The sequence below is a fragment of the Ochotona princeps genome, chromosome 16 (assembly GCF_030435755.1).
Source record: "Ochotona princeps isolate mOchPri1 chromosome 16, mOchPri1.hap1, whole genome shotgun sequence".
NCBI lineage: Eukaryota > Metazoa > Chordata > Mammalia > Lagomorpha > Ochotonidae > Ochotona > Ochotona princeps.
In genome coordinates, this window is record NC_080847.1 from 52,274,326 (window position 1) to 52,344,285 (window position 69,960).

The 69,960-nt window shown below is 49.5% G+C and overlaps 2 protein-coding genes and 1 pseudogene across 6 annotated transcripts; all 3 read left to right on the plus strand.

Moving 5' to 3' along the window:
• Positions 1-5,722: 5,722 nt before the first annotated feature.
• On the plus strand, positions 5,723-12,707 carry LOC101524523 (zinc finger protein 45). The gene is made up of 2 exons (XM_012930608.3): positions 5,723-6,005; positions 10,532-12,707. Exons 1-2 carry the CDS (start codon positions 5,861-5,863, stop codon positions 12,343-12,345), a joined length of 1,959 nt encoding a protein of 652 aa, XP_012786062.3. The 5' UTR covers positions 5,723-5,860; the 3' UTR covers positions 12,346-12,707.
• A 3,723-nt stretch (positions 12,708-16,430) lies between these two features.
• On the plus strand, positions 16,431-18,405 carry LOC131482162 (zinc finger protein 234-like; annotated as a pseudogene).
• A 4,330-nt stretch (positions 18,406-22,735) lies between these two features.
• Positions 22,736-41,357, plus strand: ZNF180 (zinc finger protein 180). 5 transcript variants are annotated; one of them, XM_058675183.1, is made up of 5 exons: positions 22,736-22,901; positions 24,366-24,454; positions 32,715-32,789; positions 38,420-38,546; positions 39,174-41,357. In XM_058675183.1, the coding sequence occupies exons 2-5, from the start codon at positions 24,404-24,406 to the stop codon at positions 40,889-40,891; spliced, it is 1,971 nt and encodes a 656-aa protein (XP_058531166.1). In that variant the 5' UTR covers positions 22,736-22,901; positions 24,366-24,403; the 3' UTR covers positions 40,892-41,357. The 5 variants fall into 5 exon arrangements, with proteins under 5 accessions (XP_058531166.1, XP_058531167.1, XP_058531168.1 ...); XM_058675184.1 differs by having other exon boundaries at positions 38,423-38,546; XM_058675185.1 differs by lacking the exon at positions 38,420-38,546 and having other exon boundaries at positions 24,366-24,799.
• The last annotated feature ends 28,603 nt before the right edge of the window (positions 41,358-69,960 follow it).

A 69,960-nucleotide genomic window follows, 5' to 3' on the forward strand; every position in this document is an offset into this window, starting at 1 on the left:
TTCTTACGACACCTTCGTGGTCACCGGATTATTTCGGAGCAGTAGGTTGGTGGTGGGACACTTTAAACAGGACAGGATTTTGTGAAGGGAGGAGGACTATATGTTTTCTCAAGTTCTCTGCCAATGCAGGAAAACTACAGTAAAAGAAACACAGAATTTTGCTGCTTGTATGTTCTGCCGGATGGTTGCGCGTAGCTTTTGCACAGCCTTGGTCACAGGTGCAACTCAGTCCATATACTAAAAAAGTCTGCTTCAGGGTAGCTCAGCCGGCTGCTTCTGCGTCGGTTTGCAGCTCATCTGCAGCATTCTCGTATCGTTTCCCCACATTTCCCAGTTTGGACACGTGTGAAAATCAAAAAAACAAAAAAACAAAAAACGCAGGCTGGCTTATACAGCAATCATGCAGGATGAGCTTGCCAATCCAAGAACCGAGTGCTGGGCAGAGGATTCCCGATTTCTGAAGGCAGAGACTTCTGCTCCTGGGAAGAGAGGCTGCGCCACTTGCGCCAGTAGAGAAACTGAGAAAAACGGAATAATCCCGCGTCTGCCACCGGGGTACCTGTAGCAACGGAAGCTCGCTGTACTCGGGGATTCTGGGAAATGCGACTCAGGCCGCGTGTGCTGGAGGAGACACACTTCCGCCCCACAGGGGCGGGCCAGCTGCAGTCAGTCGTTCACCCGAGGATTCTGGGAAATGTAGTTCGGCCGTTCTGTGCGGGCCGGCCACTGCAGCAGTCTAGGTTGAGATCTCGGCCTGGGTGCCTTTCAGGGTGGTGAGCGAACCCGCGAACCCCGCGACCGCCGGTAACTTTCTGGCCTGGTGGTAGGATGTGCGGGGCCCGTGCCCCAGTCTCCTGGGCGGAGGGTGGGCTTGGGGGCGGGGCAGCTGCCCGCCTTCCCCCTCGGCGTTGGGGTCGGGGTGCAGGTGCAGGTGTGGGAGGTGGACCCGCATCCGCCGCCCACGCGCTCTGTCTTGCTAGCGTGTAGGGTATCCGTGTGAGAACTTGCACGCCTGTGTTGGCTGTGAGAGGGAGTGAGCGACTCCTCAGATTTGGTTGGAGAATTAGCGATGTTTGAACGTGTCTGGTTGGGGTAGGCTGTGGGGTCGTCAACGCGGAAACTACTGCGGTAACCAGACACGTCAATACTCATCCTCCGGATCCCTAGGGGTAGACAGTTCCTGGGCTCCCACACAGGTCTTAGCTTCTCTCATCCTTGGTTTTGTTGTTGTAGTTTGTTGACGTGGAGGAGGGTGTATTTCTACGGCAAAGATGTTCGGTTGCTGTCACATCGCTTGGAAACTGCGTGATGTGACTGAGTGCTGAGGGTTATTCCAAAGGCCGAGTAAAAACGCGCCCATCTCCTTTTCAGGCCGCTTGATGTGGGTGTGAAAGCCCAGACAGTAAAAATGGTGATAGTAGGGCTAGATCTGAAACGTTCTCCAGAAGTCCCAGAAATGGGACAATCCAGACAACAAAAATGGTGATAGCAAGGCTGGTTCTCCTGAAACATTTCCAGGACTTATCCATAACCTTGGGTGACAGTACTTATCACAGGAAAATGTCTCATTCCAGGATGAAATCTTGCTTTTCTTTTACAACTCACACGGTAAGCTGATTGCTCCAGATAGATCTCCTGCTTGCCTGGTTCAGTTGTTTGCTACTAGACAGGATGCAGCTCTTACTGATTGCATAGTTCCAAAGATGCTTGAACTGATTGGGTATCTGTGTTTTGTACCACTGCAGTTGATTGCGTAATTTGTATTGTGTGCTGATGTACGCTTGGTTGATTAAATGCCATACCAGTGCTCTTCTAGTTTTTAAGCAATGACTGATCATTGCTCAAAACCCCTGAACGTGGCTGACCAGGGCTGCTCCCCTGTTTCATTTTCAGCTGTACGGGACGGTCCACCGATTGACACCCACCCTGTCGGTGAATAAAGACTCCGAGCTTCCGAGAGTCTGCCTCTAACTCATTTTTTTCAGGATAAAATTGATCAGCTCACAACATCTGGAGGCTCTAGCTGGATCTGTCCTATAGCTTTAGGTGACTTGGGGACTCCCTTCCTGAGGCTGCAGGACCAGCACTCCAGGAGACGGCTGCTGAGAGACGTGTGGCCAAGCGTGGAGCAGGTCTGCCATCGGAGTCCTGTGGAGTGGACAGCTCTCCCTAGGTCCTGGAAATCCTATAGTTCTACAGACTAGATGGTTTAAGAAACGTTCTTTTAGTTTCTCACAGCGCTGGAGGCCAAGTCCAACATCCGGGCGTTTGCAACTCTGGGCTTTTGTGTTTGTTTCTAGTTTTTTGTTTTTTTTTTTCCTAAGGCAGGTGTGTTACAGTGATTGCTTCTTTGTTTTCTTTGTTTAAAATTTACTTATTCTTACTGGAAAGTTAGATTTACAGAGAGACAGACAGATCTTCCATCTCCTGGTTCACTCTCCAAGTGTCTGTAAAGGCTGGAACTAAGCGAATCTGAAGCCAGGAGCCAAGAGCCTCTTCCGGGTCTCCCACATGGGTGCAGGATCCCAAGGCGTGGGCTGTCCTCCACTGCTTCCCAGGCCACAAGCAGGGAGCTGGATGGGAAGTGGAGCAGCCAGGACATGAACTGGTGCCCATATGGGATCCCGGTGATTGCAAGGTGAGGATTCAGCCACTGAGCCATCACACTGGGCCCACATCAATTGTCTTTTTAAAGTTGCTGTCTCCAGATATAATCGCCTGCTTACAGTCACCTTCAAATCTTGGAAGGTGCGTAATTCAGTCCACACCATGTGTTAATAGCGACTCTAAGATTGTGATTCTGGGGGAAGGGTGTTTCTCAGAAAGCTAGAAAGAGCTGCAGTGAGGAGCGGGAAGGTGAGGATGTTTCTTTGCCCTGTCACTTGCCCCTGGCATTTGACTCTTGGTGTCTTCCATTTCATTAGGCCGTGGAGACCTCTGCTTGGTGGATGTCAGCTCTTCACAGAGTGTTCAGCAAGAAGGCAGCAGAGTTAGTCAACGAGTAAGTGTGGTTGGTGGGGCTGTGCACGGGTGGGCGGAAGTGGCCCGCAGCGTGGGATTAGAGAACAGAATACCCCTCTCCTCCCAGGCCTCGTCCTTGATCTCACTTGTGATTGGCCAAAGAGTGTGCCTGCACTCTCATGGTATTCAAGGGTTGATGTGCAATTATGGATAATGTTGTCATCACCTAACAAATGTTCTTAATGGACAGGTCGGCATTGACATTCACTCGATTGCGTGGAGCGTGTGATGCAATTGATGAAACAGCCGATGTGCTGCTGGGTGCCTTCCATGTCATGGGGCTTTCCAGTCCTTTACATGGGCTTGCTCATTTTTCTTCAGAAACTGATTCGTATTCTCATTTTAAAGATAAAGAAACAGATACAAAGTTAACTGAGTACATGGGCGGGTGGCTCAGTCTGCAGGGGGCAGAATTAGAATCAAAACCGACAGAAACTGATTCTTACTCTCATTTTAAAGATAAAGAAACAGATACAGACAAAGTTAACTGAGTACATGGGCGGGTGGCTCAGTCTGCGGGGGGCAGAATTAGAATCAAAGCCCGAGGTTGGAAACGTAGCTTGAGCACCAGTAACTGGGGTACCCTGGGCAAGCTGTCTGACTTTTCTATGCCTCAGTTTCTTTACCTGTCAAGTGGGAATAATATTAGCATCCACCTCCTATTCATTCATTCATTATTTATTTACTTGAAAAGAAGAGTTGTATAGAGAGATCATCCATCTGCCCTTTCACTCCCCAGCTGGCTGCAACTGCCAGAGCTAAATTAGTGCTTCTTGCAGGTCTCTGACCCGGGTGGCAGGGGCCCAAGTACTTGGGGCCACCTTCAACTGTGGGAACTGGATTGGAAGTGGAGCAGTCAGGACAGGAACCACTGACCTTATTGTGCGTGGCGTTGCAGACAGTGGCCCCTTCTGTGCTCACTGATGTGCGAGGAGCAGGGCCCCCAGGGAAGAACAGCTTTGCTCGGAAAAAATGAGCGCTGCATCCCAGTGGTTCTTTATCCTGGGAGAGTTTTACCTCCCACACCACATCTGGAAGCAGCTTGTTGCCCCAGGTTGAAAGGTAAGGATGCTGTCAGACATTCTGGAATTCACTAGACACACACACACACCCCCTCTAAGCAGAGAATTACCAGTCCCAGCTGTCGGCAGTGCCAGGGTTGAGAAAGATCGCTGCCCCCAACGCTATTTGCATGACAAATTGGGGCTGGCGTCACAGTGAACCAATGCATGAAAGACCTCTCTCTCCTTCTCTCCATAATGAGATTCAAATTTTAAAAAATATCTTAAGGAATAATAGAAAATTGTGGATGAAAGTATTTGCAATGTATATCCTTAAAAAAAAAGTCTGCAGAAGTTTTATAACCATAGGTAAAACTCTCGTCAGAATATGTCAGGATTAATCTAATGGACAACAAGAAGAAGCTTAACAGAGAAATTATTTTATTAGTCTAAACTGTGGCCATCACCCACACTTTCAGGATGACATACTTTGAGAATACACAGACTTTCATACCCCAAAGAACACAGGTGTCACACAGAGGCCTTCATCCATCTCGTCTTACGTGAAGTTAGCAATTCTTAGAATAAGTATTCTTATGCTAGCAAAACTAAAAAAGGTAAGGGAGAAGACATTAACACAGTGTCTTGGCACACTTTGGTCTGTTACTTACAACTCAAGGAAAGCGTCAGAAGAGACAGTACTGAGGCCAGGGACACTCTCTTCTGTCATTTTTAACTAGAGGGAGGCACGAAGCGCTGTGGATTTCCAAAGGGAGCCACTTGGTGTTCCAAGGTTAGGCGCAAGCCCAGGTGTTCCTGGCTTGTGAATAGCTTCCTTGTCCACCGATGCACTCAACTCAAGAATATGAACCAAAATAATAATAATAGTAATAATAATAAAAGATACCAAAGAGAAAACAAAGATTGGCTGACAAGTATATGCAAACATGATCTTATGAACTGTTAAATACAACAACCAAAACAGCTTTTTCTTTAATCAGATTACCTAGGATGTTTTAAAAATCGATTATATTTAAAGTTGTTTATGTTATGGAGAGTCAGTGATATGTATATAAGAGTGCTTCCAAAAGTTCATAGAAAATAGAAGGAAAGGGCCCGGCAGCTAAAGTCCTCGCCTTGAAGGTGCCGGGATCCCATATGGGCACCGGTTCTAATCCCGGCAGCTCCACTTCCCATCCAGCTCCCTGCTTGTGGCCTGGGAAAGCAGTTGAGGACGGCCCAAAGCCTTGGGACCCAGCACCTGTGTGGGAGACCCGGAAGAGGTTCCAGGTTCCCGGCTTCAGATCAGCGCAGCATCGCCCATTGCAGCTCACTTGGGGAGTGAATCATTGGGCGGAAGATCTTCCTCTCTGTCTCTCCTCCTCTCTGTATATCTGACTTTGTAATAAAAATAAATAAATCTTTAAAAAGAAAATAGAAGTAAAAAGGAAGCTTCTTTTGAAATATAAAAGCAATTGATCTCCACCACCTGCACACTTTCTTTCATAATATTTGTCTTGCATGACCTTTTTGAAGCCGCCATGTTTGCTTTTGGAGGAAACAAAGCAAAAGACAAGCTGAACGGTGTGTGCATCATGATTTTGAGGCTGTCTGTTCTTTGACATAGAGATGTTCACTTCATGGAACTTATCCCAAGAAAATGGTTAGACACATGGGCCAGCAAGCAATTACCCTTTGCAGCATTTAGTAGGAAAAGAAGAAAAAAATTCTAAAATATAACCTAGGTTTGAGTAAAGTTGAGAGTGTGGTCTGAGAATCTGGAACCACGATGTTCTGAGCTGTCTTCTGGCAGACTTTTGTCTCAAGATTGGGGTTGCATGTGCTTGACCTTGCAGGAGATGGTGACCTTCAGGGACGTGGCCGTGGTCTTCTCCGAGGAGGAGCTGGGGCTGCTGGTCCCCGCGCAGAGGAAGCTGTACCGCGACGTGATGCTGGAGACCTTCCGGAACCTGCTCTCCGTGGGTGAGCACAGGCGCCCCCTCGTGGACTGCCAGCTCCCTGTGATAGTTCTGTCCTTAGATGATTGATTTATTTGAAAGGCAGAGTCACAGAGAGAGAGAAAGAGACAGATCTTTCCTTTATTGGTTTACTCCCCAAATGGCCTCAAAGGCCAAACTGGGCCAGGCCAAAGCCAGAGCCTAGAATTCCATCCCTGTCTCCCATGTAAACTAAGGGTTCCTAGCACTTGGAGCACCTTCTGCTGGCTTCCCAGGTGCCTTAGCGAGGGAGCTGGATGTGAATCAGAACAGCCAGGAGTCATACAGCGTGATGCCATCCAAGGTGGTGGCTTACCCTGTGGCGCCACATGCCAGCTCCACATGCATGTTTTGTAACTGAATCAGCTGACAGCATGACTACTGTGCGGTTTCATCCTTTCTGAAATCATTGTCTCCCGTGAGCAGTTATGATGCACTGTTAGTGAATTGTGCCAACGATTTTAGTGAAATGAAGTGTGGTAGAAAACAGCAGAGCCATGGTAGGCACTGCATATCACGAGCTGCAGCTTATTGCCAAGAGCCACGTGAGAAACAGTGAAGAGGAGCCTGGCGCAGTAACCCAGTGGCTAAAGTCCTCATCTTGCACTTGCCGGGATCCCATATGGATGCCAGTTCATGTCCCAACTGTTCCGCTTCCCATCCACCTCCCTGCTTGTGGCCTGGGCAGCAGTGGAGGACGACCCAAAGCCTTGCAACCCTGTACCCACATGGAAGCCCAGAGGAGGCTCCTGATTCCTTCCATTGCAGCCATCTGGGAAGTGAACCAGCAGATGGAAGATCTTCCTCTCTGTCTGATCTAAATCTGACTTTTCAATAAAAAATAAATGAATCTTTAAAAAATACATATAGCGAAGAAAGCACCGGGCGCATTCACAAGGACTGCACCTTTGTACCTTCAGCACCTTCCTCAGGCCATCATCAGCTTGAGATAAGCTTTCCAACCTGACCACTCTGAGGGGGTGGAAGCATTCAGAGCCTAGAATCCCACATCTCACGGAGGCTCTGTTTGTAGCTGTGACTGTATTGGGGGTGATTTTCCCTGCGACTTTCCTATAGTGAGATCCTGTGGACTTAGTGTGACACTACTATCAAAATTATGATATCATTAAAACTTTTTATTTTGATGATCTTTACATAGTTGATTAGGGCTCCAAGGATCAAGGGCTACAGGAAAGTGGGTAAGACCAGTGTTTCCATGTTCTCTTTTTTTCTTCCTGTATCTGGGGGAAGGAGAGAGACAAAGGGAGAAACCGTACCCAGCCTCCCAACCATGCCAGGGTCCCCGATGTGGGGCATGCTTTAAGGCACTGCTCAGGTGGTTTCGATAGTTCAACTGTTCTGAATTGCTGTCAATCTCGCCATTCTAAGCATGATTAAAACTCTCCAGACTCCACTGGCTGACAGTCCACCTTAGTGTTTCCACTTGCCCAGATTTTTACTGCCAACACTTGGCTGGGGTAGTTGATCAATTTGTTCTATCCTCTCTTGTGGTAGCAGGTGTCCTCTGCAGGCTCCAGTGTACTGCCATATCCTCCATGTGTACCTGGATATGCTGTCCACTGCTCCAACTGAGCCACTGAGGAGGCTTAGCTTTGACACATGCACTCCATGGTCAGACCATGAAACCTGCAATTCTCTCTATGGTTGGGGTTCTGAGTCCAGCAGTTTGGGGGGATCCCCCAAAAAAACTTCATCTGAAGTGATCTCAGAGCAGATTCTTCTGTGTGCTTGCCAGTACAGGGTCCAGCACAGTCCATCGTCCCTATTAGCCTCTACATCTGCTGGTGGCAATTGCTGGGTCAGTCCTGCCTCCTGCCCCTCTTCTACACAAACTAATGGGTGTTGGAGCCCATTCCATTCCTGCCCACCACACGCTTGACTGCGTAAACCGGTGGGAGCTGCAGCTTAATTGGGATGACTCCCAATAACCCTCACCAGGCCCGCCCCCTGCTTTGGTTCCCATGCTGGCCAGTATGTACAGCAGACTGATCCAGTCTGTCCCACATCCCATTTAGCTCACATACATGTCAATGGACATTGAAGCCTAGTTCAACCCAGCCAGCTCCACTATCCAGCCCACACACTTGCTGACCATGCCACTCTCTGTCTAGTCATGCCTGCCGCAGTCCCGGTTCTCATTCTCACCAGAGTGGCAACCCAGGAGGGAGGTTGTTTCCCTAATGGGCCCACTCCTGGATCATGCACTCTTCAGGTGGTTCTGTAGTTTGGCTTGACAGAATGAGCCCCATGTGCTAGCATCTGCTAGCTGATGCTCTGGCAGAGCCCAACCAACCCACACTCACTCTGACTTATCCTGCACCAGTAGGAACAGTCAACCCAGCCTGGCTTTTCCCTGTTCCTGCTCACATGAGGCCAACAAGTGTTGTAGCCCTGCCTGGTCTGGTCTACCCCAATCCCAACTCACGCTCTCCAGTGGGAGTGGTGATCCAGCAGGGGAGCCCTCCACATCTCCCTACCAGCTTTGCCCCCCACCCCACCTTGCCCAGGTCTTGTGTGTGCTGGTTGGGTGCTGCGGCCCAGTCTGGCGTTACCTGCCTCACCTCAGCTTTTGCCAGTGGGTGCTGTAGCCTGGCCTGGCCCGGCCCACCCCAAATTCCAGCTCAGGTTGGTGGGGGCTACAGCCTAGCCCAGCCCAGACGACACTCAGTCCAAGCCCTCATGTGGTGTGTGTTGTGACCGAACCTGGCCTGACCCACACTCCATTCTGGTGCTCAGATTTGCCAGTGGGTGATATGAACTGGCGCTGCCTGGTTTGCCCCTGACCTGCGCCATATGTATGCTGCTAGGTACTGTTCCCTGACCTGGTCTTGGCTATTCCCTATTGTGGTTCTTGCATTCACCTGCAGGGACTATGTCCTGACAGAGAAGTTTACCAGGCTCCTCCATCAGAACCTCTTCCAATGCCAGATCTTGAGCACACAGGCGCGTCCACGAGCCAGCCCTACTCAGTCCACCTACGGATCTAGCAGGAACAGTGGCCTTTTCTGACCAGTCTTCAAACCATTCCAGTTATTATTGTTGGGTGTTACAGCCCAGTCTAGCCTGGTCCACACGCATACACAGCTCATTCCTGGCTCAGCAGGGGCAAAAACCTAGCCTTGCCCGTCCTACACCTACCTTGGTCCTCACCAGTGGATGCTGGGGTCTAACCCAGTCCACTGCATTCAGCCCCAGTCCACACTTGTGCAGAGGTACACTGTAGCCCTGTCTGGACCAAAACATGGCTCTCCTTCCAACTCCGTGCTTACCACTGGGAACCACAACCCAGCCAAGGCATCCCCTTGCTCCCCAACCAGGTCTGTTCTCAGCTATAGATCTTGCATGTGATAGTGGTTGCTCTGACCCAACTTGGCCTAGTCCCTCACCTGTCATGACCTTTGCCTTTGGATGCTGTAGTGTGGCCTGACCCAGCCTACCCCAAGTCCTACCACTCGCTGGTCGGTGCTAGAGCATGGCCCTGCTCCGTCTGTTCCCGTCCCAGGTTCATGCGACCTGGTAGGTGTGACAACCTAGCTGAGCTTGACCTGTGCTCCAGCCTGGTTTCTGCTCTTGCCAGTGAGGTAAGGTTGGCTCGGCCCTGCCCAGTCTGGCCCCTTCCAAAACCAAGCCACACATTAGCCAACAGTTGGAGTTACCCTTTCAGGCTGCTCAGCACCCAGGCCTGGAACACGTGCTCATCACTGGGAGCTGTGACCCCAATAGGGGAGTTTCCCAGGTTCCCCCGCTTAACCCATTATATCATTTTTGTAATATAACTTATGCTTTGTTCAGACATCCATGAAGTGGGCAGCATGATGTGCGTGCTCTTGGGCAGACACCTGTTGCAGCTAAAGAGAAGGCTTTTAGATAAGTTGCTTGGTTAAGACTTCCTAGGAAGGCATTTCTTGCTCTGCAGCCACTAAATTTCTAATTTTTTTGCTTATTTCTAAAGTTTAGTGTGATTTTTTTTTAAAGATTTATTTATTTTATTGCAAAGTCAGATATACAGAGAGGAGGAGAGACAGAGAGGAAGATCTTCCGTCCGATGATTCACTCCCCAAGTGAGCCGCAACGGCCGGTGCTTTGCCGATCCGAAGCCTGGAACCAGGAACCTCTTCCGGGTCTCCCACGTGGGTGCAGGGTCCCAAAGCCATGGGCCGTCCTCGACTGCTTTCCCAGGCCACAAGCAGGGAGCTGGATTGGAAGTGGAGCTGCCAGGATTAGAACCGGCGCCCATATGGGATCCCGGGGCTTTCAAGGTGAGGACTTTAGCCGCTATGGCATGGCGCCGGGCCGTAGTGTGATTTTAAATGGTTATTCATGTATAGTGAATGGAAGGCCAAGCTTTGGGGGCATCTTGGTCATAACATGACACCTGATGATGAAGGAAAATGGAACCTTTTCCTGGTTCAGCAAAGCTTTGGGTTGTGGGTCCAAGCTCACAGGACTGGCATTCCCATGTGCCTTCCAGATTCTCTTTTTCCTTTTCAGGAGGCAAGACTCCAGGTGAGGTGGAGAATCTGCAGGAAGTGGCACTAAGGTTCCTGCCACAGGAAGAGATTTTCTGCCCACAAACTTGGCAACAAGTAACTCAGGAGTTAACCAGATGTCATGATTCTGTGGCAGATATTCAAAGAACTGGCTCCCAGCTGAAGAAACAGGGTCACACCCTTCGTAAAGACAAGTTCAGCAAAGGCTTTAATCAGAGTTCACACTTTCTGATGCAGTACAGAGTCCATGCTGGCGACACACTCTGCAGAGGGGAAGCATGTGAGAAGGGCTTTGTCTGGGACACTCATCCTCAAGTCAAGCCAAGGGCCTGTGCAGGAGAGAAGCCCTACAAATGCGAAAGGTGCAATCACACTTTCCGTCGACGTTCAAGTCTTCAGGCCCACCAGAGAGTCCACGGTGGAGCGAAGTCAGGCAGATCGCATGCTTCCTGTAAAGGTTTAGGCCGGATGTCACAAACTCACCATACTCAGAGAGTCCTCACTGGAGAGAATGCATACAAATATGGAGAATGTGGGAGGAGCATCGGGGGAAAGTCATATTGTCAAGCTCCTTCAACAGGCCATGGAGGGAAGAAGCCCTATATATGTGAGGAGTGTGGGGAAGACTTCAGCGAGCGCTCATGTCTCCAGGCCCATCAGAGTGTCCACACTGGGAGAAAACCTTACAGATGTGAAGAATGTGGCAAGCGTTTTAGTTGGCAATCACGCCTGCAGGCCCATCAGCGAATCCATACTGGCGAGAAACCGTACAAATGTGATGCATGCGGCAAGGGCTTCAGTTACAGCTCACACCTGAGCGTTCACTGTAGAATCCACACGGGAGAGAAACCATATAAATGTGAAGAGTGTGGGAAGGGATTCAGTGTGGGTTCACACCTTCAGGCACATCAGATAAGCCACACTGGAGAGAAACCCTACAAGTGTGAGGAGTGTGGGAAGGGCTTCTGTCGGGCCTCAAACCTTCTGGACCATCAGAGAGGCCACTCTGGAGAGAAACCTTATCATTGTGATGTGTGTGGGAAGGGCTTTAGTCGTAGCTCTGATTTTAACATTCATTTCAGAGTCCATACAGGCGAAAAACCCTATAAATGTGAGGAGTGTGGGAAAGGCTTCACGCAGGCCTCAAATCTTCTGGCCCATCAGAGAGGTCACACTGGAGAAAAACCATACAAATGTTCTACCTGTGGGAAAGGCTTCAGTCGGAGCTCCGATCTTAACGTGCATTGTAGGATCCATACAGGAGAGAAACCCTATAAATGTGAGAAATGTGGTAAGGCCTTCAGCCAGTTCTCAAGTCTCCAAGTCCACCAGAGAGTCCACACTGGGGAAAAACCATATCAGTGTGCAGACTGTGGGAAGGGATTCAGTGTGGGCTCACAGCTGCAAGCGCATCAGAGGTGCCACACTGGAGAGAAACCCTACCAATGTGAGGAGTGTGGCAAGGGCTTCTGTCGGGCCTCGAATTTTCTGGCTCACTCAGGAGTCCACACGGGAGAAAAGCCATACCGATGTGACGTGTGTGGGAAGCGCTTCCGACAGAGATCCTACCTTCAGGCCCACCAGAGGGTGCACACGGGAGAGAAACCCTACAGATGTGAGGAGTGTGGGAAGGGCTTCAGCTGGAGCTCGTATCTACAAGCCCATCAGAGAGTGCACACGGGAGAAAAGCCCTACAAATGTGAGGCATGTGGCAAGGGCTTCAGCTGGAGCTCGAGTCTTGTAATTCATCAGCGAGTCCATGCTGCGGATTTGGGTGACAGGGACCTTCCTTCAGAGAGTCCTAGCAGGAAGTGAGCTCTGTAAAGTTACATATGTAAGTGTGCCATGTGGGTGCTGAATTATTCCAATGATCAGAGAGAGGTACCATAGGAGGCAAAACATTGGATGCCTAAAGGGGTCAAAGCTTAGCCAGAGCTTAACATGTCACCACAGCCTTGTTGAGAGTGGAGCCGGACAAATCATTCAGAATCTTGACGTTGGCAGTGAAGGGGAGTCTGACGTGGAGTTAACCTAGGAATGCCAAATGTCTGTTCCACTAGGAGACGAACTCCACCTAGAGGGCTCGGGGCGTGGCTGACTGCCAAATCTACCATGTCTTTTCAGTGCCTAACACATTGTGTGCTTTTAATAATTGTTAAATGAGTAAAAACATTTGATTTTTTTGTTCAGTTTATAATTAAATATTTATTGAAAATTCCGCAAAGCTTAGAAGACATCGAAGTTTGACATAACAAGGTCATTTTCCCAACTGTGTAGGCCCTGTGAGCTAATGTTTATCCATGTGGTGGTTGCAGCCCACTGATGGGTACGAAAGTTGGTTTAGCTGTTTGTGACCAGCATTTTTGTATGCTAACAGTACTTAGTTGAGGTCATTTGCATTTAACAACACAATAACATTCATAAATTCACTTATGGCTTTCTAGCTTGACAAATGTATTCATTTTCATAAATCAACATATGCACAGTTAAACATAACATTTTCTTGTATCCATTTCCAGTCATTCCCACCATCAATGCCAACAATTATAATTTCTGTGTTTTTGGTTTTTGTTATTTTCTTATTTAAAAAAAATTTTTTTCTATTATCAATTCTGCTTTGAACTTGATGTAGATTGAATATATACTCTTAGGTCAGAGTTTTTACAATTAATTACTGCGGGGTCTCTGCCACAGAATTCCTCTAGTGCTCCGTTGCCGGAGCAGGTGAGCCTACTGCCTACCATCCAGCCTGTGAATCCAATGATTCACTCCCCAAGTGACCACAACGGCCAGAGCTGTGCTGATCCGAAGCCAGGAGCCAGGAGCTTCTTCCGGGTCTCCCATGTGGGTGCAGGGTTCCAAGGCTTTGGGCCATCCTTGACTGCTTTCCCAGGCCACATGCAGGTAATTGGATAGGAAGCGGTACTGCTGGGATTAGAACCGGCGCCCATATGGGATCCTAGTGCATGCAAGGTGAGGACTTTAGCCACTAGACCATGGCGCCAGGCCCACATGTTTACTGTTTTAAGTAACACTGAAACAATACAATTTTTCTATATAACTTTTCCCTAGAATTCAGTTATGAAAACAGTGTGCCCATTGTTCTCGGTGTATGAAAAGCTCCATTTAGAAAGGACTCTTCCAGGGCTGGTGCCTTCAACAGGCTAATTCTCTGCCTCTAACCACCAGCATTCCATATGGATGCTGGTTCAGGTCCTGGCTGCTCCACTTCCCATCCATCTCCCTGTTTGTGGTCTGGGAAATCAGTAAAGGATGGCCAGAAACCTTGGAACCCTGCACCCATGTGGGAGACCCGGCTCCTGATTCCTGACTTTTGATAGGCTCAGCTCCAGCTGTTGTGGCCATTTGGGGAGTGACCCAGTAGATGAAACATCTTTCTCTCTCTGATTCTCCTCCTCTCTGTAAATCTGCCTTTGAATTAAAAATAAATAAATCTTAAAAAAAGGAAAGGATTCTTCAGGCATGTGCCAGTGTCATAACTGATCAAAGAACAAGAAGATGCTTAATAGAGAAATGAATTTATAACATACACTGTGACCATCACCCACACTTTCAGGATGATGTACTTTGTTTAAGAATACAGAGCCTTTTATGTCCCCAAAAGAACCCAGGTGTCGCACAAAAGCTTTCATTAATCCTTATCTTTTGTGAAGCTAGCAGTTCTTAGAGTAGGTTTTCTAATATTAAGTAAAACTAAAAAATGTAAGGGAGAAGGTATTAACAGAGTCTTGGTATGCTTTGATCCGTTATTTAAACTCAAGGAAAGCAAGAAGAAAAGTTAGTATTGAGACCAGGGACGCTGTCTTTTGTTATTTTTAACCAGAGGGAGGTACAAAGGAGAGATAGAACCAGGGCATTTGGTCTTCTGCTTGCTGTTCCAGGGTTAGTCACAAACCTAGGGTTGCTGGCTTGTGAATAGCTCCCTTGCCCACCGATGTGCTCAGTCCCTTCATGCCACATTGCCTGTTTTACAGCTAGAACATCCAGATGTACATGGCTCAACTCAGACTATGTGCTCTTTGCGCCAATATTGTGGGTGTCAAACCAAGATGAAACCAGGTGAACTTAAAAGTTTAAGATCACACAGCCACCAAGGGGTATACTCATGTGGCATGTCTGAGACATACTAACTCCAGACCCATGACACTGATGGTGGAATTAACAGATAGGAGTGTGAGCCTTGGGGGGTTCTGAACTACATGGCTATCCAGGCAGGCTATTGAAAGCTTGTGGTTTGGCATATCTCAGTGAAAAAGCTTCATGGAGCATCCTGAGTCTGTATGTCAGAGGAGAAAGGTGGATGGTCTTAAGTGTGCTGCTCTGAAGTTGCTATCTGTTCCGAAGTAGAATGTGTCGTTAACAGTTCTGGAGGACGACTTACCAGCACAAAGGGACATGCAAAGAATGTTGCCATTGTACTTTTGGCGAGACTGAGGAAAAAGTTGGTGCATGGCCTTGGCTGTGAGATTGTCAAATGGTGTATGTTAGCAGTTCAACTTTCTGCCCTTTTGTCCTTACAGAGGAAACCTGAGAGCAAGAGCTAGACTTCCACTCTGCATTAATGTTAAATGTATATTAGTATGCTATTAGGTATTTCATGTTAATTGTTCCTAGGTGGAAGTACCTTTCCCATAAAATGACCTAAGGCAGAGTTAATTGTAGGCTGATTATGAAACATCTGCTGAAGCAAAGGAAAAGGTGGCTTTTAAAAATTCTTCATTTATTTATTTATTCAGGATTATTTATTCAAGGAAGATGGGAGAGAGGAAAGGGAGCAAGAGAGAGAGCAGGCAAGCCAGCTCCCATCCAATGATTGATTCCCTGCATGCTCACAGTGCCTGAGGCTGGGCTGTGGTCAAAGCTTGGAGCTGGGGAAGCAGTACAGATTTCCTGTGTTGGTAGCAACAACAGTTATTTTTTTTTTATTGTTAATTATTTTGCATTATGTGACAGTTTCATAGGCTCTGGGTATCCCCCCCTCCCTCCCCCTCCCCTCCCCCCGGTGGATTCCTCCACCTTGATGCAGTATTACAGTTCAAATTCAATCAAGATTCTTTCATTGCAAACATATACCAAGCATAGAGTCCAGCTACTTATTGTCCAGATGGGTTGAACAACAACAGTTATTTAACTTGTCACTGCTGCCTCCCAGGGTCTGCATTAGCAAGGAGTTGGAGTCCGTGTTGGAGCTGGAACCAGGCTTGCATATGGGATGCAGGCATCCTGAAGGGAACCTTAATTGCTAGATCAAATGCTTGCCCTAGAAGTACTATCTTAATAGATTTATTTGAGAGACTGAGTGACACAGAGTAAAAAATTCAGGAGTATTGAATATGTAAATATAGTTATTTCAATGTATTTGTTGATTTGGATATACAAATTGAGCACTCAAGCTGCAAAGTAAATACTGCTTTTCCTTCTAATTCTTATTAACTCTTATCTTCATTATTCTATAGCCTCATAATTTTACAACTACAGAATCACTATGTATACTCTATACCAGCTTTGAAATTAAGTGAACAATAGGTTAGTAGTTTATTTTTATGTTATCAAAATTTAAGATTAAGTCTTTAGCTTCTACATATGCTAAACATTGGAGACTTGGTGTGTCTCAGGTCTTATTAAAAATGTATGGGGGTGAGTGTTTGGCATGGTACTTGGGGCGCCTGCCTCCCATATGGGAGCTGCTTCCTAATTCAGCTTCTTGCTAACACACACCGTGGAGGCAGCAGATATTGGCTTAGGTAGTTGGGTTCCTGCCACTCATATGGGAAACCACATTGAGTTCTGGTTCATGGCTTCAGCCTGGACACCTTGACTGTTGTGGGCATTGGGGAAATGAATCAGTGGTTGAAAGACAAACTGAGCTCTTCCTGGAGTCCTTAAGTTTCAGAGCTTTCAGCTGAGTGTTACATTGTGAGAACTCTGAGCAGAAACTTCTGCCATCCACATCTCTGAATTTTCTGACCTCACAACAGAGAAGATCCAATAGAGATGGAGACCATTCCAGAAACAGAATCACATGAAGAACATTCTTGTGAACAGATCTTGGAACAGCTTGCGAGATCTCAAGATTCCATGACAAATCATTTTCAGTTCCCCACACAAGGTGATTCTTCCTGCCCAGTTGAGACAGGACTGCATGTGACTCATAGGACAAACATCTGTCCAGTACAGTGAGCATAAGAACTCCCTCAATGATGTCTCCAACTTTGACCTCCATCAGCAGTTGCACTTAGAAATCTCATATATGTGATGAGTGTGGGAAAAGCTTCTGTTACAGCTCAGCTCTTTGTATGCATCAACATATTCACGTGGGAGAGAAATGCTATAAGTGTGCTGCATGTGATAAAGAATTCAGTCAGTGCTCATACCTGCAAGCTCAACAGAAAGCCCACATTGTGGAGAAGCCATTCAAGTGTGAGGACTGTGGGAAATGCTTCAGTCACAAATCAACATTTACCATTCATCACAGACTACACATGGGAGAGAATCCTTACGCTTGCGAGGAATGTGGGAGGACCTTCATGCACAAAGTCTCACCTCTAGGAGCACCAGAGAATCCACACTCGGGAGAAACCATTCAGATGTGATCCATGTGGGAAGAACTTCCAGCACAGATCAGCCTTCAATAACCACTGCATGGTCCACACAGGAGAGAAACCATACAAGTGTGAGGAGTATAGGAAGCAGTCCATTTTTTATTCATTAATTACATTGTATTATATGACACAGTTTCACAGGTACTTGGATTCTCCCCACCCCTCCCCAAACCCTCCCCCCATGGTGGATTCCTCCACCTTGTTGCATAACCACAGTTCAAGTTCAGTTGAGATTCCCCCGTTGCAAGCATGGAAGCAGTCCATTTACAGCTCAAATCTCCACCTCCATCAGAGGGTCCACACAGGAGAAAAACCTTACAAGTGTTTATTCAGCCTTCCCAATTTCAGGCCCATCAGAGGGTCCACACTGGAGAGAAACCGTGTGTGTGTAAAATGTGTAGCAAGGGCTTCGTTTACTGTTCAAGTTTTCAGGCACATCATGGAGTCCACACTGGGGAAAAACCATACTCATGTGAAGAGTGTGGCGCTTCAGGAGGCACTCCCATTATCAAGTTCGTCTAGTTGTTCATACTGGAGAGAGACCCAATAAATGTGAGGTATATGGAAAAGCCTTCCAGCAGAGTTTGTACCTTAAAATCCTCCTGAAAGCTCACAGTACAGAGAAACCGTACAAATGTGAGGAGTGCGGGCAGGGCTTCACTCAGAGTTCATGTCCCCAGACACACCAGCTGACTCACACTGGTGAGAAGCCATACAAATGTAAGAAATACGGAAAGGGATTCAGTAAAAGTCCAGATCTCAAAATCCCTTGCAGGATACACACAGGAGAGAAACAGTACAATTGCATGGAATGTGGGAAGGACTTCCGACAGGCTTCCAATTTTCTGGCCAATCAGAGTCCACAGTGGAGAAAATTCATTCAGATGTGATGTGTGTAGGAAGAGCTTTGGTAGGAGTTCACACCTTTGAGACCATCAAGAAGTGCACACTGGAGAAAAGCCATACACATGTGAGGTGTGTGGGAAGGGCTTCAAGTGGAGCTTGAATCTCGACATGCATAGGAGGGTGCACACGGGAGAGAAGCCCTATACGTGTGGGAAGTGTGGCAGATACTTCAGTCAGGCCTCCAGTCTTCAGCTTCATCAGAGTGTCCACACTGGAGAGAAACCATACAGATGTGACAAGTGTGGCAGTCTTCAGTCGGTCTTCACAGCTTTAGGCACACCAGAGAGTTCACACAGGGGAGAAACCTTTCAGCTGTGAGATATGTGGTAAGAACTTCGGTCGGTGAGCAAACCATACAGTTCATCACAGAATCCATATTGGTGATTTATCCCGAAACAATAATAGAAGTGGTGAGAATGTTGGATATTCCACACAGGAAGAAAATTCTATAAAGAAAATGTTTTGAAGAATCCAGTGTCTTGTGAATTATTCCAGTCATATCTATGGAAAAGCACTGTTTCATAAAATCAGTGTTTCAACAAAGTTCCTCATGTTTCAATGGCCCATACATAGAAGAGAACTCTTGGGGTTGATACAGTAAGTGCTTCAATCTATATCTAGACCTTTCTTGAAGTTTCACAGATAGCTTGCAGAAGCTTCATGATGGCAAAATTCAGTGTCTGCCAGAATGTGAAGATACTTTGTTCATTGCTGAATCTACATCATCTTAGCGTTGCCAAGTCCTTCACAGGCTCTCAAAATTTATTCATTTCATTGAGAAAATATGTAATACATGAAAATTGTGATCCTCTTTAGTATCGTGTGTTTGTATTCACAACAGGTAACCTGAAAGTCTTAGTTCAGAGAGACAGCTTTGAAATGTAGAAATACTACAATTTGCAATACCAACTTGGTAATGCCTTGTTATAGTTAGCTTCTTTTTTCCCCCAATCCATCATCACATTGGTTCCTATCTTCTCAATCTTGTCTAATGCTATATTTAAAAAGATTTATATTTTATTTATTTGAAAGGCAGAGTTAGAGGGAGAGAGAAATCTTGCATCTATTGGCTTATTCCCAATATGACCACAGCGGTTGGAACTGTACGAAGCGGAAGCCAGGAGCCCAGAGCTTCATGCAGTTCTCCCACTTTGGCGCAAGCATTTAAGCCATCTTCTGCTTCACAGACAAATTAATGGAACTGGATTCAGAGTGGAGCTTCTAGAACTTGAATCAGCACCCTTATGGGACACCTACATGCAAGCAGTGGCTTCACACGGTATGCCACAGTGTTGACCCCATCTGTTGGTCTCATACAGTAAAATCCAATGATCTTTTGGAACAGAATAGGCTGAAAAATGGACTTTGTTGATCTTACATGCCACACAATTGACTATTTTTTTTTTCTCCACACTCTTAAGGCAAAGTCAAGTGTTGGAATTACTAGTGACATTTTTCTTTTCAAGGTTATTTGAAAGATAGAGCCATAGAGAGAGGGAGACACAGATTTTTTCATACATTGGTTCATTCTCCAAATGGGCACAGCAGCCAGGCTAAAGCCAGGAGCCAGAAGCTTCTTCCAGGTCTCCCACATGGATTCAGGGCCCAAGTATTTGGGCCATCTTTCCTTGGCTTGTTAACAGGGAACTGGATTGGAAGTAGAGCGACTGGGACTCCAGTCAGAGGGTTAACACAGTGTGCCACAACTTCAGTGTTATTTTCAGGACCTTGTCAACAGAGGTTGTATGTAGTAAATTACCTTTATCACATTCTCTATTGTGTAGACTCTCCAGTGGGAGAAAGAGTAACAAAAATTAACACAACTTGGTAAATTTCATCAACTATTATTGAGGCATGACTGATTTTCCTAGCCTTGAGAGTAAAAACTACTTTTGCAAGACAGGTTCACTAGTGTGTATCAGAATGTAAAATGTTCACCCCTGTGAAGGGGAAATCTTAGAATAGGAACTTATGATTAGGAAATCAAATGAGTAAGAACCATGTTAAAGATGAACAGCTCTGTAAAAGTAGAACTGTCAATAGGAATATATTTAAAATTAAAAGCCTAATTTTATAACAACATTCATTAAAATGATGGCTGAAACTTAGGACAACAGGATGTAATGCTTTGTTCTGTGAGTGCACTTTAAGCTGCTCATGAGAAAATGGAAAAAGTTTATTTTGGTGTGAAAAATTGAGATCTGCAGTTCCTTATATATTTCTTTCATGAACTTTCAAAGACCCCTTATGTGCTTGGGTGTATGAATTAAAAAAATTTTTGTACCAAAATAAACTTTTTTTTTTGAAAGGCAAATCAAGTTTATGGAGAGGAGAGACAGAAAGATCTTCCATCTGCTGGTTCACTCCCTAAGAGGCCACAACATCCGGAGCTGATCAGGAGCCAGGAGCTTCTGGGTCTCCCACGCAGGTGCAGGGTCCCAAAGCTTTGGGCCATCCTCGACTGCTTTCCCAGGCCACAAGCAGGGAGCTGGATGGGAAGTGGAGCTGCCGGGATTAGAACTGGTGCCCATATGGGATCCTGGCGCGTTCAAGGTGAGGACTTTAGCCACTAGGCCATGCTGCTGGGCCCCTGTTGATTTTTTATTGTGGCTTTTCATTTAAGGGGATGCATAGGAACTGTGTAATGGAGACTATCATATCCAGATGTGAGGATACAATGCAGTATGCTTCTCTACTCCCACATCAAAGATGGACTCCCAATGAAACTGTTTACTAGATCTTGACAAAAGGATGCTGGACTCCACCATTGTCCATGCCCGCAATCATGGACATACGACTGCACATGAGGAACTATATACTATAGTAATGATTTAGCGGAACTCAGTGAGGGGAGAGAGTAAAAGGGAAATTTTAGAGCCTATGGAAGTATTTCATAAACTGATAACAATAATGATAGAAATTAGTAAAATTAAAAAAATTCCAGGGTGACACTACTCTGAATTAAAAAAAAATTTACCTACAAGAACTTCAGCAAGCAGAATTTGTTCTGATTTTAGTAAAACAATATACATAATTAAATATGTGTTTCCTTTTACCTCTGAGTTGTAGGGTTCCTTCTTCATTTTTATTTTCATATTTATTTATTTATTCATTTATTTTTAAGATTTATTTTTATTGTTAGTCAGATATCTAGAGATGATGAGAGACAGAAAGGAAGATCTTCGGTCTGATAATTTACTCCTTAAGTGCCAGCAAATGTCAGAGCTGAGCTGATCTGAAACCAGGATCCAGGAGCTTCTTCCGGGTCTGTCATGTGGTTGCAGGGTCCCAAGGCTTTGGGCCATCCTTGACTGTTTTCCCAGGCCACAAGCAGGGAGCTGGATGGGAAGTGGAGCTGCTGGGATTAGAAACGGTACCCATATAGGATCCTTGCGCATTGAAGGCCAGGACTTTAGCCACTAGGCCACTGTGCCGGGCACTTTTTTAATATTTAAATAGTTTGAAATAATTTAACGCTTTTATAGAAATTGCAGAAAGTTATAGTCTCACATACCCCCAGATACACCGGATGTTAATTTGACTGAATCACTTTACATATGCAGATGTTTGTACATGTACACATATTGATGCATATTGTACACATGAGTACTTTTTTTCTTTAAATATTTATTTTTATTGGAAAGGTAGATTTACAGAGAGAAGGAGACAGAGAAATATCTTCCATGCGTTGGTTCACTTCCCAAGCGGCCACAACAGCCGGAGATGAACGGATCCAAAGTTAGGAGCCATTCCTTCTTCAGGGTCTCCCATGCAGGTGCAGGGACCCAGGCACTTGAGTCTTAGCCCTGGGGGCCAGGGGAGGGGAGTAGACTAAGGTGGTGCAAAATTGCAGGGACCTCTCTCTCTTGGGTATGGGGTACTTCCTGCTGCCTGAGCTCCCTACCTTGCTGCTGGGGGGAGGATTCTGAATCCCTTGTAAAATGTTTTTTGGGGTCTGGAATGGAAGGAGGGCGAAGACCTAGGAAGAATCAAAAGTGACCACTCGGAAGCCACAATCATTAAAAGCCATCTTATTCCCTGTGGATCAGAGTTGCAAATTTTTCAGCTCACTGGTAAAAGAGCTTTTTCAGAGGGACTAACAGGGTTCTGGCAGGAGTCACACCAGCTACACTGGTTATTCTCCACTGGGACGATTTCTAGGGGTAAAGCTATGAGTTTTGAGGTCAAGTAGAACCGGTAGGGGGAAAGGCGGCTATCGCTGAAGCACCTTATATTCTAGAAAAATTCCTGGGGTCCAGGCCTAGGCTCAACCCTGTGATGAGGGGTGTGAGGGGGCAAAGTGGGAGTGGGCTTACGCAGTGGTGCTTCCGGGGGACCGTCTGGGGTCCAGGAGAGACACCCGCCTTCTCCAACATCCCAGAAACAATGGAGTTCCCGATTTCCCAGCTCCTCAGCAAGTGTGCAGCCCTCAACCCGGTTCCGATTTCAGGGCAACCGCCCCGCCTTGACCTCTCCGCGGCCTGGGAAACAGCTCCGAAATCGCTCCCCAGCCTGGCTGCATCCCGACCCCAACCATCCCGGAAGATCTGGGATCTTTTCTCCGGCGCGGGGGTTCTGGGAATTGTAGTTCCGACCGCCGGAGCAACGGCGCACTTCCCGGTTCGGTCAGAAGCGCGACGATTGTGCTGCGCGCCGGCGCTCGCCGCCCCCGGCGCCGCGGCCCTTCCTGGCTGGCCCGGGGCGGCGCTGCGCCTGCCGGCCAGGGGAAATACTTGAGGCCGAGGTGGTGGCGCCGCAGAATCCCGGCAGAGACTTGGTTCTCCTGAAGAGCCGGGAGGAGGCGACAGGCCCAGCCTGGCTTGCGCGCCCGGCGACGCCCAGGTGCGGGGACAGGGAGGCCGGGCGCGCGCACGCGCAGGGTCTAGGCGGGAAGCTGGAAGCGGCGGCTTGAGCTGAGTGGGCGACTCGGTTTCTAAGTGAAAGTATCGAGGCCGGTGTGTGATCCGTAGCTTGACCTGCGATCCTGCGCGGGTTGTGCCCTTGGCCTGGGGTCCTGAGGACTCCCACCATGGTGAAAGACGGGGCACCTGAGGACGTCCAGGTTGGCAGAAGGGTTTGTGCCACCATCCCTGTGGCCTTGAGCAGGTGTCGGGGAGGGAAGCGTGAGGACCCTCTGGCTAGGAGAGACCAGGCTGCAGTCGCAGTCCTGCCCGGGGAGAGGCAGGTTACTTCAGTAGGCTCCCCAGGTGAGAATGAGCGAGGGCTGTCAACTGACAGGTTGGAGTCAGCACGGAAAGCGCTGTTTGCGCTTGCCCCAGCTTGAATTGCTCAGGCTGGGCCTCAGGTAGGCTGGTGCTGAACCCCTGCATCGTTGCCGGTTGGTGGAGGTGCTGGGTTGGGAAGGCTGAGGCTGCAGCTGTCAGCCGGCTTGGGACGAGGCAGCGTGCTGTATCGCTTGACCTGTTTCTAGATCTTGGCTTGAGCGGCTCCGATTCCAGGCTGAGGCGAGGGACAATCTGTCTGTGCTTCTGACTGAACCTAAAAGGGGCTAAGGTTCCCTGATGCCCAGGTGCCCCCTGGGGTGTGGACAGGAGGAGGTTCTCTGAGGCCTGCGTGCTGCAAGTGCCCTTCGATGAGACGTACTGGAATTGTGGCTTGAGGCAAAGGGGCAGGGATGGAGGCTTGTGGGTGCCCGAGGTACCCCTGGCAGAGTGAGGTGTGGAGTGAGGGGTACAGATGTCTCAGGAGTGGGGACTGCATGAGCCCGCCGGTGTAGGCTCGATGCCCGGGGGTGAGCCTGGGTACTGTTGGGCTTGGCCCGTGCTGGAATTTTGGTGGAGAAAGCAGGAGGCACAAGCCCGGCCGTCATTGCCGAGTCAGTTGCCGGGAGTCGGGGACGGGAGCTGGATAGTGGGCCTCCTGCCTTGGGTCGTGACTGGCATTCTGGGCTCTCCATCCCAGAGCCGTGCTGCTGCCTTTGGGACTGCAGGTGGAGGTGGGCGAGGAGCCCTCACTGGAGAGCCCTTCATGTGCCAGGTGTTGAGGGGGAGTAGGGGGCTCCCAGGACCCAGTAGAGTTAAAGGAGACACTGAAAGATGTTGCTGATTTGAGTGGTGGGCTGTAGACCTGGCAGGGTGTCTGGGAAGGCAGAGGCCTGGCGTGAGTGGAGGATGCAGGATTTGTTGTGCCTGCACAGAATTCCATACCTGCCATGGGCAGTGCATCCAGGGAGCAGAGACCCCTGCAGGGGTTGCTGGCGCAGGCTGCTGGTGGGGTCGGGGCACGGTGAGGTGCATGAGGACCTGTGTGAGTGTGCGTTCCTCAGGGCTTGCCTTCTCGACACAGCCCCCGACCCCAGCACCCTGCCTTGCCTGGAGGAGAGCATGGAAGAGCTGGATGAGAAGCCCCTGGGACCCCTGGAGGCCCCTGTGCAGGTGAGTGGAGCTGCCCTGCCCGGAGCGACCCCAGGTCTGCTGCCACGCAGGGCCGGCAGTCCAGCCCCCGGGGTTGGCCCCTGTGGCTGCGTGGTCCATCACGGCCAGCAGACTCCTGGCTCTTGTGTGCTACACATTTTAGGGATCTCTGCTGTGGGTCTTGGGTCTTGTTGGAGAGAACTCCACCTGGGAGGAGTTGGGGATCCTGATTGAGAAACTCCCTGAGTACTGTTTGGATCTCACCAGCAGTTCACGGCTTCTTGGGAGAATGAGCAATGAACGTTTTTGAAATGTGCAGCGACTCGTGGCTCAGTAGAGGGGACCAGTACACCTGAGTGAGCCGAGGTAAGGGAGGGGGCAGCGTTCATTGGGGACATGGCAGCCAGTTGGCTGATGCTTTCTTACTGGGATCAGAGATGCTTACGGTCTGTATTAAGGAAAAAGCATTTGAAAATCACACTTTTTGAAAATGAACATATGGGATCCTGGTGCAGTGACTCAATTGACTCAATTGGCTCATCTTCCACCTTCAAGCACCAGGACCCCATATGGGTGCTGGTTCAAGTTGTAGCTGCTCCACTTCCCATCCAGCTCCCTGCTTGTGGCCTGGGAAAGCAGCAGAGGATAGCCCAGAGTCTTGCGACCCTGCACCTGTGTGGGAAACTTGGAAGAAACTCCTGGCTGCTGGCTTTGAATCAGCTCAGCTCTGGCCATTACAGTCATTTGGGGAGTGAACCAGCAGATGGAAGCTCTTTCTCTCTCTCCGTTTCTGTGTATATCTGCCTTTCCAATAAAAATAAATTAACCCTTAAAAAAAAAAGACAACAGAAATGTAGTTTGTATATATGTGGGAAATAGGGTAGAAGATAACCAAGCGGTTAGCAACGTTATATATGATTTTTAAACATTCCTCACCCTTATTTTCACATTTTTGTACAGTGAATTTTTAGGTTAAAAAGCCAGCAATTTCAAGCATTTTCCCATAGCAAATGTTCTTTGAAAAGATTTAGCCACTTAAGAAACTAAATGAGAGCTTTCCCTTCCCCTTCCTCATTGATTATGTCCCAAAGCCTTTAGGTGAGGCAGGGCTTGGCAGGTACCTGCAGGGAGGGCCGCCAGCTGGCAGGGGTGTCCCAGGTTGACCAGGGTGAGGTGGGCATCTCAGTGCCCAAGTTGAAGGAGGTAGGTGCCCACCAGATAGCCCCCTGTCACATGCAAACAGAGCAGGTAGAGGGAAGAAGTGACTTGTGTAGATGGGCAGCAGGGTGGGTACTAGAACCCACTTGGGCTGAGAAGAGGGTCGTGGCAAGGGCGTAGCCTGACCTGGAGATCCAGTGGTCAGTGGGTTGAGGAGGGCGTCCATCCTGCAGGCTTGGGGGTGGTGTTAGGACTTGGGGCCAGTTGGGTATCTGCTGGGGGAGATGTGTGAGAAAGGGCTGCCTGAGCTCAAAGGCAGGAGACACGGGGTGTCTGAGCTAAAGCAGGGAGATGTGTCTTCATGTTGGGGGTGCAGCCTCGTTTGCTGTGCCACCACATGAGGGTAGCTTCGTGAGGTATCAGAGCAGGTGGCTGTGGAGGGCATCCACGCAGTGGGGAGGCATGATGTGAACTGTGCAGGAACAAGTTGTGCAAGGAGCCAGCACGCAGGGCTGGGTGGAGGTATGGGCAAGCTGGGGAGGAGGGCCCTTCTACAGGACCAGCTTCCTGGGGGGCGGTAGGAGGGGCTGTGTCTGGGAGACCAGATACTTGCAGGAGGCCTGCTCAGGTCAGCCAGAAAAAGGGTCCCAGCACAGATGTATTGGTCAGTGTTTTCTTGCTGTTTCGAAATACTTGAGGCAGCCCAGCCATGAAAGGAGGAGTTTTATTTAACTCACTGAATGGTGCGGCACAGGTTCAGGTGAGGGACCCTGTGGCTGTGTCACATGGTAGATTGTGATGGCTGCAGGAGGAGTGGGGAGGGATGGTGTCTCCGTGGGGCAGGCCAGAGAGATGGGGTGGGGCCAGGCTCAGGCTTTTCTAACAGTCTTTTTTTTTTTCTTTTGCTTATTTTTAAAGGTTTTTTGTTAACATTTATTAATTTTTATCAGAAAGATATACAGAAAGGAGGAGAGACAGGAAGATCTTCCATCTGATGATTCATTCCCTAAGTGGCCGCAACAGGTGGTGCTGAGCCTATCTGAAGCCAGGAGCCAGGAGGAGCCAGGAGCTTCCTCTGGGTCTCACACATGGGTGCTGCAGGGTCCCAAGGCCTTGGGGTGTCCTAGACTGCCTTCCCAGGCCACAAGCAGGGAGCTGGATGGGAAATGGGGTCACTGGGATTAGAACCGGCATCCATATGGTAATCGGTGCATGCAAGGCAAGGACTCTAGCTACTTGGCTACTGTGCTGGGCCCAAGAAGATTTATTTTTGTTGGAAAGGCAGATTTACACAGAGAAAGAGAAAGATTGTTTATCGCTTATTTACTCTCCAAATGGCCACAATGGCTGGAGCTGAGCTGATGTGAAGCCAGGAGCGTCTTCTGGGTCTCCCACGTGGATGCAGGGTCTCAAGGCTTTGGGCTGTCCTCTGCTGCTTTCCCAGGCCACAAGCAGGAAGCTGGATGGGAAGTGAAGCAGCTAGGACACAAGCTGGTGCCGAGATGGGATCCCGGCACTCGAACAGGGAGAATTAGTCACTCAAGCCATTGATGCAGGCCCGAACAGTCCTTGTGAGAGAACCTCCCATGGTGCCATGGGGAGGACCTAGAACCCTTGCAGAAGCCCCCTCTCAGGGTGTGTAAGGACCTTCTGCCAGGCTGCCATCAGGCTGCACTCCTTAAGGCCGCATGTGCTCTGAAACCCCGCTTCCCTGGAGCCATGCTGCCAACATAGGCTCCTCAGCTGGAGGAGGGCACACAGCGCCCAAGCCAGGGTACCAGGTGCCTCACCATCAGATCAGGGGGGATCTGCGGGTGCCCAAGAATGCTAGGATGAGTGCTGGCGGCAGTGGGAACCGGATGTGCTGATGTGGACTCACATGGGTGCAGAAAGGTGTTGAGAGGTGTGTGTGTGGGTCCAGACAGTCCCGTGTAGCCCTGGGGCGGGCTGTCGGGGGTGAGTGGTGACGTCCCAGGACCAGTCAGCCCAAGCCCTTGGGCTCAGTGGTTTCATGTCAGTGGAAGGTAAACGTGCAGTCCTCATGTGCATTGCACTGCTGTGAATGGTTTCCCAGGATTCCCCATGTAACTGCAGGATTTTGGAGAAAATTAAGTAAATATAAATTTACATTCGCATCTTTGTCAAAGCCACAGGTACAGGAATGTGGTTTAATGTTACTTTTAGCATTGTCCTTTAATCTAGGGCGTTTGGGTGTTTTCTGTGAATTTTTTTTTAAAGATTTATTTATTTTTATTAGAAAGTCAGATATACAGAGAGGAGGAGAGAGAGAGAGAAGATCTTCTGTCCGATGATTCACTCCCCAACGGCCAGTGCTGTGCTGATCTGGAGCCAGGAGCCAGGAACCTCCTCCAGGTCTCCCACACGGGCGCAGGGTCCCAATGCATTGGGCCGTCCTCGACTGCTTTCCCAGGCCACAAGCAGGGAGCTGGATGGGAAGTGGAGCTGCCGGGATTAGAACCGGTGCCCATATGGGATCCCGGCATATTCAAGGCTTGGACTTTAGCTGCTAGGCCACGCCACCGGGCCCTAAGATTATTTTTATATGAAAGGCAGATTTACAAAGAGAAGGACAGACAGAGAGGAAAGAGCTTGCATCTGCTTGTTCACTCCCTAAATGGCTGCAGCGGTGGAGCTGAAGCACCCACATGGGCATTGACTTTCAGCCTCTGGAGGTGCAGGGTCCGAGAGGGCTTCATGAGGGTGCCCGGCACGCCAGCACCCTGCTGAGGCTCCAGTCTGGCTGCCGGCAGAGGCTCTGGCTGCCTGGAGGATCCATGTAGCTGCGGACAGGAAGCCTCAGCTCCACGTCACAGAGGTCCCTGCCCATGTGCTGTCAGTCATTGATCAGAAAGGGCGGGATGGAGGTAGCAGGGGACAGGAAGCAGGGGGTGTCAGCATAGAAAGAGGACAGGAGCCGGAGGGAGCCTGAAACACACAGTCAAGACCAAAGCCACAGTGTCTTCCATCACCTGATCTCCAAAGTGACACAACATCGCCCCCTCTGTGTTCTTTGTGCCAAACAGATCCTCCCTGGTACCATGTGGGCAAGGATTGCACAAGGGTGCCAGTGCCAGCAGGCAGCAGTCCTTATAGGCCACCTGGAGAGTGGCCGCCACACACTCTGCTCTGAGATGAATTTTGATCATTATCAGAGGATGTTCAGGTGCTTGATTTGAGCTCCGGCAGGAAAAGGGCTCAAGGGCCCAAGGGTTGACTTCCAGAGAAAGCCATGATACAGTGAGCCAATCCAGGAAGAACCTGTGTAGGTGTTGGGGCCACCCAGGAGGTGTCGTGCCTCGGGCACTGGAAGCAGCTGGGCCAGGGAAGAAGGTTTTAGTCTCCAGGGGCTGAGGCCAGAATTCATGTCCATTGCCCACTTCCACCTCTGAGGCAAACAGGTGGTTGGAGGCACGGTGGTGGTGGTGGTGGTGGAAGGGGAGGGTCTATGCTGCATATTGGAGCCTAGGGAGAGTTGTTGATGTATGTCTCATGGAGTGGGAGAGCTAGAGGGACCCTCCACCCAGGAGGAGTTCTGAATCAGACAGGGTGGGGATTGGGTTCCTGCCCTGTTGAGCCACTGATGTAGACAATTCAGGGTCTCCTGTGTGTCACATCCCTTCACTTGAGATGTGGGCTCTGCCTCCCATCTGCGTGGGCTCCACAGTGGGAGACCTGTGCATGGGAACCTCCCCAACACGTGGAATCACTGTTGACATGCTCTGTATGCAAAGCTCTGAGAATTAAGTTTGGGGCTGCCTCCCTCGTGTGGTTGGGAACTTTGTCTCCTCCGGTCATTCAGTTCTGATGACAACACATAGGGAGCTCAGGTAGGCCATGTCAGACTGGTCCGCATAACCCAACCAGCACACATGAGAACCAGGAGGGGAGATGGCAAAGCCGGTAGGGGTATGTGGAGGGCTGCCCTGCTGAGTCACCACTCCCACTGGAGAGCGTGAGTTGGGATGGGGTCAGACCAGACTAGGCAGGGCTACAACACCTGTAGGCCTCATGTGAGCTAGATCAGAGGAAAGCCAGGCTGGATTGGCTGTTCCTACTGGTGCAAACATAAGTCACAGTAGGTGTGGGTTGGTTGAGCTTTGCTGCAGCATCAGCTAGCAGATGCTGGCACAGGGGAGCAAATTCTGTCAAGTTAACCTGCAGAACTACCTGGAGAGTGCATGATCCAGGAGTGGGAGTGGCCCAGTAGAGAAATAGTGGGCACTTCCCCCCTGGGTTGCCACTCTGTCTGGTGAGCATGAGAATCAGGACTGCGGCAAGCATGGCTAGACAGAGAGTGGTGCTTGTTGGCAGATGGGTGCGCTGACATGTATGAGAGCTGAATGGGATGTGGGACAGACTGCACCAGTCTGCTGTACATACTGGCAAGCACAGAAACCAGGGTAGCGGGTGGGAGTGGTGGGAGTTATTGTGGGTCACTCTGACTAGGCTGCAGCTCCCACTGGGGAGCATGAGGCATGAGGGCCGAGTGGGTGTTGGGCAGGATTGGGCTAGACTGCAACATCCATTGGTTTGTGTAGAAGACAGGGCTGGAAATAGAACTGACCCCGTAATTGCAACCACCAGCATATGCATAAGCTGATTGAGGCGATGGACTGTGCCGTACCCTGTACTGGCAAGCACACAGAAGAGTTTGGCCTGGGATCACCTCAGACGAAGTTTCTTTGGGGATTCCCCAACCAAACTGCTAAACTCAGAACCTCAACCATGAAGAGAAGTGTAGGTTACGTGGTCTGACCATGGAGTGCATGTGTCAAAGCTGAGCTGCCTCAGAGGCTTAGATGGAGCAGTGGACAGCATATCCTGGTGCACATGGAGGATATGGCAGTCCATTGGAGCCTGCAGAGGACACCTGGTACAACAGCAGAGGATGGAGGACAGAACAAATTGATCAGCTATTCCAGCAACATGTTGGCAGTCAAAATCTGGGCAAGTGAAAACACTAAGGTGGACTGTGTTAGCCAGTGGAGTCTGGAGAGATTTCATTATGCTTGGAATGGCGAGATTGACAGCAATTCAGAACTGTTGAATTATTAAAACCACTTGAGCAGTGCCTTAGAGCATGCCCCACATCGGGGACGCTGGGATGGTTGGGAGGCGAAGTGGGACTTCTCTTTTTATCTCCCGCTTCCCCCAGATACAGAAAAAAAGAGAGGGTGAGGAGAACGAAACACTCCAATTTAAAAAGACTTACCTGAAAGAGTTTAATTGGGCCTAATGCTTGACTCTGTTAATCCTCCTTTAGCAAAAGCTGAGTTCCCACATGGGTGTCGGTTCATATCCTGGCTGCTGCATTTCCCATCCACTTTCCTGCTTGGCATGGGCAAACAGTGGAGGACGGCCCAAAGCCTTGGGACCCTGCTGCCACATGAGAGACTTGGAGGAGGCTCCTGCCTTCTGGCCAGATATATTTGAGACATAAATGAATTTTGAGTTTATCTGGGTCCCAAGCCCCAAGATTTATCATTGTATATATGCAAACATTCCAAAATCTAAAAGCATCTTAAATCTGAACACTTGTATTCTTTGGCATTTTTGATGAGGGCCATTGGACATTTTGTACAGATCCTAATTGATGGCATCTTTATTGACAGGACTTTTTGCTGGACTTGTTATGAAGTTAGTTTGTAGATTTATGAGTCTGGCTTGGGTCACACTACATTCTATTTTATTTGCTTATTTTTTTTTTTTAAGATTTATTTTTAGTACAAAGTCGGATATACAGAGAGGAGGAGAGACAGAGAGGAAGATCTTCCGTCCGATGATTCACTCCCCAAGTGAGCCGCAACGGCCGGTGCTGTGCCAATCTGAAGCCAGGAACCTGGAACCTCCTCCAGGTCTCCCACGCGGGTACAGGGTCCCAAAGCTTTGGGCCGTCCTCGACTGCTTTCCCAGGCCACAAGCAGAGAGCTGGATTGGAAGTGGAGCTGCCAGGATTAGAACCGGCGCCCACATGGGATCCCAGCGCGCACAAGGCGAGGACTCTAGCCGCTAGGCCATGCCGCCGGGCCCTATTTGCTTATTTTTAAAAAAGGTTTATTTTTGTTGCAAAGTCAGATTTACAGAGAGGAGAGACAGAAAGATCTTCCCTCCCACTGGCTCATTCCCTAAGTGGCCACAATGGCTTGAGCTGAGCTGATCCAAAGCCAGGAGCCAAGATATTCTTCTGGGTTTCCAGTGCTGCGGGTGTACTGGGCCATCCTCTACTGCTTTGCCAGGCCAAAGGCTGGAAGCTGGATGTGAAATGGAGTGGCAGGGATATGAACTAGTGCCCATATGGGATCCCAGCACATGCAAGGCGAGGATTTAGTAACTAGGCTATCATGCCAGGCCCTTATTTGGTTATAATTCTGTGATTTCGGAATTTAGGCACAACCAGCCTAGCCAGCCAATTATTTTTTAAGAGTTAAATTACAGCCAGTGAGGAATACGCAGACAGACACAGACACACACACACACACACACACAGTGAGCAAGCGGCAGTAATTGGGAGAGCTTCTGTTGGTTTGATCTCTAAATGATTGGAACAGGGTCTGCTGAAGGCAAGAGCTTCTTTCTGGTCTCCTACACGGGTGCAGGGCCCTAGCACTTGGGCCGTCCTCCACTGCTTTCCCAGGCTGTTAGCAAGAAGCTGGATGAGAAACAGAGCAGCTGGGACGCAAACTGGCACCCATATGGGAAGCTGGTGCCACAGGCAGCTTTACCTTCCATGCCACTACAACGCCCCCTAGACAGTTCTTTCACTCCGCATAATATCTAGGATCATTTCCTCATCTGGTAGCTGGGCTGGCCCTGGAGGTCCACCGTGAGCAGGCTGCTCCAGCAGGTGTAATGTAGCTGTTGCTGGGTGGTCAGAAAGGATCATTCAAGGATAGTGACCGTTGACTTGCAAGTAGATTCATGGAGACCATTAGGCCCATGTCTCAGCTCCCATCCTTCTCCTCCTCAGCAATAGGAGAGAACAGAATTGGTGGGTAGGATCTGTGAGAACGCGGGGGACGTCAAATCCTAGCCTGCTCCCGTTGGCTTAGCCGTGAGGTGTGACTTAGCTCGCTGATTGCTCTCTCTCGTCCGTTTGCCTTAGGACCCTCTCCTTCCTCAGGGAGTTCCCATCAAAGCTGAGGGAGAAGATGCCGGGTCACTGGCCCTCACATGCCAGGTGAATTGGGTGGAGTCTCCTCACTGAGAAGTGTGGGTTTCCGGTGGGTGGTGAGCAAGAAGATGGGGATGAGGAGACAGCTTTCCCAACAGATTGGTCATTGTATGAAAAATTGAAGAGAGTGAGGCTGCAAGAAAATTTGAGATTGAAGGTCTTTTATTTAAGAGGGTTGGAAAATCTTGACTTTTTAAGTGGTTGTAGGAAGGTTTTAGTAGAAAAAAAGAAGTCAGCCATAAAGTATAAAGCGGGGCCAAACGCAGTGGCTTGGTTGGCTAATCCTCCCCCTTCAAACACGGGGATCTCATGTGTTTGTGTCCTGACTGCTCCATTTCCCCTGTAACTCCCTGCCTGTGGCCTGGGAAAGCAGTGGAGGATGGCCCAAAGCTTGTTTGGGAGATCCAGGAAAAGCTCCTGGCTCCTGGCTTCAGATAGGTTCAGCTCCTACCATTGTGGCTATATAGGGAATGAACTAGTGGATGGAGGATGTTTGTCTCTCCTTGCTGCAGAATCTGCCTTTCTAACAATAAATAAAAATATTTTTTTTAAAAAAGAAAGTATGCAGGGCCCAGTGCAATAACATAGTGGTTAAAGTCCTCGCCTTGACCGTGCCAGGATCCCATGTGGGTGCTAGTTCTAGTCCCAGTGGCTCTACTTCCCGTCCAGCTCCCTGTTTGTGGTCTGAGAAAGCAGTCGAGGATGGCCCAATGCCTTGGGACCCCACACCCACGTGGGAGACCTGGAAGAGGCTCCTGGCTTTAGATTTGCTCTGCTCCAGCCCTTGCGCTCACTTGGGGAGTGAACCATCGGACGGAAGATCTTCCTGTCTCTCTCCTCCTCTCTGTACATCTGCCTTTCCAATAAAAATAAATAAATCTTTAAAAAAAAAGTATGCAATCTGGCACAATGGCTCAGTGGCTCAATTCCCGCCTTGCATGCATTGGGGTCCCATGTGGTGCCAGTTTGTGTCCATCTGCTCCACTTAAATCCTGCTTCTTGCTTGCGGCCTGGGAAAGTAGATTCCAAAACCTTGGGACCCAGCGCCTGCTTGGGAGACATGGAGGAAGCTCCTGTCTCCTGGCTTAGGATCAGCTCAGCTCTGCCCATTATGGCCACCTGAGGAGTGAACCAGTGGATGGAAGATCTTTCTGTCTCCCTCTCTCTATAAATATGCCTTTCTGATAAAATAATTTTTTTTTAAATAAAGTGTAGGGCACTTTCTTTACACCAGAGGAATTGTACCTGTGGATAAATTGGCTCTGTATAGAGAGAACTTCATATAGGAAGAATGAAGTTGAGAGAGTTAACTGAGGGCCTGGATTTTTCTCTGTGAAAGATCCAGGTGATTGTGAAGGCAGGGGTTGGAATGGAAGAGTGTTTGACAAAGGCGGAGAAAACTTACATTAGTGATCTTGGGTTTCAGCGGGACAAGCTGCCCCAGTGGATGTGTTATAGTTACTGGCTGGTCTGAAATCATTCAGAGATAGTGACTGCTAATCCACAGTTCTCTATCCAGCAGCTTCTGCAGGCTTTCTGTTCAATAAGTAGCATTCTGTGACCTGCTTTCTGTAAGTAGTAGACTAACATCCAAGTTCATTTCATTTTTGTAATGTGCTAGGTATATTCTATCAGTCAAAGGAATATTTAAGAGGAAATTTTCAGATGAAATGGTAACCATGAATAATCCATGGGTGTCAAAGTGAATAAGTTAGATGGGAAAGAAAAAAGGACTCCAAATAGAACGGTAAGGAATATGGATGGTTGGTGGTAGTGACGGACATTCCAGTAAAATAATGGCCCCAAACCATCAAAGAATAGTGAGCGTGAAGGTGATGACTGAGCTGATGCTGTGGTTAGAAAGGGCAGACTGACGCCTGTTGTGGAAAGGAGGGATACTTTCTGGGGTTTCTAGCTGTGGGGTGTCATCTTCAGGCATGCTGATGAGCATATCACAGGGCTGAGGGTTGGGCTGGTCCTATGAATTGATGACTGATGGCTGTGCAAACTAAAGGCTGCATTCCAGCTACTGACCTTATGTCTTCAATTTCCCTGAGTTTGTTCTTCATATGAAAAGCTAGCGCCACTAACGTTAGCCTATAATAATCTATACAATACATTCGTGTGCTGCTTGACATCATAACAGTGCTCTGTGGAAGTTTTTAAGTACTTGGGTAAAGTCCATTCTTTTCATGGCTTCGGATTGCTATACAAGTCGTTGTTACACATCAGAGATGATGAACCTTTTTTCTGCCTAGGGCCATGTGAATATTTATAACATTCATGGGCCATGCAAGATCACCAACTTAAAAATTAACCTGCTAAGGGTTTTTTTTTTTTTTTTTGAGTACCACCCGTAGTTGTCTTGGCAGGGCCAATCCAAATGATTTTGTGTCCCCTGTGTGGTCCTTGGGCAGGATATCCCCCATTCTTGCTGAAAAGCTGATGTGCACATATTGAAGGATCTTGAAAGAATAGGACAGACGTGCTTTACAGAATTCAGATGAAAGTATTTTTTTTAATACCTTTTTTAAAGATTTATTATTATTTAAAATTTTTTATTGGAAAGGCAGATTTACAGAGAGGAGAGACAAAAAGATCTTCCATCCACTGGTTCACTCTCCAAGTGGCTGCAACAGCTGAAGCTGAACTGATGAGAAGCCAGAAGCCTGGAACCAGAAGCTTCTTCCAGTCTCCCACACAGGTGCAGGATCCCAAGGACTTGGGCCATCTTCTACTGCTTTCCCAGGACACAAACAGGGAGCTGAATGGGAAGTGGAACAGCTGGGATATGAATGGGCACCCATATGGGATCCCGGCACATGCAAAGCAAGGATTTAGTTACTAAACCATTGCAGTGGGCCCTAGAGGGAAAGATTTCAATCTGAATTTGGGTCAAGGTATTTTGCCATATTGCGGTCCATTGATACCTTTGACAAGGCTGACTTTCTGAAATCTTGCACATAATGTCTAATTATATTTAATATCTACTATACAGTAACAATCTGCTAAGCCTTGGAGATATAGTTACAAACTCTAAATGCTTTGTTCTTGGCCTGTGAATCCTGGCAGGGTGACACAGATCCTAAATTAGTTAAACTATTAGTTATTAATGATGAGAAAGTGGTGAGTCTTCCGTAGAAGACTGTGGGACTTCGAGAACTGATAGCTCTGGATGGAAAGGGAATCTAGAATTGTTTATTTAGTGTTTTTTTTCCTCGCTTCTCAAATATGTTTATAGGAAAGAGCTTGGGAGTCAGGGTGGTGAGGGTGTAAACCATAGGGTTCACATGTTCACCTGCTCCCACTGCAGCCACCAGTTGTAGGCATACCACATGGTGTTCGAAGGCATCTGTACAGTGGCCCATATATATAACTGCATTTTTGTTCTGAACTGGCCAAGGAGCAGCAACCGTTCTGTTCCCCTCCACCCTTGTTTCCCAGTGTGCTTCTGGAAACAGTTGTCTCTCATTCTCTATAGCAGCTCCTGTGTATTTGCTAAAGAAATCTTCACCTTCTTCACCTGTTCCTCACTGAGCCATGGGTCCAGCTTCTTGCTACTGACCCGCATAAATCTGAGCCTAAGCTGCCTTCTATGGCCCTGCAAAGTCAGCCTGATCATGTCTATGCCTACTGACTGCAGCTACTCGTTTGTCTAGTATTTGAACAACCTTGAATAGAAAAAAAAAAAGATCAATTTTTTTTAAGAATTATTTATTATTTGATAGAATTACAGAGAGAGAGAGAATATCTTCTATCTGCTGCTTCACGACTTGAATGGACACAGTGACTAGGGCTGGGCCAGACCAAAGCCAGGAGTCTGCATGGGTGTAGGGGCTCAAGCACTTGGATCATCTTCCACCTGTATCCTAGACAGTAGCAGGGAGCTGCATTAGAGGTGGAGTAACTGGGGCTTGAACCAGTGTCCATGTGGGATGCCAACATTGCAGGCAGTAGCTTAACCCAACCCAAAATGAGTGTTCATTAAAAGAATGGGTTAGAGGTTCGAGAGCAGTACCTTAAGCATAAATGCTGCACACAGATAAGTTTGCAAATTATATTCCTGAGTCCTGTTTTGGACTAACCGTGATAACCTTTGATGATGCTAATGTACTATGACTGAGAGAAATGTGTATTTAGCAGCATTTTCATGTAGCTTCATGGGATTTAGGACCTGGTGGTATCCTAGTCAAGATCTTCAGCTTAAGAATGTCTGTGTAGTTCAGGAGCTTCTGATTTCCTGTCACTGGATAGGGTAGGCTCTCCTCTGAGCTTCCTTACTGTATCTGAGTTCCCACTCAGGGGTCTTGAGAACAGACCTTTCCGTGCTTACAGGAGGCAGCCTGAGACATTCTGTTTACATGGTGGTCATGACCACGAGTGTCTGCTCAGAGTCCAAGAGTGGACGGAAGTAGAACTGTTCAGGATGGCAGTCATATTAGCTGTCGTTATTCATTTAGCATTCTCAGACATAGTAACTGCTAGCCTTTGTTGTGTGTTTAGTAAACTGCTAACATTATATATATATTATATATATTGTCATATATTATCACAATTAATTTATCAAACCAGTGAGATGATGAGATTATTATGGTTAAGCCTAAATAGCAGAAATGGAATAAACTCACTATTACAAGATGGGTTATCAGATGACATCTATTTGTTTAATAATCCAAATGCATGCCCTGTGTAAGAGGTGAGAGAACTCACATCTCCTTTTCTTCTTCTTTTTTTTTTTTTTTGAAGATTTATTTATTTTTTATTGCAAAGTCATATATATAGAGAGGAGGAGAGACAGAGAGGAAGATCTTCTGTCTGATGATTCACTCCCCAAGTGACCACAACGGCCAGTGCTGCCCCAATCCAGAGCCGGGAACCAGGAACCAGGAACTTCCTCCAGGTCTCCCACGCAGGTGCAGGGTCCCAAAGCATTGGGCTGTCCTGGACTGCTTTCCCAGGCCACAAGCAGGAAGCTGGATGGGAAGTGGAGCTGCCGGGATTAGAACTGGCACCCATATGGGATCCCGGTGTGTTCAAGGCGAGGACTTTAGCCGCTAGGCCATGCCACCGGGCCCTCCTTTTCTTCTTAATCCAGTGCTTTTGATCTGTAAGCACTGCCCTATGCTGGGGCTCATACTTCATCATCTGTGTAGACTGAATCATCTCACAGTCCGCTTTTGTGAGTTTTTATTGCACTACCACCACCCTCATTTGTTTATCTACCTCCCTGCTTTTTTGCTACAGCCGCAGAGTTGAGTTGTTGTGATTAAAAACTGTGTTGCCTGTGAGGCTTGAGATACTTATCATCTGACCTTTGGCAGAAAATTCTTGCCCATTCTTATTCCTCCAATTTCTTCGAAATCAAAAAGAATAAGCATTTTCTTAAAATTGGACAAAAAAAAAGAAAAGAAAAGAAAAGAAAAAGAACACCTGTACCAGTTTTTACCTGATATTTCACCTTGGGCTTTGAAGAGGTCTGGTTTCTAAGCCTTGTGGGCTCAACTGGAAGATTTCTATGTGACTTGACTAGAGTCCTTCAGACACCACAAGTTGGCGGCAAGCTCCCAGTCATCTTTCAAAGGCAAATGCTGGAAGGAATGCTGCCCCTCTGAGCAGGGATGTGTGTTTTGTTGCAGCAGGGACCAAGCTTCAAAGTTACAACGGTAGACTTCACTCAGGAGCAGCCTGGCACTTGGAGGCCTGCACAGGAGACAGCAAACAGAGAGAGCATCCTGGAGAAGCACAGCGACCTGGTCTCTTTGGGTAAGAACACCGTCCCTCCCAGTGAAGGGCCTTCTGCTGCAATGGTTTGGCCTGCCCATGTGTTGTAACTACCACACGATTCAGCAGCCATAATGATTTGGATCACACATGGATTATGTTGGTGCTTTATTCCCCAGTGAATATCTTCAGAGCAGGAGAAAAGAGGTTTGGTTTCTTTGGCTTGAGCTTGTTCAATCTTCATTTCTGGAGGGCCAAAGCCTGGAATGATATTCTGCAGTGATTTTCTGTCTAGTGCTAAAGAGGGTGGAAAGGACCTTCTGTTTGTTTAAAATGAGTTGCAGTACTGGGTTGAGTTTGGGGGTTCTGCATAGGTGATTTTTTTTTTTTTTAATTTGCAGGTGCTTTGCACTCAAAGTCAAATTTATTCAACTAAGATTATTGTTAAAACAGTTGCATGTTAATGCTCTGTGACACTGATGTGCTGTGATAGTTCAGTGCCTACTTACTGCTTCGGCCCATCCTTTTGCTTTCTCAATACAAATTATAGGTGTATATAGGTAGAAGAAAGTGAACTCACGTGTTCTTCCCATACTTTTGAGTCATCCCACTGTGTCAACTCTAATGTCTTTTTTGGGGGCTAGGGTGTGTTCCTTTGCTGTTTTCCAGATTTGACAATTGTACTTGGAAGAAGAGACTGTATTTCAAAGCAGAGCCTGCCAGATGAAGTGAAGACAGAAAGGTTGATGCGGGATGATCCCTGGCTGCCTGCAGGTGAAGAAGTCTGTGACTATAAGGACCAGCGGCAGAAGCAACCGGAGAAGCAAGCGAGGTGTTTGCAGGAAGTGGCAGTCACTCAAAGGAAAGCTGTTATTCACACCACAGTCTGCAGAGGTGGGAAGCTTGAGGAGGGTAGGCTGGAGCCCAGTCCTCTGTCACTCCCACTGATACCTATAAGAAGCCATTTTCATAAACATGTGTCATATGATAAAAAATTGCCTCCGAATTCTGCAGTAAACAGTTATCAGAAGACACATAACCACAAGCAGCCATGTGAGAAGAGTGAGTGTTTAAAGCTTCCTGAGAGCATTCACCTCATTCAAGTTACAAGAACTCAAACAATAGATACACCATATGGCTTTAGCAGCAGCATTCCATCCCTTAGCCACCCTATACCCCCAAACAGGCATGGACAAATTTATGGGGCAGGAGAAACCTCAAGTTTGAAGGCATGTGGGCAAGTTGTGAACCAGAGCATATCAAAGGAACAGCAGGGGATTCCTGGCGATGAGAGTCAGCACACATACAGTGAAATCTCTCAGAGTTCATCTCTGGTTCCAAATGTGAAAAATCATTCAGAAGAGAAACCGTTTGAATGTAATCAATGTGGTAAGTCCTTCAGCTGGAGCTCGCATCTCATTGCACATCAGAGGATTCACACAGGAGAGAAGCCTTATGAGTGTAGTGAGTGTGGAAAATCCTTCAGCCGCAGCTCACACCTTGTTTCGCATCAGAGAACTCACACTGGAGAGAAACCCTACAGATGTAACCAGTGTGGGAAGTCCTTCAGCCAGAGCTACGTCCTTGTTGTGCACCAGAGGACTCACACAGGAGAGAAACCTTATGAGTGCAGCCAATGTGGGAAATCCTTCCGGCAGAGCTACAAGCTGATTGCACACAAAAGAACTCACACTGGGGAGAAGCCCTATGAGTGCAGCCAATGTGGCAAATCCTTCATCCAGAGCTACAAGCTGATAGCGCACCAGAGAATACACACTGGGGAGAAGCCCTATGAATGCACCCAGTGTGGCAAATCCTTTAGTCAGAGCTACAAGCTGGTTTCTCACCAGAGAACTCACTCAGGAGAAAAGCCCTTTGAGTGCAATCAGTGTGGCAAGTCTTTCAGCTGGAGCTCCCAGCTGGTGGCCCATCAAAGAACACACACTGGAGAGAAGCCCTACGAGTGTAGTGAGTGTGGGAAGTCTTTCAACCGCAGCTCTCACCTTGTTATGCACCAGAGAACTCATACTGGAGAAAAACCTTATGAATGTAATCAATGTGGGAAGTCCTTCAGTCAGAGTTACGTTCTTGTTGTACATCAGCGAACCCACACCGGAGAAAAACCCTATGAGTGCAACCAGTGTGGCAAATCCTTCAGGCAGAGTTCATGTCTTACCCAACATCAGAGAACTCATACTGGTGAAAAGCCCTACGAGTGTGGTCAATGTGGAAAAACATTCAGTTTGAGTGCTCGACTGATCGTCCATCAAAGAACTCACACAGGAGAGAAACCATTTACCTGTAGCCAGTGTGGGAAAGCTTTCATGAATAGCTCTAAGCTTATTAGGCATCAGGCCACTCACTCAGAAGAGAGACCCTACGACTAAGATTGGTTGGGATATTGTCAGCCAGAGTTGATTCCTTTCTCTTGTATTCTTTTTCAACATTATTTTAAGGGAGTACATTTAGTGGGAAAATAGGATAAAAGCAAGGTATGAAGAAATGTGCATTTGTCGCTTTATTGGGTATGTTGAAACTCATTCTGAAGAAGAATTGCGGAAACCCTGTCAAATAAATATATTCCCCATACAGTCAGAATTGGTCCCCATGACACATTCGTACAATAGTACTAAATATTGGCACTTTTCTTTGCAGAAAAAGCTCAGATCTGTTTCTAAGATAAAATCATTGTGTTGTGGAGTAATGCCTGTGAGTTTGACTTCCAATACTCAATAAAATGCCAACCATGGTTGACTTCCAGAGATTATTGTAAAATTTCTGGGAAATGATAACTCAGTGTAGCATTTTGTATGATAGACCCACTAATTAGTTTGTAATGTGATTCATGCAGCACTTTCTATTATGTGAAGTTTTCTTTAAAAAAAAATGTTATAATATGAACTACACAAACAGAAATTTCTATAATATGAAAATATTTGTTGAAAATAACTGGAAGGAGTTATACCTGTATCTTTTTGTTTTATGTCATGTCTAGTTTTTGGAATGTTTGTGTGTATGTGCTCTGCTAAAATAAATGCTGTGTTAAAAAAATTCGTAAAGAATATGCTTATCTTGTTAGAGGACTTAGGAAACACTGAGTCACAATTTAACAAAGACCTAATTTGGGCCAGTAGTGTGAGCAGCTCATTCTTGAGGATTTGCACACCAAGGGGTGCAGGAAATGTCCATCTGAGTGACAGAAGAGTGTGTGTGGGCGGAGTGTGTGTGGGGTCATTTCAAGGTACATAGTGCAAATCCTTGAGAGAAAAGTTCACGGAGTCACCAAGGAAATTCATTACTGCTACACTAGGAAAAACCCAACATAGGAAGTAACACACAGTAAGGCTGCATTTTGTAGTGTAATGGCTAAAGTCTTTTTTTTTTTTAATATAATCTTTACATAGTTAATTAGGGCTCAAAGGTTGAAGGGCTACAGGAAAGTATTTCCACATTTTTTTCCTGTGTCTTGGGAAAACAGGGAGGTAAAGGGAGAAGCACCACCCAGTCTCCCACCCACCCCAGGTCCCTGATGTGGTGCATGCTCCGAGGGTCTTGCTCAAGTGGTTTTGATAGTTTAATAGTTCTGAATTGCTGCCTATGTCACCATTCCAATCATGATGAGGTCGCTGAAGAATCCACTGGTTGGCATAGTCCATCAGAGTCTCCATTTGCCCAGTTCTTCACTGCCAACATGTGGCTGGGGTACTTGACTGATTTGTCCTGTCCTCTTGTCTTTTCGTAGATAGGGTTCTGAGTCTGGCAGTTCAAATTGGGAGATCCCCCGAAAAACTTGGTCTGAAGTGACCCAGAGCAGATTCTTGTGTGTACTTGGCAAGTACAGGGTCCAATACAGTGCATCGCCCCAGTCAGTTGGTGGTTGCAATTGCTGGGTCAGTTCTGGTTCCAGCCCTGTCTTCCACTGCAACCAATGAGTGTTGTAGTCCAGCATGATTCTGCCCAGCACACACTCAGCCATCAGGCCAACAGCTATTCCCTCCCTCCCAGGATGCCCAGGGCACATTGCCCACCTGCCAGGCCCAGGAGCTGCACCCCTGCACACCTCACCATGGACTTGCTCTCCCACGTCTGCTGCCTCTTTTTTTTTTTTTTTTTTAAAGATTTATTCATTTTATTACAGCCAGATATACACAGAGGAGGAGAGACAGAGAGGAAGATCTTCCGTCCGATGATTCACTCCCCAAGTGAGCCGCAACGGGCCGATGCGCGCCGATCCGATGCCAGGAACCTGGAACCTCTTCCGGGTCTCCCACGCGGGTGCAGTGTCCCAAAGCATTGGGCCGTCCTCAACTGCTTTCCCAGGCCACAAGCAGGGAGCTGGATGGGAAGTGGAGCTGCCAGGATTAGAACCGGCGCCCATATGGGATCCTGGGGCTTTCAAGGCGAGGACTTTAGCCGCTAGACCACGCCGCCGGGCCCGTCTGCTGCCTCTTTCCCCACAGTCCTGGGAGACTGGGCCGTGGCAATGCCCCACCTCTCCTCCCTGAATCTTGCCGCCCATGCCTTTCTGCAAGAGTCAGCCCCCCCACACCTGGCCTGTTGATGGCCCTGTGTGTGTGCCCTGCAGAGGCACAACTCCCCCACATGCCCCTGCACTCAGGCCCTCCTCTTCTGCCTCTCTGGGTGCCCTGCAGGGCCTGCCCTTTCACCCTGTGCCCGCTTCCTTTCTGGCTGCCCAGCACCCCAGTGCCAGGCTCCCATGCAGCACACAACTTCTTGGCATGCGTCCTCACCCTCACTGGGGACTCACCAGCAGGTCCCCAGCTACCCTCATGCACGATGCTCCTCTCCCTAACCACTGCCCCATCACCTGTGGCCCTGAGTCTCTCCCATCTCATCGGGCTCCTTCCACAAGGACACCACACTGTTGGCTGAGTCAGCCCTGCTGACTCAGGGAACATCCCACGGTTCCAGAAATTCACCTTGCTCCTCTGCCCAGTTGGCCTTGCCCCCTTTGCCTGGTATTGACACAGGCTGGACTGGGGGCTGGGGTGGTGTGGGGGCCTGCAGCACAAGCTCTCTTCTCCACCACGATCATCCTGTCCCCACTCAGCAGGTTTCTTCCGTTCACACAATGGCTCTTGGCTTTCTCACTTGGGTCAAGGTCCGGAGATAGACCAAGATCTTCAACAGCCGTGGCACTAACCATACACTCATTCAGCCACACCAAGAGCTGAGTGTGGACTCCACGTGGTGTTTGGAAAACACCTGGAAGCTTTAAGAGCCACTCGTAGTGCTTTGGCCTCTGGCTCTCATCTCATCAAGAAAGCATTCAGTTGATCACCAGACAATAAGGTCTCCAGACCTGTTCCCTCTGGGACACTTGTCTCAGTGAAGGTTGAGATTCTTCAAACTTACCAATGGGCACTGCGTGGCATCTGGGCAGTACCTGTGATGCAAATTTGTGATGAGCCACTATATCACTTTCTATACTCCATCTTAGCTTGTCTAAAACCATGCCCCTAATGTATTACCTATTGCCCTTTAGGAAAATAACATCTCTTCATTTATATTATGAAATGAATTTCACACGTTAGAAGTAATTTTGTTTTTAGTATTCATTTGTTTCACAATGTTTGTTTTTTTTATTATAAAGACAATTTTCTAGAGAAGGAGTGATACAAAGATCCTTCATCCTGTTATCCCCCGAGGTGTCTTCAATGGCTTGTGTTGTTCCAATCTGAGCCTGGAGTCTCCTTTGTGTCTCACACGTGGATGCATTGTTCCAAGGGTTTGGGTCATCCTTTACTGCTCTCCCATGTTATAAGGTGGGAGTAGCCAAGCCCTTTATAACAGCTCCCATAGGCATGCCAGTGTTGGAGGTGGATGATTAACCAGTTGTGCAGTGTACCAACCCCACCTGCCTTGGGCATCTCCCCCTTTGTGATTTTGTCAGTATTTTCTCTCCCACAGGATTGACCTCCAACTCTTGGTAGGGATACAGATTGGTTACCGCTCTGGGTGCTCATGATGTTGGGGGGATTCGTCTTTGAGGAAACAACAGTAAGACATCGTTCTGATATCTCTGGCAGAGTGTAGATTGGTTCCAGTTTGATGTAGATCATTTCAGAATTTCATGGACTCTCAAAGCTGGAAGCCTCAAGGAGAGAACTCGGCTTTTGGAAGGACCAAATTCAGCAGACGTGACAGAAACACATAGTGTTTTCTGAGATGCATAAAACTTGACCTTTCTCAGTACAAAACACAGAAAACCCTGACTGTGTGTTGTCATAAGAGAGCTCATCCTGGGCTCGGCAGCGTGGCCTAGTGGCTAAGGTCCTCGCCTTGATCCCATATGGCCGCTGGTTCTAATCCCGGCAGCTCCACTTCCTCTCTAGCTCTCCTCCTCTCAGTAAATCTGACTTTGTAATGAAAATAAAATAAATCTTAAAAAAAAAAAAACTTCTATTAAAAAAAAAGAGAGAGCTCATCCTGCAGAACCATCAGGATCAGGCAGTCTTGCCTCCAGGCTGCGGGCCTTGGAGCAGTGGCCCTCTTCCCGCCATATCGCCACTGCTAGTATCTGTGCTATTCACCAGGACTTGTTCTGCCAGCCTGGGTTCTCATCTGAATGTTCCTGGCAGCACCACCCTTCCGGGATCTGTACTTCCATGTAATCCTAAGTGGCAATAGGCACAAACGGGAAAAGGTACAAGTCAAGGCCAATAAAAGGTAGCAAACCAAATTTACATCTCAGAACAATGAACAGGCTTCATGGAAGATTGATTTACTCCACTGTAATCAGACGCAGAATGTTTCTCAGTTAAGTTCAAAGGGATAATCTTTTTATTCAAGTTACCAGCATGGCGTGCAGGATGGATTGTGTCCTGAGTCTGAACTGTCAGGAGCCCACCCTGTATGTGCCTTACTCCAAATGTGTGAAGAAGGATGGCATGCTCCTCCAGCCCAACACTCAGGTGCCTGCCTACCTTGCCCTCTAAGAGACCCAGAACAACTGGCAGGAGCATGCACTTCTCGATTCCCAACGCTAGGGGCGTGCCTCCACCCCAGGCCCAGCAGAGAGGCCAGCAGTGTAGCTCCCCAAGATGTCGGGGCTGTAAGAACAAACAGGAGCCTTAGGCCACTTGTGAGAAAGAAAATAATGTTTATTTGAACCATGTGGCATCAGGCAGGGTCACCCCCAAAAGACTGAGCCCTCAATGTCCCTTAGCGGTTTCTGCATGCGGAGCATGCAAGCAGGGAGCAGGGAGGTACAGAGGCAATGACTCAGCAGGACGTACAGAGGCAATGAGTCAGCAGTTAGGCTTGGGCCCTCAAAGCATGGGGCAGTCACTGCACTGGCGGTCTGTGTAGTCGAAATTTTTCCACCTACCTTTTTCAGTTTGCATGCAAGTATTTTGATCTTGGAATGTTTGTATATTGTATTGTTTTTCCATTTGCGCATATCAGTTTTTAACACAGATTTTTTTAGTGTGAGCTGAGTCCAATGTTTGTCTGCAAACTTGTATGATTCACCTCAAATGTTTAGGGGTGCTTTGTGTGCTTACTGAGACTCCTTTGGGTTTTCTGTTGAGAAAATCACATCTTATGTGCTTAGAGGACTTTAATTCTTCCTTTCTACCTTGCAAACTTTTTAAAAATCTTTTTCCATTCAAGGCCATCCAGCTGATGCATACGAATGGTCAGAGTATAGGCCTAGCGTGATGGCTCAACTGGCTAATCCTCCCCTTGCAACGTTGAATTCCATATGGCTGCCTTTTTGTGTCCCAGCTCTCCACTTCCCATCCCTTTCCCTGCCTGTGGCCTGGGAAAGCAGTCCAGGACAGCCCAAAGCCTGGGGACCCTGTGCCTGCGTGGGAGACCTGGAAGAAACCTCCTGGCTCCTGTTTTGAGATTGGCTCAGCTCTGGCTGAGGAGGTTGTTTAGAGATTGAATCAGTAGATAAAAGATCTTTCTGTCTCTCCTTCTTAGTGTAATTTAAAAAAATGATATAAAAAGGCTTCCTTAAATCTCATCAGTCTTCAAATGGAAAATAAATATGAAAACTTTTCTGTGTTGAGAATTCTTTTGGGAATAAATATTTGTGAATTTGTACTATTGATGAGCAACAAAATTTTGGTATACTAAAGGCTACAATATGGCATTTAGTGACTATGTGAATAAATGGTGAGATATTACCATATACACAGATTAGGAGGTTTGATGTGGTCAAGATGCTGGCTTTTCCAAACTGTAAACCCAGACGGAGCTGCTGGTTCATGGCTTTGGTCTGGCCTAGCCCCAGCTGCCACAAACATCAGATTCTCTTCGAAATTTTTCATTTCAAGTAAGTTTTCTTTAAAAACTTCTTAAAAGATTTTGTGTTAGTATGCTAAAATCCCCACAGCAACCCTACAAAGGAAGAACTATATCCCACTGTACAGAGAAGGAGCAGGTGTTTGACATGATGGCTAAGTGGAGTCCAGCACGGTAGCCTAGTGGCTAAATCCTCGCCTTGCATTCACCTGGATCCCATATAAGAACTGGTTCATGTCCCAGCTGCTCCACTTCGCATCCAGCTCCCTGCTTGTAGCCTGGGAAAACAGGAGAGGATGGCCCAAGACCTTGAGACCCTGCACCTGCATGGGAGACCTGAAGAAGCTCCTGGCTCCTGGCTCCTGGCTTCAGATCGGCTCAGCTCCAGCCACTGTGGCCACTTGGGGAGTGAATCAGCAGATGGAAGAGCTTTCTCTTTGTATCTCCTTCTCTCTGTATATCTGCTTTTCTAATAAAAATAGTTTTGTTTTGTTTTTTTTAAATCCTGCTAGTGACCTTTAAATCCTACATCAGAGTCCTTGGTTCTGAGACACACAACACTTTGTGAAGTGGCAGCTGGTGACTCAGGCAGCTACATTCCTGCCTCCCATGTGTGAGAACATGAGTACTATCCGCTCTCAGCCTCAGCAGACCCCAGCCAAGGTTACCAAAGGCATGTAGGTCGGGAAACACCAGTTGGACAAATTCAGCTTTTCTTTTTTCTGCCTTTCACAAAAATTAAATAAGCACATTTATGAGTTTTAAGAATAAGACAGAAGCGAAGAGATATTTGGAAGCAACAGGCAGGCGCAAGCAATGATTTGTTTGAATCCTGAAGTGTCTATTTCCAGAGGCCTCACCGAGTGACTACTGCCAGCTGCTGCAGGTTAGATGGGCGTACAGCCCTCTCGCAGGCACTTGACACAGTCGGCCTGGACCACAGAGCAGCCTGCACAGCCTTCCCCACGGGGCCGCAGTGCCTGTCCCCGTGTGGGACTCTCCCTTGTGTAGTCACCCAAGGGCTGTGGGGAGGCAAGAAAGGGAGGCTGGAGGGTCAGTGGCAGGAGAGAAACATGAAGGAATCCAGTCTGGCTGTGCGAGCAAACACAGCTGCAGGGTAACCTGGGGCCTGTGCAGACCGGAGCAGATGTAGGAGGCCACACTCTCTGTCCAGAGGATTGGGCTTGGTGTGCATAGACCCCACCTCCGCAGAGACAAGGGCACACGCAGGTCGAGGGAGGCGAGCTGAGAAATGAGCTGCAGGCCACGCAGCCCCCATGCATCCCTCAGACAGCTTCTGTGGCCCCAGGAGTCAACCCTTCGGCGGGAGCGGGGCCGGGTGCATGGGTGCTGAGGGGGCTGCTTGAGAGAAGCCGAAAGGAAAGCAAGGGAACCAGAAGAGCTTTCCCCGGGGGCTTTTATACTTCAAGAATGCTGACAATAAAGGACAAAAGGGAGGCGGGATCCGTGTGACGGGAGAGGACTGAGGGCTTGCAGGGTGACGTGCAGGCCTGCGCTGGTGGACAAAGCTGGCCTCGGCTAACCAGCGAAGGCTGAGGCAGAAGGACGGCCTGGGTTTGGGGCCGGAGCATCTGGACCTGTTTCTTCTTCTGATCGTGTTTCTCACAGGTATTCCGGCAATCACATCATGGCCTATGCCACCACGGAATTTCTGTTTTAAACCACATATTTCTCAACAACGACAAGCGGTCCCTGGGGTGGGGGGGACGTGGCGGCTGGTCCCGTGCCTGCCCCCCACCCCAGGCCCAGCATCAGGGGGATTTTAAGCAGAATTGAACTACACTGCGAGGACCTGAAAGGTTCTTTTTTTAAAAAATAAGATATTTTGAAGTTAGAGCTACACAAAAGGAGCGGCCGAGACACAGCTTGCCCCGTGCACAGATTCACGCTGCAAATGGCCGCCTGGGCGTGGCCGGCGCATCATCCGGGTCTCCCCTGTGAGTGGCAGGCCGTGGGCCGGAAGTGGAGCTGCCCCGACAGGACGCAGCACCCCTCTGGACCCCGGGTGTCACACACGGCGACTGAAGCCGCTCCCTGACCACAGCAGAAAGTCGAGATTCCTGCCTCCATTGGTGACAAGTTTGTCACACAAAGTGTGGTGAGACGGTCTGTGGAGTGGGGTCTAGTGGAGCTGAGGGAGGGGCGAATCCCCGCCTCTTCCGCTCTCGGGCCCGCCCCCTCACTTAGGTACTTAAAACCGCGCTGAGGCGCTCGGGAAGCAGCTGCGTGGCGAGGTTCTGGCGGGTGGTGAGGGGCTGCGGGCGGGCTCCTAGTGGGCTCCTCGCCGAGCTCCTGGCTGCACTGCTGGCGGGTCCTGGTGGGCTCCTGGTGGGCTCCTGTCTACACTCTGCCTGCTGCTCGCGGCGACGTCCAGGGCAGCACATGTGAGTGACTCAGCTTGTCTGTCTTTTCTAGATATTCCCGCCTTTTTTTTTTCCTTTTTTGGTTTGTTTTTTTAAGAGGCACCCCTCACGCCACACACAAGCACGCACTCCCCTGCTCACTGCATTCCTGGGTGGGGAGGGGCTTCAGGGGACTGGGGAGCAATCGATTTGCCCATCATGTCCGCTTTGGAGGAGTGCGGGGTCCCGTCTGACCTCTCTTCAGAGGGGTCCCCCGCGCCGGCGTCGCCACTGCTCACCCCAGCCTCGTCCTGCGGTTCCCTCTGGTGTCCCAGAGACCTGTTCGCCGCGGGTCTCCTGCCCCCGGGGAGCCCCGTCCAGGCAGCTGTCTCCCCTAGGTGGTCACCCCTGGGGTCCCACGTGGCCACACTTCACGCTACCCCTCCTGGGACGCCCTCCTCTCAGCCACTGAGTTCTGCTGGGTCGTCGCCCGGGCTGGACTCCGAGTCCTCAGGGGTGTCCATCATCTACCACATGTTCCTCCTTCCCTCGCCGCTCAGCTCCCCGTGCCGGGGCGAGGATGACTCTCCCCCGGGCACCTCCCCGCTCGGCTCCCTGGAGCAGCTCCCCGCCAGCCTGCAGGGGCCCTTGGCCTGGAGCCCACCCAGGGAGGCCCAGACCTCGGTGGGGCTCCCCGCCTCCTCCCCACCACCCCAAGTGCTCTCTCCCACCTCACCCACGTACTCCCCAACCATGCCCAGATTTCCTCCTGAGTCAGACCACCCGAGTCAGGGGGCGCCCTGGGACTTGGGGACCTTCGGGTATGCTGAGCTCCTGCCCTCTCTGTCTCCACCCCCACGTCCCCAGCTGGCTCCCGGCTCACCCAGCTACTTATCCAGCTTGGCCGCAGAGGCAGCCCCCCTGGACCAGAGAGTACCCGGCTTCTCGGAACCCTCACGGTGTTCCTACTCACGCTGGGTGACCATCCGTTCTCCCCAAGCCGGCAGGTACTCCCCTCCCAGAGCCATGCAGGAGTCAGCCAGCCAGACTCGGATAGCATCTGGATACTCCCCGCCCTACCCGGGCTTCTGTCCTGCGACCCCTGTGTCATCTGCCCGCAACCCCAGAGACGGCCCTCCGTCTCACAGCTACTCTCGGGCAAGCACCAGGCTTGCTTGGGAATCTGCTGGGGAGATCCAGGTCACACTTAGGAATTCGCCACCCCAATCCTATGCTCGAGCTCGGTCGCCTCCTTCTCCCCGGCCAGGCCTCAGGGATGCTCCTGTGTTACCCCAGTACTCTCGAAATAGCCCCGGATGCTGGCACGAAGCATCCCGGAGATCACAGCACACTCCTGGGCGCTCACACTTCCCTCCGGCTTCCTCCCGGGTGTCTCCTGTCTCCCTTCCTGGGGTGTCCAGGGAGCTTGCTGTGTCACCCCGTTACTCTCCACTCACCCCCAGGTGTCCTCGAGAGTTGTCCTACTACAACTCCCCTGGGCGCCCTCCTTACTCACAGAGCCTCACAGATTATTTCCCTGGGACACAGGTCTCCTCACCCAGGCCCTACAGGGACTTTCCTGGGTCACCCGGGTACTCCCAGTCCTTCCCTACATTCCCAGGGGAGGCTGCCCACCCGTCACAGGAAACAGCTGCACCCCCGCAGGCCGCAACAACTTGCTTCCCCACGTCTACTGCCTCTTTCCCCAGAGTCCTGGGAGACTGGGCCATGTCCCACCTCTCCTCTCCGAGACTTGCTGCCCATGGGTTCCTGCCAGAGTCAGCCCCCCATAGCCACGCAGCTTCTCAGTCCCCCCACACCTGTCCAAATCACTGCCCTATGTGTATGACCTGCGTAGACATGGCTCCCCCAGATACCTCTCTGGGGCACCTGCTGGGTCCGCTGTGTGACCCTGAGGTTTGTTCCCTTTTGGGGATCCACTACCCATGTGCCAGGCTCCCCTGCAGCAGAAACCCCCTTGGCATGCATCCGCAAGCTCATGCCTGCCCTTCCACTTGCTACTGTCATTCTGTGGCTCGCAGAAGAGGTGCTGAGAACATTCACCACCATCACCCAGGCCACGACCCCCTCTGGGTGGAGAGAGTACCCTCCCATGCTGGCAGTGATGTGGCACATGCCGGTGCGCATGTGTCTGTCACAGACCCAGCCGCCTTCATGCCCCCAGACTACGGGGCCAGTGACAGTGCCGGCCTCGACCTGCCTGCCTGGCAGTGACCCTGTAGGGGTGAGCCCACAGCTGACCATCTCTGATTGGTAAATATGACCGCTTCTCATTTCATTATACTTCCTCTGTTAACATGGTTTTTCTCTCTGCCTTACATCAGGATTTTTCTCTATTCTTTCCCCCTCACTTAGTGAATCTGTAGTTCACAGCTGATGCCTTCCACACAATTGACCCAACTACGGAACAGAATACTTTGATATTCAGCATATTTCCATAATTCTGCAACCATAGCCCCAATTTTTAAAATATATATTATTTTTCATTTGAAAGACTTACAGAGAAAAGGAAACAGACCTTCCATCTGCTAGTTCACACTCCCAGATGGCTACAGTGGCCACAGCTGAGCTGGTCAGGAGCCAAGAGCTTTTTCCAGGTCTCTCATGTGGGTGCAGGAGACCAAGGATTTGAGCCGCCATCCTCTGCTTTCCTGGGTTGGCAGCAGGGAGCTGGATGGGAGGTGGAGCAGCGCCCATAGGGCTGCCAGCCCCACCAGGGGAGGATGAGCTTGTTGAGCCACTGCACCAGCTCTGCTGGGATCAGTTCTAGAAACATTTCACTGTCCCGAGGAAACCCTTGCAGCATTAGCAATTCCTGCTTCCTCATCTTGGCCCAGAAACCCCACCATCAGTCCTCGGTGGAGCTCTATGAGGATCTGCCTGTTTTGACAAATGGAGTTCTAAGCTGTGAGCCTGTGTGTGTGACTCCCCTGCCCCTTAGCACTGTCTTTTCAAGTTACGCTTTTGGTGTGTGGGCTACAACTTCATTTGTGTGGGTGCCACTTGTTATCTTACCCATTCATCAACTAACAGGTGTTTTTTTTTTTGTTTGTTTCTTTTTTTAAACTTTTTGACTCTTATGGTGTGTTTTCTCTTGGAGTGGAGTCGCTGGCTCACAGGGAAACTATTTAAGTTCCTGAGATCCGTGCAGACTGTTTCCTGGGGGGATGCAGCAGCCAGCATTCTGGCAGCGGCGTGTGAGGGTGACAGCTCCTCCAGGACCCTGGCGATGCGCGTCATTAGCCTTCTCTGTTATGCGGCCATTCTGTAAGTCTGCAGTGGCACTGGGGGCCTCCCCAGCTGCCATTGTCCAGGTCTAATGATGCTGAATACTGTTCCGGATGCTTCAGGTCCGTTCATGTAAATTAGAGAATATTGAAACCTACAGCACATTTTAAAAGTTGGGTTGCCTTTTATTATTGCATTGCAAGACTTCTGTTATGTCGTAAGTACAACAGATACATGACTTGCAATCATCTCCCACTCTGTGGTTGTCATGGCACTTTCGCTTGTTATTTAAAACACGAACATTCCAAATTTGATGCTGCTTAACTAATGCAGTTTTAATTTTGTCTTTCTTTTCTTTTTGTTATCTTAATGAGGCTTTATTTAACTCAGGTTATTAATATTCCCATATTTTCTTCTAAGTTTGTATTGTTTTACACTTTTAATATGTTTTGATTCTATATGTGGTCTGAATAAGGTGTGTGATGCTATTCTGTCAGCTCTCCCAGAACTATTTGTGAAAAAGGTTCCTTTCCCAATTAATTGTCTGAATATGCTCTTTGAAAATCCATTGGTTCGTGGCAGGAGGGAAATGAGGAGAATCTATGGGGTGCAAATGTAAGGACTAAATTCTGAGCTCCATTTTATTCCGTTGTACTGTATGTGTCTTATACACATACACTTGTATTGTTTCTGAGAGCCTTAGGGTACCTCCAGCATTCATGGAGAGTAGAATTAGACCATGTTTATTTGGGTCCAAAATTGAGATGTATGCATAGTTTCTTCATATCCACATCTTTAGGATATTTTTAAAGATTTATCATTTATTTAAATGTAGGAAGTATAAGCCCTCCTGTTCCATCTCTCTCTTATTATTATTTTTTTTTTGTAAAAACAGTTCAGTTATTTGAGGCCCTTTGAATTTGCATGTGAATTTTGGCATCAGCTTGTTAATTTCTGCAAAATCACCAGGTGGGGTTTTTGTCTTTTTTTTATTATTATTACTGTCTTAGAACATTAGCAAACAAAGTGATCTTTTTCCTAAGTGTTTTTTATTCTTTTTGATTTTGTTGTAAACTGGATTGTTCTCTTTAAATTTATATTTTATATATTGTATCAGTGTGACCATTTAATTTGATGCATGTATACATTGTGTAGTGGTCTTTATCAGATCAGGGTCATTGGAATTTCCATCTCCTTAAGATTTTATGGCTTCTTTGTGTTGAAAAAATCCTACTGCAGTCTCGGTTTCTTTTTCATATTGCTTATTGATATACATGTAATTTTGTGCATTGATCTTATAGCTGGACTTAACTTTTAGTTTGGATTGTGTTACTGGCCCTTGAGAGAGTTTTCTCCTGTGTAGGACACTGTCCTCCGGAACTGGATATAGTTTGATTCCTTTTCTAATCTGATGTTTTGATTTCATTTTCTTGCCTCATTTCCCTGGCTAGAGATTGTGGCACAGCCTTGGAGTAGGCGTGTCCACAGTAGGTGTCCTCCTTGCAACCCTGCTCCTGTGGGGAAATACCGAGTGTTTTACCATTAGCATAAAAATGTTAGTGCAGGTTCTTGGTACCACACTTTCCCAGCTTGATACGTTCTTTCGTAATCCCCGTGTATTCAGTGTTTGCATCATGATGCTCGGCTGGCTCTGCCACGTGATTGTCATGTCTGTTGCGCATCATGTGGTTTCTGTCCTTTAGTGATATGGTGTGTTCCAGAGATCGAATTCTTTGAGGGAGCCACCCATCCTGGAAGGTACTAATTTTCTACCCCTGAAGTCATTTCCACAAACAGCATCAGAGGTTAGTGCCTCCTGCTCTGTGTGTGTCCTACTGAAAGCTATTACGGGCCGTACAAACTGTAAGGTGTTCTGTTGTGTTGTTGCTGCCGGGGTTGGTTTCTGTGGTGCTGGAGGTGCAAACAGGCCATTGTCCATTCTTAACATGTCATGCATGATGTGACCAGTTTGAGGAGAGGTTGCGCTTGGTTGAGTCACCAGCATGTAGACTGGATGCGTCCAGCCCAGGGTTGAGTGGCCACAGAGAAGGAACTCCGTGGGCTGAACCTTGAGGCGGTCCTGATGTGTGCGGAGTAGGGATATGAAGAAGAAACCCTGGGAAATCCTAAAAACAGTCAAAGGAATCCAGGGTCTCTCAGCAAGTGCTACCTGCAGTGTGGACCCTTGGCCTGTGTCTTGATGTCACCTGGAGGTTTGTTCGAAATGCAAATTCCCAGGTTCTTGCAGTCCCTTGGGAACTGGGGTCCACAATGGGATTTTGTAGGCCCGGGTGGGTGAGGATGTCCACAGTTCCGACAGATCCTGAAAATGGGCATTTCAGTGGCCGTGGGGGGGGCACTTCTCAGTGGGCGTGGCCGCTGCCCTGGCCTTTGTCGCCCTGCAGCAGGAGTGGTCCCCGCTCGTCTCAGAGAGCAAGGACGTGAACAGGCGCTGCTGGGCACAGGAGGCCACGCACAGGGAGGGTGGGGAGGGTGGAGATTTGAGCTCTGGAAGCAGTAAACCCCACTGTGGTATCCTGGACAACCCGAGGATGTGTGTGGGTGTGTTGGGACTCACCCTGGGGCTTGAACGCTGAGAACGCAGATCCAGGGTGGTGGGGAAGGATCTTGTGCTGCGTCCTGACCAGCGCTGAGTGGTCGCTGGGGGTCACACTGCATCCTTCTGACAGGACTGCCGCCGTGTGTCCCACGGCCAGCGCCACACGAGGTGGAGGCGGCTCCCAGGGTGTTGTGAGGATCTCAGCCAGAGAAGCTGTGTGGAAGGTGGTCACCAGCAACGTACCAAGTGCTGCTGCATTCCAGAGTGGTAGATTTGGTTAAGTACAGGCAGGAGAACTTTCACTCAGAAAATAACTTCTTGAAGCTGGAGTATAGAGTTGCAAAAAATTAGCAGATTCATTAATTTGAATGGGAACAAATTTTACAAAGTCTAAACTGTGTGTTAGTAATTCCTTTAATTATAAGTACAGTCCATAAGCCATGACAATGTTAGGAGTCCCTGTGATTTCATGACTCACATAATGTTTAGATAATTTATGCCATCTTTGAATTGATGTGACTATTTTAACTATTGTTTATATTTCATAATACTGTATATATTGCAATAGTTGCTCTGAAGATGGTATTTTAGTGTAATTTGTCTTCTACTTTTTGTTTATTTTTGTTACTACATTTATTTGATTGGGAAAACGGAGTTACAGAGAAGGAAAGAGAGAGAGATCTTCTATCTGCTGGCTCACTCCCCAGATGGCCGCAATGGCTGCACTGGGCTGATCCAAAGCCAGGAGCCAGGAGCTTCCTCCAGGTCTCCCATGTGAGTGCAAAGGCTCAGGTAATTGGGCCATCCTCCACTGCTTTCCCAGGCCATAAGCCTGGAGCTGGATGAGAAGTAGAGCATCTGGGACAGGAACTCACACTCATGGGATGCCAGCACCGTAGGCAGATGCTTAGTCTGCCATGCCATGGTGTTAGTCCTTAAACATTTGTTTGGGGTAGCCCTTTTTGCTGAGTGGTTAAGGTGCCACATAAGAAGGTCATCCCCATTTAGGAATGCATCTGTTTGCTCCCAATTCCTGTTTCCCACTGCTGCACACCCCGGGAGGCAGTGGGTGTGGACGGAACGTGGAAAGTCAGGATGGGGTCCCTACTCCCCAGCTCCAGGCTTAGCCCAGATTGGCTGCTGTGAGCATCTGTGGAGCCAGCCAGAGGACACGAACTCTCTCTCTGCTTCTGCCTCTCAAAGAAATAAAGTTGATGAATGAAAAGGGTAGGGGCCCAAAAGTATCACCGGACTATCAAAGGATGGTTGAAGACTGTGGCTTAAAGGATGGTTGGCGGTTGACTGTGTCCTGGTTGCCCGGATCTTGAGGCCAGACATACACTTTATTTCACTTCTGGCAAGCCCCAGGGGACTGCACGTGTCAAGCTTCCCCACCCCAGGCTTTCCTTCCCATGTGCTTGGAGGAAGGGATGGATCCTCAGGCCTCTGCAGAGCCTCCCTCTTGAGCCTCCAGCTGCTGGGCCCTTCACAGACCCTCATGTGGGCCTCCTCTACCCTCTGCCCCATCTGTGGCCCTGGGGACATCACAGCTACTCAGTAAGTGCCCCCAAAACAATGATGGAGTAGTGCGTACAGCGCACACACCCTGCGGAGACCTGCGGCTTTGGGGTTCAGAAGGAAGGACTCAAACTCCAGCCCTGATCCCTAGAGCACGGAGCTGCTGAGACTGGACAGTGAGGGTGGTGGCAGGGACTCGGGTCCAGCGTCCCCCTGCCTGGCCTTCCCAGAGCTTGGAGGGGCGGAGAGTGAAGAAGGCCAGCATCTTCTGCCAGCAAAGATGAGAATAAAATGGAACTGCTCCCGCACTTGGAAAACGTAGAAAGGGCTATGCGCACTTTGACCCGAAGGCGTGCAGAGGGAGGTGAGTGTGGAGAGACACAAAACTGAGTGAATGAAAATCATTTGCCTGTGGTGACAAGAAGCTAACAGGTAAAGGGGCATAGCTCCCCATAGTGCAGGCTGGTGGGTGGAGGGCTACGGACAGGAGGGCGGAGGGCTGTGGGTCAGTGGGTGGAGGGCTGTGGGCAGGTGGCCGGAGGGCTGCGGGCAGGCCCCACCACCCGTCCTTACAGCTGTGGTTTCCTCTTGCAGTTCTCTGTTCTCAAGCCTCCGTCACTTCCCGAGACAGATGGGACAAGAACAAGTATGAGGTGGGTCAGATCTCACTGTGAATCCTGCCTCGGGCTTCAGTGAGTAAGCTTGCCTGGTCCTGTGGCCAAAGGAGGAAAGGACGACTGGGTCAAGGGAGGACATGACAGTCTTGTTGCCTTTATCCGCAGGAGAGCCCTGGAGAAGAGGGTGCAGTCTGATTTCAGAGGTAAAGAAATGAGGCTGGAGTGGCGAGTTGGAGCCAGCGGCCTGTCAAGTGCTGCTCTGTCATCATGCTGCTGGCACTGCCCGGTGGTAAGGCCATCTGGTAGGAGTGTGAGCCTGGCTGGCGGCCAGGTGGCCTGGGCCTTCTCCAAACGCTGACAACTCCTTCCCTGGCGGGGATTCTTCTAATCCCTGGGACGGTTGGCTGGGACTAAAACAGGTGTGTGTGACATGGGATGCTGGTTTCATGGCAGTGGCTGCAGTCATTGTACCCGACTGCTCTCTCTTAAATCAAGAAAGGAGAGGAAAGGGGCTGATATTTAAGGAATGCAAAGGGTAGCTTAAACAATGCCAGTGGGAAAACCCACATTGAGTTTATCTCAGCACTTGAGCAAAAAGGTTTTAAAGCATTTCTAATTGACTAGTCTAATAATACAAGATGGGCTTTGATTTGCATATAATTGATTTGCTTTATAATTTGCTTTATAATTTTCTTTTTCTGATGATCCATTTTTACTGTCATTTACAGAATATCTGGCTGTGTTGCGAGTGTTGAGCAGCCCACATGGCTGAGTGCCTGTACTCTCCCGGGTCCCGCCAGCGCAGCCCGGGAAAAGGCAGCAGCACTGGCCGAGGGGTGTGGGTGCCCCAGGGAGACCTCTGCGGAGGTTCCAGTTCCAACTTCAGCCCAGGCAAGACAGGTGGTTATCAGTGGGTGGGAACTCTGTCTCTCTCTCTTCAATCTCTGCGCCTGTCATGTTAATAAACATTAAAACATAACATCAAAATTTCAGCGTGTGACTGGTAGGAAGTGTCGGAAGAGATCAGAGAAAGGCTAAGACCTCTCAGGGTCAGATCCACGCCTTGTGGGAAAAGTGCAAGGGCTTCCAGCCAACTCACTGGGAGATCCAAAAACACACTGAACAGTCTTGGGGCTGAGGATATAAATTGTTTAGACCCAGGGAACTGGGGACAGAGGCTTGGGGTTTGGGAGGGAGTTGAGGTGGTTAAAAAAGGGGCTTTCAGCCCAAAAGTTAGAGTTTGGGGAAAGGAGCAGAGGCGGTTAAGTGTTGGCTGCCTTGTGGGGATTGGTTTTGCAAGAGGGACAGGCAAGTTTCAAGAACTGGGGGTCGGGGCCTGCCCTGTAGGCACCTCGGGCGAGTGTTCAGAGCTGGAGTCCCCAACAGTGACAGACAGAAATAATAGAAATACTACAGCAGATAGCCTGAGATGCACTGAGAGCTCGGAGAGCTGGGTCTGGCTTTCATCTTGAAGTCTCTGGGGACCCATGGTGCTTGGAGCTTCTTGAAGGCCAGGGGCAGCTGTGTTAGAGGCTTATCAGAAAGACTGTAAGTAGGAACTGAACAGAGTCCTCTGGAACTTGAAGGGAGCTTCATAAAGTCACAACTTCCTGATGCTGAGGGGCCATGGTCAGCAACCAAGGATGCTGCAATATGCAGGTCCAGTGATCGCAGAGATAGTACTGCCCTTGTGTCTGAGGCGAAGGGACTGAGCGGCCACTGGCACCTGCAGGCTGCTCAGCAGGGGCCATGACCTGACCTTGGCTCCAAGGACATGGGGTGGAGCCAGCCCCTAGCAGCACCAGGAGGCGCCAGGGGAGCAGTGCCCTGACCTCTTATTCCGCTCCTAGGTCGCTTGCTGCATTCCCTGTTGGCCGAGTCCAAGCAGACAGTCAAGGGCAAGGGACTCCACTGAGGGAAGCAGGGCCGGAAGGGAGGTGAGTATGTGGAGTGGTGACAAAGCGCATCTCCGGAACCAAGAGCTCCGACCTGGCAGTGTTGCCCGGGATGCACGTGGAGACCAGATGGCCTCTGCTGTGCCTGGAGAACAAGGGAAAGGCTGAGGGTTTGAACATGGCACGAATGTTTACGCAAGTAAGGAGAAAAGTTCATAGGCAGCTGGAATTTCTTTTTAAAAGATTTATTTATTTTTGTTTGAAAGGTAGAGTCTACACAGAAAAAGATCTTCCATCTGCTGGTTCACTCCCCAAATGCCTGCAATGCCAGAGCTGAGCTGATCTGCAGCCAGGAGCTGCTTCCGAATCTTCCATGTGAGTGCAGGGGCCCAAGGACCTGGCCCATCTACTGCTTTCCCAGGCCACAAGCAGGGACGTGAATGGGAAGTGGAGTAGCAGGGAGATGCATGGGAAGTGGAGTAGCTGGGCCATCGTGCCCATCTGGGCTGCCAGCACTGACTAGCAGATGATTGGCCTGCTATGTTCCTCTGTCCCAGGTACTTTTATTTTTTTTCAATTTAAAGATGTATTTATTTTGGAAGTCAAAGAGGAGAATTCAGTATTATAGATGACTGCAATGGCCAGGGCTGGGCCAGGCTGAAGCCAGGAGCCAGGAGCTCCTTCCAGGTCTCCCACGTGGGTGGCAGGCTCCAGGTATTCGGACCGTCTTTCACTGCTTTTCCTGGATGCATTAGCACAGAGGTGTATCAGAAGTGGGACGGCCAGGACACAAACTGGTATCATTTGGGATTCAGACCTCATGGATAGGCAGCTTAATACACTCCTCCGTAGTGCCAGCTCCGGGGAAGACACTGGAATGTTGCCGGCAGATTTACATCATTCTCATCTAAAACAGACTTGAGAGCCGTGAGGGACAAACAGATCCTCAAGGATTGTTCCAGAAGCTGCCCTGCTAGACCATTCCAGTCCAAAGGCTTGCCTTTTATATATATTTTGTATATATTTAAAAACGTATTCATTTTTATTGGGAAAGCAACAGTGGGCCAGTTCAAAGCTGGGAGCCTGGAGCCTCCTACGGGTCTCCCATATAGGTGAAGGGTGCCAAGGCTTTGGGACTTCCTCGACTGCTTTCCCAGGCCACAAGCAGGAGTCTGGATGGGAAGTGAAGGAGCCAGGACATGAACCAGTGTCCATATGGGATCCTGGTGGTTGTAAGGCCGAGGACTTTAGCCACTAGGCTACTGTGCTGGGGCCTCACCATTTTTACTGTTAAAACCAGCTTCCTGCCAACAGCCTGAGAAAGGACACAGATGATGGCCTGGCAATCCCAGGAGAAGGTAGCTGAGGGCAGCGGAGTGTCCGCAGAACAGGCTGCACCTCATCTGCATGGCTGTGTCACAGGTGTCAGAAGCTGAGCACTGTGCTGGCTGCAGGCTCTCAGCGCAGACCCCAGCCCCAAGGGAACATGGCTCCAGCGAGACAGCGGAAGCAGCGAAGGGCATCTGTCCAGCCAAGGTGGCTCCACACACCGGCAGTCTGGGACCTAAGGAGGGTGTGGGTGGTGTCCATCTGGTCACAGGTCTGAGGAGGAGGAGCGTGCCGGCTGTGACACAAGAGCTGGAGGAGACAGGAATTCCACCAGGGCCAGGGCTGGGGTAGCACTCACTGCGGAGAGGGCGAGGAGGACAGGCAGCAGTGTGGGCTGGCTGTGGCTTGTTCCACGGAGGCTCATGTGCAGACACGTGGTAGCTAACGGTGGTGGGCCGTGTGGGTGCCTCAGGAAGCTGGGTGGGAAGTGATCAGCTCGCAGCAGGGGTAGAGCATCGGCACCCTCAAGAATGGATTCCCTTGCTTCTAGAGACAGAGTGTCTAGAGAGACTCTTAGGGAATGAATTGGGCCAGAGTGGGCGGTTGTGAAGCGTGGCAGTCTGCCTGCTGGCTCGCTCATGCACGCCTGCCTTGGCCTCCCCTTCTCTGCTGCCTGTGAAGTCACGTGACACTCATCAGGCGCCAAGAAGGTGCTGGTACCATGCCCTTAGGCCCGCAGAGCGTGAGCTTGAGTAAACCTTTCTTTTTCTTTTTTTTTTAACTTATTTTACTATTTTAAACATTTATTTGAAAGAGTTACATGGAGAGCTCTTCCATCCTCTGGTTCACTCCCCACAGGGTCACAACCGTCCTGGCAGGGCCACACGGAAGTCAGGCGCCCAGAGCTTCCTCCAGGTCTGCCTGTCGGGGGCAGCGCTGCACGCGCCTGGGCCATCACCTGCCGTTTTCTGAGGTGCTTTAACAGGGAGCTGTTAAGTACTTGAACTGCTGCCCATGTGGGATGCCAGCGCCACAGGCAACTTCCTCACCATGCCTGAACGCCCCAGTAAGCCCCTTTGCTCTAGCAGTTACTCAGTCTTGGGTATTTTTTTGACAGTAGCAGAAAGCGCATGGAGACAGATGGGAAGTGCCCAGGCACAACTTGGGACATCGTCATTCCTTGGCTTCTTTTTCTGAAGTTCCCACAGAAGACCATATGATAACGCTGCAAGTAAGTGACGGTTCTGTGTCTTCTTCCATGTCTGTCCCCCTTTTTTTTTTTTTTAAGATTTATTATTATTGGAAAGCCAGATATACAGAGAGGAGGAGAGACAGAGAGGAAGATCTTCCATCCGATGTTTCACTCCCCAAGTGAGCTGCAACAGGCCGGTGCGCCGATCCGAAGCAGGGAACCAGGAACCTCTTCCAGGTCTCCCACACGGGTGCAGGGTCCCAAAGCTTTGGGCTGTCCTTGACTGCTTTCCCAGGGCACAAGCAGGGAGCTGGATGGGAAATGGAGCTGCCGGGATTAGAACTGGCACCCATATGGGATCCCGGCGCGTTCAAGGCGAGGACTTTAGCCGCTAGGCCACACCACGGGGCCCTGTCTGTCCCTGTTGTAAACTGGCTTATGGGGCCAGTGCAATAGCACAGTGGGCTAATCCTTTGCCTTCAATGCTGGCATCCCATATTGGTGCTGGTTCATGTCCTGGCAGCTCCACATCCCATCCAGTTCTCTGTTTATGGCCTGGGAAAGCAGCCAAACACGGCCCAAGTCCTCGGGACCCTGCACTCACACAGGAGACCCAGAGGAAGTTTCTGGCTTCGAATCAGCTCAGCTCAGGCCATTGTGGCCATTTGGGAAGTAAACCAGTGGATAAAAGACACCTCTTCTCTGTCTCTTCCTCTCTCTATATAAAATATGCTTTTCAAGTAAAAATAAGTCTTTTATTTAAAAAATGCCTATTTCCGGGCTCGGCAGCGTGGCCTAGTGGCTAAGGTCCTCGCCTTGATCCCATATGGCCGCTGGTTCTAATCCCAGCAGCTCCACTTCCTCTCTATCTCTCCTCCTCTCAGTATATCTGACTTTGTAATAAAAATAAAATAAATCTTTAAAAAAAAATGCCTATTTCCGTGAAAAGCAGAAAGAGAAGCAAATTGATCTTTCATCTGCTGGCTCACTCCCAAAGTGCTAACAATAGCTGGGGCTTGGCCATGCCAAAGGCAAGAGCCAGAACTCCACTCTGGTCTCCCACGCAGGTCGCAGGGACTAAAGCCATCATCTGTGGGCATGGCAGCAGGAGGCTGGACTGGAATTGGAACAGCTGGGAATTCGGCTGGAGCTCCAGTACAGGATTCCAGCATCTCCGTGTGCAGCTAATGTCCTGCACCACACACTGGCCATAGAGTCCATTCTGGGAGCTGGACACCTCTAATTTTAGAAGGAAGTCAGCATTTTTAGAGTGACTTCTGTAAAAGATGTTTATGTGGGTGCAGAAAACAATGCTGAAATCCACACGTGGTGAGATCTTCAAAAAGTTCACGGACAGTGTGTGTTATGACCATCATCCAGGGATATCCATTATTTTGTGCCAAACTTAGGTCATATTGGACATGTGCCTGTACTCGATACTTTATCTTGGTTCCAGCAAGGGGGAGGTGGGTGTGAGGTGGGCGTTGAAACAGAAGTTGTCTGGCCCACTGCTGCCCTTGTGTGGCCCAAGTGTCACTGCTTGTCAGTTCTGCAGGAGGAGTTAGGAGTGAAGTGAGGGAGATCAGAAACTCGGACAGTGACTGGGCATCTGCCTGGCCTCCAAGCGCATGGACGGCATGTCCACGGCCACACTGAGAGTCCCTGCCTGGGTTCACAGAAGTGGAAAGGCTGAGTGGGTGTGCATAGACCAAGACCAAGAATGGCGAGACTGTCGTCAGGAGTTTGCGTGCAGGGTTGTGGGCACTCATGATGTGGGTCCAGGGTCACAGGTGGGCAGCCCATGGGGGCACTGCCGGGTGTCTGGACACACTGACGTTGCTGTGTGGGGGCAGGGGTTGGTGCTGGCTCCTCCTGCAGGAAACCACGGTTCTGTTGTTAAGGCGTTTCAGTGGATCAACCTGTCCCACCCAGGTGATCTAGAATCATCTCCCAGTTAATTATGGACTTGATCACATGTGCAGAATGTTTTTACAGCATTCCCTGTGGGCACCGGTGTGTGTCCCAGCTTCTCCACTTCCCATCCAGCTCCCTGCTTGTGGCCTGGGAAAGCAGTCGAGGACGGCCCAAAGCCTGGGGACCCTGCACCCACGTTGGGATACTAGAAGGCGCTCCTGGCTCCTGGCTTCAGATCAGCTCAGCTCCGGCCAGGAAAACCTTTGGGGAGTGAGCCAGCAGGTGAAAAGGTGTCTGTCTCTCCTGTCTGTAACTCTGACTTTCAAATATAAAAATAATACATTTTTAAAAAATGAAAGCACCCGTGAAGAGCAGACAGTAGTAGAAGCCTCCATATATGGCAGCCATTATAATTTCAACAGTTAATGTTTGCCACATCTGCTTAATCTAGTTTTCATTTTTCTTTTCTCCCTTCCCAAAGTATCTCTTAAAATACATGTTTATTTGAAAGCAATAGTGACAGAGAGAGAGTTCTTCCATCCACTGGTTCCCTCTCCAAATGGCTGCTTCAGCTGGAGCTGAGCCAATCCCAAGCCAGGAGCTTCTTCTGGGTCTCCGGTGCAAGTTCAGGCTCCCAAGGCTTTGGGCCGTCCTCGTCTGCTTTCCCAGGCCACAAGCAGGGAGCTGGAGGGGAAGTGGAGCAGCTGGGACACACACCAGAATCCACATGGGATTCCAATGCTTGCAGACACAGGACTAGCCAATGAGCCATCATGCTGGTCCCCCGGCTTGTCTAACAACAAAGGCATTTTCTATAATTCCACTTTGCCCTTATCACACCCATGAGGTCTCATATTGATCCACTAATGTTTAAATACAGATTTTGTATGCAGATATTCCGCTTGTCCCAAGTGGCTCTTATGACTGGGGCGGCTTAGGCATGTGGGAGGCTCCAGGACAGGGCTGTGGTCATCTTCAGGAGCTGGCACCATCGGATAAGGCCCGGATGAACCTGTGAGGGGATGTGACACAGTGGGTGAGAGACCGAGCATAAGGCTACAGCACACAGGAAAGCCTCGGCCACTGGGGGCAGCTTCACAGCAGACCCGTGGGCAGGCAAGCAGGCTGCGGTCCACGCAGTTTGATAGATGAATGGGAGTGTGCGGCCCTACCCTGCGGGCACCCAGGGCACTCAGCCAGCCCCCGCTCCCCTCCTCGTGTGAAGCCCTACCCTGCGGGCACCCAGGGCACTCAGCCAGCCCCTGCTCCCCTCCTCGTGTGAAGCCCTACCCTGCGGGCACCCAGGGCACTCAGCCAGCCCCCGCTCCCCTCCTCGTGTGAAGCCCTACCCTGCGGGCACCCAGGGCACTCAGCCAGCCCCCGCTCCCCTCCTCGTGTGAAGCCCTACCCTGCGGGCACCCAGGGCACTCAGCCAGCCCCCGCTCCCCTCCTTGCACTGTCCAACTCTCTCTTTCTCTCTCCTCCTGTTTGTCAGAATAAGATCGACTGGGCTGACCCCCACAAAGGGTCTTGAACCCAGGATTGCTTCTCCAGAAAAAAATCGCTATTTGCAGTGAGCTAGAATACGGGGCCCAAGAGGACCTTTACCTTGCTGGACGCTTACGGAGCATATGGTGTGCACGTAGGACTAGCTGACCCTCAGGTGAGCATCCAGCCCCAGGGCCGATCCCCGGCCTGCGCCATTGGCTTCCCCGGGTGAATCAGGAGATAGTCCGGTGCTAGCCCTGCCGCAGGTGGCCGAGGCCGAGGCAGGTAAAGCAGCTAGCCCTTGACTGCACATTCACAGGAAGACCTGGGACCTCCAGGGCTGACCCAGGAACCTGCCTTGTGAGTTACCCGTGGCACCGTGGAGCCGCTCCCCTGGTGTAGACACGGGGCTGCCTGCCACCCGTCCCTAGTGCTTCCCCAGATGCGGGACCCAGCCTCGCTAGCGCGTCCCAGAACCAAGGCACTGTCTCAGAGCCAGCAGTTTCTAAAAAGGAAAAACTCGGGCTTTAGACCGGGTCTGGGTGCTTCCCAATCTCCCTTTCCCCAAAGCTGCCTTCCCAACCAAAGCCATGTTCAGTGAAAGGCCCTGAAGCCCTCGGGGACAGAGGCAGGGTCCTGATGCACTCAGTCCTCAGTCCTGGTCCCCGAGCCTGGGGAGCCAGTCTGAGGGTGCCAAGGCCGCGAACCCTCTGGTGCCTCTGCCCCTGTCAGGCGTTGGCAGTGCCGTCATCCCTCTTGTCCAGCTTCCTTGGTCGTTGCTGACTGGGATCGCACAGTGGCTTGAAAGGGAGAGAAGGTAGGACAAGGGAATGCGGGTTCACACTGGACTTCAGTCCTTCCGGAAACACAGAATCTCAGGGAAGATGAAAACCTCTCTGCCCTGTGGCTGTACCTAGTCACCCCACCCAACTCTGTGACCGTGTTCCAGTATTTCCCTGTCAGTCCCCGCTGCTACGTCGGGTCCACCGCACACGGTTGTGCAGAATGCGTACTCGTCCTACCCATTAGGACAGTGACGTGAAGGGCAGGGACATGATTAGGAGGCAGGACTTGCTGCTTTTCCCTGAAAGTTGTGTGTTCTCGTAGGAGCTCCTGGTGCCTCCCTGTGTCTCTCACCGTGTCCAGCGTACGCTCTTCTGTTGTGCTGTCAGCCATGTGCCTGTCGTATCTCAGTCTGGACGGGGCATGTAGGCTGTTCAGGAAGCACCAGAATTGCGTATGACGCAGGAGCCTTTGCCACACCTGGTGTTTGGTGAAATGAGTGACTCCGCTTAGGTCAGGGAGGCGAAGTTCTTCCTTAATGAATCCTCCCTCAAAAGAGTTACAGAGACGGGAAGAGAGAAAATAGATCTCTTCCATCTGCTGATTCAATCCCAAAATGGCTGCAAGAGTCAGGTGTGGGCCAGGCCAAACAGCAGGCGCTTCCTGCAGGTCCCGTGTGGGTGCCAGGGGCCCAGGCATTTGGGCCAGCCACTGCTGCTTTCCCGGGCACATTCAGCAGGGGGCTGGAGCAGCCAGGACACGAACCAGCACCCATATGGATTGCTGATCTTGCAGGCTGCATTTTAACTTGCTGTGCCCCAACACTGGCCCCAGCACCTGTTTTCTGATTGACACCTTGCAAGTTAAAGTGACTGTAGCTCTAATTGTTTCATAAAAGTGGATTAAAGCCAGGGACAGTTCTCACCTCATCATGGATGTAGCATGTTCATTCAGACTCACTCTGCTCTTCTAGGAGACAGGATTCAAGCCATCTTGCGTCTTCAAGAGAAAGACCTGAGGTTTAGCTGCAGGTCAGGATCATGTCCCATGTCTCCAAGGAGTTTATCCTCCATGTTTAGAAGCAAGTGTTTCCCTCTGTGCAGAGTAAGCCGGAGCATCTTCTGAAAATCAAGATGGCACAGCTGGGCACTGTGACACAGGGCCTTCCCCCAGGCTCGTGGAGGCGAGCCACTGCGCGGCCCAAGCCCCAGAAGGCTTGGGGAAGACATCGGAATTCCCCGGGGAGAGGAGCTGTGTGCATGTGGCCGCGTGGTGACAGCTCCCATCCGAGCTCGTGGGCTCACGAGGAGTCCTGCGGTGTGCGGAAGAAGGGCCTCAGCCTCCCAGGGCTGCGGGCCCCGGCTGTGCAATCAGCAGTGGAGCGTCATTGAGTGGTCATGCAGTGAGGGCGGCACCGGCCTCGTAAACACAGCCTTGCGTTCACCAGGTGAGCACACAGCAGGGCGGTCTAAATGTGACTAGTGGGGGAGGACGGCTTCCCTTGGGGTAGGTGTGGCCCCTGTTGAGGACCACCAACAGCTCCCACATCCCTAGACATCAGGCCCTTTAGGAGACACACCCTGTGAGTGAGGGACCTTGGGCATACTTCATCTCTTCCTAGCCAGCCTCAGGGCCATGGGGGGGCGGGGAAGAGGCTCCATGAAGGCACTGTGTGTGGGAAGCCATTTGGTTCTCTACAGGGGCATGGTACCCCAAGGAATATTTAAAGGGGCTGGGGAGGCAGTGCCACATGTTGGTAACTCTGGTTCCGTTTCCTAGGCACTGAAGAGGATTATTTCCCAGCAACCCGTGCAGCTGAGAGTGCGCCCTGCGGCTGAGTCCTCACCAAGGGGCTTGGGCGCAGTGATGAGCCACCTGCGGCTCTGGCCTGCCCAAGCCACAGCATTTCCTCAGGGCGTCTCTTTCTCTAAGGCTGGGTTGGTAGAAGGAGGTTATCAGACCTGTGTGGGGCCTTTTTTTTGGAGTGAAAAATAAAGTTATATTGTATTTGACTACCAAGATTCTAGCTGTTTTCATTGCCTTGCCTATCCAGACCAGTGCAGAGGGATGTACTAGCACAACTTTTTAAAGATTTATTTCCAAGCCCAGTGTGGTAGCCTACTGGCTAAAGTCCTTGCCTTGAACGCGCCGGGATCCCATATGAGTGCTGGTCAGTATCCTAGCTGCTCCACTTCCCTTCCAGCTCCCTGCTGTGGCCTGGGAAAGCAGTCGAGGGCGGCCCAAAGCCTTGGGACCCTGCACCTGTCTGGAAGACCCAGAAGAAGCTCCTGGCTCCTGGTTTCAGATTAGCTCAGCTCTGATCATTGTGGCTACTTGGGGAGTGAATCAGTGGACAGAAGATTTTCCTCTGTATCTCCTTCTCTGTAAATGTGACTTTCCAATTTAAAAAATCTTTTCAGCATAAATAAATATTTATTTCCTTAATTTAAAAGGCAGAGTTACAGAGAGAAGGAGGAACAAAGGTCTTTCTTTTTTTTTTTTTTTTTAAGATTTATTCATTTTATTACAGCCAGATATACACAGAGGAGGAGAGACAGAGAGGAAGATCTTCCGTCCGATCATTCACTCCCCAAGTGAGCCGCAACGGGCCGATGCGCGCCGATCCGAAGCCAGGAACCTGGAACCTCTTCTGGGTCTCCCACGCGGGTGCAGTGTCCCAATGCATTGGGCTGTCCTCGACTGCTTTCCCAGGCCACAAGCAGGGAGCTGGATGGGAAGTGGAGCTGCCGGGATTAGAACCGGCGCCCGTATGGGATCCTGGGGCTTTCAAGGCGAGGACTTTATCCACTAGGCCACGCCGCCGGGCCCGAATAAAGGTCTTTCATCCATTGGTTCACTCCCTAAGTTGCCGCAGCAGCCAGAGCTGAGCTGGGTCTAAAGCCAGGAGCCTCTTCCAGGTGCAGGGTGCAGGGTCCCCAGGCTTTGGGCCGTCCTCTGCTGCTTTCCCAGGCCACAAGCAGGGAGCTGGGTGGGCAGTGGAGCTGCCAGGACTCACACCCATGTGGGAGGATCGTGCTTATAGGTGGAGAGTCAGACAGCGGAGCCATTGCACCAGGCCAGGGAGTGGAAAGGGTGGTCAGTTTCTGTTCCCAGTCTCAAAGGACATGTTTTTAGTAATCTCACTTACGCCTTTTGTGTCTGTTACGGTTTATTTGTAAGGCTTTATCAATGCCTAGTGTCCTAGGTTTCTCCTCATGAGTGAAGGGTAAATTTATCATGTTTTCATTCCTAAAAGAGCAGCTAAGTCATGATGTGTTATCTCTTTATTACTTGAGGTGGCGTTAAAACATTCTGTTGAGAATTTTTGCCATTTTTACTTGTAGTGTGGTAGGTCCATCATTTGGCATTCTAGTTAGGTCTCTGATAGATTTTTCTATAAGCGCTATCATTGAATTGTTAGGAAGTGTTTTCTATTTTATTATTCTCAAATTAACATGGTTTATGAAATATTTGGTAGAATTCACTAATGGGGCCCGTTGCAGTAGCCTAGCAGCTAAAGTCCTCGCCTTGCACATGCCAGGGTCCCATATGGGCACTGGCTCATGTCCTGGTGGCCCTGCTTCCCAAACAGCTGCCTGCTTGTGGTCTGGGAAAGCAGTTGAGGATGGCTCAAAGCACTGGGACCCTGCACCTGCGTGGGAGACCCAGAAGGAGCTCTGGGCTCCTGGCTTTGGATCAGCACAGCTGCAGCTGTTGCTGCCGCTTGGAGAGTGACTCAGCAGACGGAAGATCCTCCTCTCTGACTTTCCGATAAAAATAAAATAAATCTTAAAAAAAAAAAAAAAAGCCTTGACCTGGGTCACTAATGGCATCAATTAGAGAGTTCCTTATGAGGAATTTTTAGTAAGAAATTCAGCTTTTAGGGCTGTTGCTTTTCTGTGTACTCATTTTCGGTGACTTGTGTGTTTCGGTAAATGTTAAGTTTCTAGCAGTCACTCATACGTTCTCAGTTTCATTTTGCCATTAAGTTCCACATAGTATTCCCAGCAAGTGCATCAAGTGTGTAGTGATGTTTCCTGCTGCAGCAGTAAATCCCCACTTGGCTTTGTCAGTTGCTTTGTTCCTGTTTCAAAGAATACCCTGTGAAAAACTGTCTTGGGTTCAGTATTCCTTCCATTTCATTTCTCTGTTCTCATCTTTCTACACTGAGAGGGGAAACCATTCACTTTTCTTCCCAAAGTTGCTTGAGATGGATACTGCTTTTTTTTTTTTTTTTCGTTTCCAGCCCTTTTTCTCTTCATCTAAATATTTAA

Bases quoted from the DNA above. Each gene is read 5' to 3' on its own strand.
- LOC101524523 (XM_012930608.3), top strand. From the start codon at position 5,861: ATGTGCTTGACCTTGCAGGAGATGGTGACCTTCAGGGACGTGGCCGTG. The intron at 6,006-10,531 runs GTGAGCACAGGC...TTTCCTTTTCAG, and splicing joins CCGGAACCTGCTCTCCGTGG to GAGGCAAGACTCCAGGTGAG.
- ZNF180 (XM_058675183.1), top strand. From the start codon at position 24,404: ATGGAAGAGCTGGATGAGAAGCCCCTGGGACCCCTGGAGGCCCCTGTG. The intron at 32,790-38,419 runs GTGAATTGGGTG...GTTTTGTTGCAG, and splicing joins CACTGGCCCTCACATGCCAG to CAGGGACCAAGCTTCAAAGT. The intron at 38,547-39,173 runs GTAAGAACACCG...GCTGTTTTCCAG, and splicing joins CAGCGACCTGGTCTCTTTGG to ATTTGACAATTGTACTTGGA.